This window comes from Salvia splendens, chromosome 9, assembly GCF_004379255.2.
Source record: "Salvia splendens isolate huo1 chromosome 9, SspV2, whole genome shotgun sequence".
Classification (NCBI taxonomy): domain Eukaryota; kingdom Viridiplantae; phylum Streptophyta; class Magnoliopsida; order Lamiales; family Lamiaceae; genus Salvia; species Salvia splendens.
Window position 1 is genome coordinate 35,623,170 of NC_056040.1, and position 68,862 is coordinate 35,692,031.

The window sequence follows — 68,862 nt, forward strand, 5'->3', positions numbered from 1 at the left end:
GAGGGACGAGGCCAACCTTTGGATTTCTGACCCGGAGAAGTAAATGGATGGCACTCCGTTTGCCGTGGAAGCAAAGCCGATATTTTGGATGTTCTCCGGGACAAAGACTTGCGGGCCTTCAACCGCCGAAGGCCCCCGCACCATGTCGGCCATGGATTTTGGCTTGGTGGGGTTCCCCACGCCCGGCTCGGTATTGCCTCCTAAAGAGTTGTGTGTCGGCTTATCTTTTGATTTAGCTACACCGTTTGGGTCGGTTCGCGGATCATCACACGAGTCCCTCTCGACCCTGGGTGCGTAAGGAGGCCGCGGCATTTCTATGTCCATCTCGGTCGGCGTCGGTTCCATCGCATGCGTGTCCGAGGCCGAAGGCGCGGGCGTGTCTCGAGGGGGGTTGCGGATTGCATTGGTCCTCGGCCATCCCGTACTCACTAACGCCGGGCCGGCTTCGAATGATGCTCGGATTTTCCGGGTCCTTCCCTTTTCGAGAGGTGGGAAATCCTCAAGGGAAGGGCCATGCTCAATGAGAGGCGCGCATTGTTCAATATCTTTGTCTCTCCGGTCTGGGAGAAGGGTGACCTTCGCCGTGTAGTCCGTGGCCGGTGAGGGTTCGGCGAGGAGGGGCTGCGCCGCCGCCGCATCAAGCATCTCCGCCGCGGCCAGGTGAATGATTTGGAGGATATCACTCTTTTTTGGATTCATTTGCTGCATTGGTAGGGGTGAGCATGGCTCCACATGTGACTTCCGGTTTTGGTAAGGGGCAAAAGCACTTTCCGAAAGGTGATTTGTTCCCATGCCCAATTCGGGCAAGTTGACTATCTCACTCCCCAATGTACTTTTTGGCACACATGCTACGGTCAAATCCTCTTGGGATACGCTTAGGGGTCCGACATCATCCCCTCCAACGGTCATCTCGCTCATGACGGGTCCATGGTCGAAGGGTGGCGCCACCTCCGCCGCCGGTGCATCTCCGTGAACCACCACTTCCATTTGGACCCCCTCCTCGGATGTGGGGGCTTTAGGAAGGGCTCCTAGGCCAAGTGCTTCCTTGCTATCAATGGAGCAAGCCGGAAAAAGATTTACCTTGGATTTAAGGCTATCAAGGTCGGGGCTCGGGACGGATGACTCGGGCTCGGAGGTCTCCTCTTCTCCAAAGTCGAGCTTCTTCCTAAGTTGTTTGTCCTCCGGGAGTGGAGAAGGTACGAACCTTTTCCGGCCATGACCTTTTGTGAGAGGTGCCGGCGTGCTCTTCCTAGCCATCATCCTATTCTTCTTGCTTTGCATTTTCAAATCTTTGGCCGAGACCTTTGGTGTTGGGTCATCGCATGAGTGGAAAATCATAAATTGGTCCGGGATGGACCTAGCCTCCTCGGGGTCTGGTGGGGCCGGGGTTGGGTTCGTGGGGGGGTCCGGCATGGCCAGCCGAGGGTGTGACCGCAGCGCCGAACCAAGGTGGGGAGACGGTGGAGTTGAGGAGGGATGGTGACACGACCGGCGTGGAAAAGGTCTCGGCGGGTTGTGGGGGGGTGAGGTGTGGTGGTCGGCGTGAGGGAGTCGCGGCGGGTCGTGGGTGTGAGTGGGTGGACGGCGAAAAGGATCAAGGTGGGGGAATTGCTAGAGAGAAGGGGGAGCGTCTCTCTCTAGAAAGCATTTTCTCGGCCATGCAATCGTTGGTAAGCTCTCCCATTCTATTCCGGCTTCGCACCAAATTCAAAAAGCTCTTGATAACATCAAATTTAGCCGAGGCTTTACATGGAAATATATTAACGCTAAAGATATTCTTATTCAATTCGAGGATATTGCGGATTATGCCCGATTGCTAAGCGGCCCCAAGGGTACCCCGGTATGGTTTGTTGACCGACACCTTATGCAAGTCTTCAAATGGTCCCCGGACTTTGATGCATATTGTGAATCCCTGATTGCGGCAATTTGGTGCAATCTAATCGGCCTCCCCATCCACCTATTTAACCAATTGGCTCTCTTCGCCATTGGGAAACTCCTAGGTCCTCCTATCCAAATGGACCGCGCCACAGCCAACAAGACTAGATTATCCTTTGCTCGTCTTTGCATCGAGATCGATATAACGAAGCCACCACCCGAGGAGATCATCCTTGACATTTGTGGGCGAGAAACCGTGCAACAAGTGAGGTGGGATAAGATCCCGACGTATTGCAATGAGTGTTGGCACGTGGGGCATAAGAGCGAAGTTTGTTATGCGGCGGGTAAAGCGGTTCGACCCCCAAAGAGGAACTATAATTTTGCCATGCCGAGACAGCCACACCAAGGGGCCCAAGGTTCGAAGGGAGGATATGATCAACCGAAGGAAAAACTGAACAACAAGGAGGTGAAACAACAATGGAGACCCAAAGAAACGGAAGCGCAACTAATTACAACACCAAGCACTAGAGATACGAAAGATTGAGATTGGCAAGGACCGGATGTCATGGGCGATTTGCATGAGGATGGCCCCATGGATTTGACCATTCATGCCGACGAGGGTGACAAGAGTTGGAGTGCAACCCATTTGCATGGTAGGGGTTCGGCCTTCACACCCTTTCAGCATGGGAACGGCGGAGGGAGCATGGCGAAGGGAGAAATAAGTAACCACCGGGCTACACCCTCGTCCAAGGCTGGGGGACGGCGCGAAGCAGCCTCGGCCTCGGGTGATCTAGTGAGACCGAAAGGCTCGTTCAAGCCTTTTGACTTAAAAAGGTCCGAAGCACAAGAGTCGAATAACCACATGAGCACCAATCGCTATTTCTCCCTAATGGCTCGGAAGAACTTCGTGGATAATGATTTGGAAGATACGGATGATGGGGAAGAGAACATACCTCTCAAGGATGATGATGGTGGAGCCATTCCCATACTTATGGAGGCCGAGACATGCTAAGAGAGGAATGACCTCCAAATCATTGAATTTCAAGGGGGGCTTTCACACCCGCCGGGTACGAACTCCTTTTATTAATCATGTCAATACAATTTCTATTTTGGAACGTTAGGGGGATCACGAACGCGTCAACCCAAAACGTCCTAAAAAGACTAATCAAATCTCATAATATTTGCTTTCTTGCAATAATGGAGCCGCTTACAATCCCTAACCCGGAAAAATTCTCAAAGACATTGGGGCTGACCTACAAGGGGTCGAACATCAACGGGAAGATTTGGATTTTTGTGGAGGAAGTGGCTAATTTCGAAGTTGAGGATGGCTCGAAACAGTTGCTCCATGGGCGGTTCACTTGCCCTCGATTACCAACTCCTATTGAGATATCGATTGTGTATGCCAAGTGCACGAGAGGGGAACGACTTGCATTGTGGGATAAGATGAGAAGAGACATCACTCAAATGTCGGACGGGAGGCCTTGGTTTTTTTTTCAAAATTAACTCCTATATAAGGGAGGAAATTACAAATAAACTCCTATACTATAGATAGGAGGAAAATACAACTGATGTCAAGAGGGCTCGAACTCGACACCTCATGCAATAATGTTAAGCTCTTTGCCGCTAGGACAATGGCTCTGGACAGGACGAAAGGCCTTGGTTCATTGGAGGGAACTTCAACACCATCCTCTCCACTCGCGACAGGATGGGAAGCGATACCAATCGACAGGTGGAGATGGTTGACTTCGTCGAGGCCATCGAGGATTGTCGATTGCTGGACCCGGGCTTTGATGGCTCGGATTATACCTGGGCTAAAAATGGCCTCATGGCTTAGAATGGATAGGGTGCTGGTCAGCGAAATGTCAACCCAACTTTTAGACGCAATAAGAGTTACTAATCTCCCCCGGGTAGCCTCAGATCATGGGCCAATACTCGTCCGATGCAGAATGCTGAACAACGATGGGAGTGGTAGAGCGTTCCGGTTCCAAAACATGTGTGTGCGGCACGAGGGATTTGCTGATTTGGTGCGACGAGATTGGATGGCTACCACGGAGGCTGCAGGCCTACTCAACTTGAAGATCAAGTTAGCAAGTATTAAACAGACATTCAAACGGTGGAACAAAGAGGTCTTCGGGAATATCCACGCCAACCTCAAAGCTTGTGAAGAGAATATTTTCGTGGCTCAATCTGAGTTCGAGGAAGACCCCTCGGCCCGGAACAGAATGGAGATCAACAAACAAATGGCTGAGTACAACCTCCTTCTCAAGATGGAAGAAGACTTCTGGCTCTCCGTTGGCTGGAAGAGGGTGATAAAAACACTAGGTTCTACCAAAGCTGGGTTAAGAAAAAGAGAATTCGGTTGTGAATCCACAAGATAAATGCTAATGGGAGGGAACTCACAGATGACCTTGAAATCAAAGACTCGACGGTCAAGTTCTTCCAAAACCTCCTTGCGCCAACCTGCCCGGAGTTGGCTGCCCCGGACCTAGACCTCTTGCAACAACTACCCTTCTCGGAGCAATTGGATGACCTCCCCAAGCCGCCGGACGCGGATGAAGTAAAAAGGGCGGTCTTTGACATCTCAAGCAATAGTGCCCCTGGGCCGGATGGGTTCTCGGCCTTGTTCTACCAAGCTTGTTGGGGAATCGCAGGGCAGATGTAGTGGATGCGGTTAGGCAATTTTTATGCGGGGCTTTCCTCCCCCCGAAGTTTTACTGCCATGAGTATTGTACTTATCCCTAAGGAAGCCGTCTCCCGAAACTTGGGGAGACTATCGGCCCATCAGCTTGTGCAACGTAATTAATAAGGTGATTAAATAAGTCCTCATGAAGAAACTCGCACCTTTCCTACCCCATGTCGTCTCACCGAATCAAAGCGGGTTTGTAAAGGGGAGGCTGCCAAATGACAATGTGCTCCTCGCACAGGAAATGTTCCATGAGCTTGCTCGATGCACCCCGGCCCTGAACGTTGCAATCAAGATTGACATGGCTAAGGCCTATCTATGATCAGGTGCAATGGCCCTTCCTACTCAAGGTTCATATGCAAATGGGATTCCCAGGACCTTGGATTGCGCTTATTGAAAGATGCATTGGAACTTGCTGGTTCTCGATGCTCATTAATGGCGCCCCGGCAGGTTTCTTCAAATCCACCCGCGGGCTCAGGCAAGGCGACCCCATCTCCCCTGCCCTGTTCGTTTTAGCTGCAGATTATCTCTCACATACCCTTGACAAACTTATTCTTGGGCACAATGAGATGACTTTTAAAGCCACCCGTGGAAGCTTGGAGATCAGCCACCTCGCTTATGCTGACGACATCATTATATTCACACAAGCGGCCACGACGTCCCTCAGGAGACTCAGAGCGTGCCTCGACCACTATGCAGAGGTGTCGGGCCAACAAATCAATCTAGCCAATAGCAACTTCTACATTGCCGATGCGCACGAAGGATGGTCGAACTCAATCCAAACGGAAGGGGGTTTCTCTAGAGGTACTTTCCCTTTCCTTTATCTGGGGGTCCCTATTTACCGAGGTGTTAAGCGCTCAGATATGTTCATGTTCCTTCGGGAAAAGATAGCGGCGAGGATCTCAGGTTGGGCCCATCGACACCTGTCCTTCGGGCGGAGACTCACCTTGAGATCAAGAGCACGCTTGAGGCGGTCCCACTGCATATTTTCCAAGCAATTGAGTCTACGGGTGGAGCCCTCAAGCAGTGGACCAACAAATGGCTTGCTTCTTCTGGGGCTCGACTAGTGGGAAGAAAAAGACACACTGGATTGGCTGGGATCAGATTTGCCTTCCCACGGTCGAAGGGGGCCTCGATATCCGCAAGCTTAAAGAGGTACTCCGAGCTTTTAATATTAAACTTTGGTGGAGGCTCCGAGAACAGAACTCCTTATGGGCAAAATACATGATGGCCAAATATTGTCAGAAAGCATCCCCTCTCAAAATACATGATGAACATAACTCCTTAGAGCGTCGGGAAGACATAGTCCGACGTGGAAACGGTTACTAAAAGTGCGGCACCAAGACCACCCTCACGTTAGATGGGTGGTGGGACAGGGAAAGATTTATTTCTGGGACGACATTTGGATTGAGGATGTCGCGCTAAGGGGGTTATGCATTGATGACCAGGTTTCCCCCTTGACCATGGTTTCGGACTTTATTCAGGAAGGGTCATGGGACGAGGCCAAACTACAAATGCTCCAGGATCAAGCCGGACTTCCCCAACAAGCTATTGCACAAATCCTCGACACACCAATTGTCGCGGGGGAGCCGGAAATCCCGCGATGGAACCTCTCTCGAATGGGTGAATTCTCGTTGGCCACGACATGGGAAACCATTCGGTCTCAAAGGCCGGTCATCCCGGGGCTTAATGATATTTGGAAGGCCGGACTCACCAGATCAATTGCCAATGCTACCCTAATGGACCGAACGCCGAATCCCTGCAACACCTCTTTAGTCAATGCCGTGGGGCAACTAGTATTTGGAGGGAATTCGACGGGTGGTTCGTGGGGTCCTCTCCACCGATCAGAATCAACGATACAATCCCAGAGAGAGTCGACGTGTGGTCTCGAAGGACTCAACAACAAGATAAGAAACACTTGTGCCATGCCATGCCATACCTCATCATGTGGTTCATTTGGGCGGAACGAAATAGGAGCCGACATGATCATGTTCCCTTCAAACCTTACAATGTGATATGGCAAGTGCAAACCTTCATCCGTGACAGTATGGCTATCGGCACCATCAAGCCGAAGCATTGGAGAGGCATGCAACTCAAGATGAGTGTCCCAAGCCCAGCCGAGTTGCGAAGGCCAAGACCGCATGAGAGTCAAGTGGCACCCCCGAACCAGCCTTGGATAAAGATTAACACGGATGGTGCAGTCTCGTTAGCGATGGGCAAGGCAGGAGGGGGAGTGGTAATCCGAGAGCATACCGGGAAAGTCCTTGCCGCCTTTGCGCACTTGATGCTCAATCAGCCCTTGAGGCCGAGCTCATGACCATCCACCACGGCCTCGTCATGGCTAAGGAGTTCAATCGGTCAATGTGGATTGAATCAGACTCCGAGCAAGCAATCAAGCTCTTCAATGGCACAACATGGGGGCAGGCGCATGTCCGCCGAATCATGGCGCGCCTAGCCATCCTCAAACAACAACACCACATCCGAGCCTCATTCATCCACCGGGAGGGAAACAAAGCGGCTGATTGGCTAGCTAAGTTGGGGCTCGACCAACCAAGCTTCCGTAGCATGGCCGAACAAGCGCTCCCTAGAATGCTCAAGGCCATCGCCCGTATGGAAGAGATGGGAATCCCCAACATTCGAGTCTGGAATGAAGACAACGAGTAGTCAAAGTGCCGAGGAGGTTATCACGTCTTCGATTGCTATCTTCATATGGGGACTCCTTTCCAACCGAATCCCGGCGGATACGAAGCTACAGTGGAGAAAAATGGAAATGGTGTTTAAATGCCAATTTTGCCCACAGAGACCGGGCATCGAATCACTTCAACACCTCTTCATTCAAGGGGCTGGTGCTCGCGGTGTGTGGAGGGCGTTCAACTCCTGGTTCGAGGGATCTTCACCACCCCTCCGGATCAATGACACTATCCCAGAAAGGCTCGAAGTTTGGGCACGAAGAGCCCAGCAACCCGGCAAGAAACACCTCAGCCGGGCTATGCCGTACCTTATCCTTTGGTTCATTTGAGCGGAACGAAATAGGAGTCGGCATCAATCGATGCAATTTAAGCCTTTTAATGTGGTTTGGCGAGTGCAAATGTTCATCAAAAATAGCATGGCCAACGGATCCTACAAACCGAAGCACTGGAAAGGAGTCCGCCTCAAAATCAACGTCCCGAGCCAAGTCAAGCCACGGAGGACTAGGCCCCTTGCGATGGTGATCAAATGAAACCCAGCGGATGATCCTTGGATCAAACTTAACACTGACGGAGCATACATCGAGGCAACGGATAAGTCCGAGGGAGGAGGAATTGTTCGAGATCATGAGGGCAACATGCTTGCAGCCTTTGCCTCCCCACTCGAGGCTCACTCAGCTCTAGAAGCGGAGCTACTTGCCATCCAATTCGGGTTGACTCTTGCCTCAGAATTCAGACGGCCTATTTGGGTTGAATCGGATGCACAACAAGAGGTCAAGCTCCTTAATGGCACATGCTGGGGCCCGGCCCACATTAGCCGGGTGATGGCGCGTCTCGCAATCCTCAAACGCCAACAGGACACTCGTATCACCTTCATCCATCGGGAAGGGAATAAAGCAGGAGATCTCCTTGCCAAAATGGGATTGGATAGAACCGACTACTGCCGTATGAATGCCCTCACGGTGCCAAGACACCTCACAACAATCATTAGGATGGATGCAATGGGAGTCCCGAACCTTCGGGTCCAAAATGAAGATGAAGAATAGGGGTCGGGCGTTGGATGAAAGGAGTGTATAGTCTTTTGTTTATGCTCAATAGTATTTTGATTTTTGGGAGGGAGTATGATGAGGTCCGGATGTGTGGAACCGGACCGCATACTACTCTTGATCTTTGTTTAGGCACACCACTTTCAGGTGTGGCCACGTTCTGTATACATCTCCTTTTGAAATATAGGGATGAGGGACCCGCGAACCCTCCACCGTGAAGTTGTTTAATAAAAAAAATACAAATAGTTATGCTCTAAACGAAATTCAATGAGACAACCATGACTATTCTGCTATATTGACCAAAATGATCTTGTCTTTGATGTCATTACGTTACACACGTCGCAAAATGTGTAATTGTGGGTAATTTTGATTCAAAATGATTGCTTGTTGGCCAAGTAAACCCATATATAAGAGTTATGCTTCAAATAAGCTGTTAAGATATGCCAATTGCTAATATCGATGAATATGATCCTATCTTGATGCAATTACCTAACAGAGATCGTACATTGAAAGTTTGTAGGTCATTTGGATGTAAATGGTTTGGTTGTTGGCCAAGTAAAGCCAAATACAAAGAGTTATGCTCTAAATAAAATTCAACGAGACAACCATGACTATTGTGCTCTATTGACCAAAATGATCTTGTCTTTGATGTCATTACGTTACACACATCACAAAATGTATAAGTGTGGGCAGTTGTGATACAATTGACCTATAAACTATTATTGTAAGATCTCTGTTACATAATAGCATAACGATAGGACCAGATCATTTCGGTCAATAGAGCATAATAATCGTTGTTGTCTCGTGGAAGTTCATTTAAAGCTTAACTCTTTATATTTGGGATGCTTGGCTAACAAGCAAACCATTTCAATCCAGTTGACATGTAAACATTCAGTGTACGATCTCTTTAAGGTAATAGCATACAGATTAGTTTTTTTTTTTAATCAATAGCACCATGAGGGTGGAGGGTTAAGGCGGACCCACACCTGTGCATTACTAAGGACAATTGCAACGAACAACCAGGAACACCGAGCCGCCCAAAAGTGACGGCTCGCCAAAACCAATTAGAGTACAACGAGGGCCTCCCTACCAACTAGAGTGGTCATCAATGTACTCTTCACTATTCTATTACAATTAACATGGTGCAACCTTCACATCATAAAATCCAAGGTCCGTCACTTTTTTTTTTTTTTAATCAAACACCTTCACGCTGGAGGGTTCGTGGGTCCCTCATCCCTATATATCAACAAAAGGCCATTACTTGATTACAAGAGGACCAATCTTTCTAAAGCTAGAGTGACAAAAACAATTTATACCACACCCTATTACAAAAACACCACAAGAGTAAATAGGGGTCAATCCGGGGATGGACCGACACCCACATACTCTACGGCGTCCGGTACAAAGCAAGATCGGTGACCACTTTCCGTGCCTCGTGCTACTCTCGTTCATCATCTCTCACCCGAAGATTGGGGACTCCCATTTCGTCCATCCGGATGATGGCTCTAATCCTTCTGGGAACATTTTGTGGGGACATTTGTTGGAAATTATCTTGTTCCACTCCCATTTTGGCGAGCATATTAGCCGCTTTGTTGCCCTCCCTATGAATGAAGGTGGCCCGGAATATATGTCTACGTTTGAAGCCATGCAAAAGGGCCATGACGCGGTGAACTTGTGCCGGGCCCCAAGTCGTGCCATTGAGCAACTTAATAGCTTGTTCCGCATCTGATTCAATCCATATGGGTAGGTTGAACGCCTTCGCTACCTCCAACCCATAGTGTATGGCCATGAGCTCGGCCTCAAGAGCCGATTGAACGACGAGGGGGGTTGCAAATGCTGCAAGTAATTTCCCATTGTGGTCCCGAACAAGACCCCCTCCGCCACCCTTGTTTGTTGCCTCAAAGAACGCCCCATCCGTGTTAAGCTTGATCCATGTGCGTTCCGGGGGGTGCCACTTAACCGGCATAACTAACGGTCTCGGCCCCCTTATCTCGGGGTGATTCGGAGGGCTCATTCCGAGTTTCACTCCCTTCCAATGCTTCGGCTTGATGTGACCATTGGTCATGTTGTTGTGGATGAACATGTGAACCTGCCAAACAACGTTGCACGGTTTGAACTGAATTTGCTCATGTCGACTCCTATTCCTCTCCGCCCAAAGGAACCACAGAATGAGGTATGGAATGACTAGACTAAGGTGTCTCCTATCATGCTGTTGGATCCTAGCGGACCACACTTCCAACCTGTCCGGGATGGTGTCGTTCACCCTAAGAGATGGGGCCGAGCCTTCGAACCAACCGTCGAACTCCCTCCAGACACATGCTGCTCCCCACCCTCGGATGAAGAGATGTTGAAGGGACTCGGTGTTAGGCCTCCGTGGGCAGCATTGGCATTTCGACGCAAGCTCAATCTTCCTCCATTGGAGCTTGGAGTCAACCGGTATCCTGTTTGACAATAATCGCCAATTGAAGATTGCAATAGATTTTGTAAGGCCAGCCCTCCAAATGCCGTCGAGACCTTGGATTCTCGGCCTTTGCGTACGTATAGTCTCCCAGGTCGTAGTGAGCGAGAACTCCCCGAGCCGAGAAAGCTTCCATCGAGAGACGTCCGGTTCTCCCGCGACGATTGGGGTATGAAGGATTTGTGTGATAACCTCTTGTGGCATTCCAGCCTGGTTGTGAAGTTGACGTAACTTAGCCTCATCCCAAGTTCCACCCCCAATGTAGTCCGAGACCTTGGCCGATGAGGCGCCCCTATCGTCAAGGCAGATCTCGCGAAGGGGAGATTCACCAAGCCAAATGTCATCCCAAAAGTAGGCATCGCCCTGATCGATCACCCATCTAATGTGCGGATTTGCTTGATTTCTCACTTTCATTAGCCGCTTCCATGTCGGGCTACTTCTCCCCGAAGGGGAGGCCGCAAGGGGGGAGTTTTTATGACAATACTTGGTCTTCATGTATCTAGCCCAAAGGGAATTTTGCTCCCGGAACCTCCACCAAAGTTTGATACTGAAGGCCTGGAGGACTTCTTTGGTCTTACGAATGCCGAGACCCCCTTCAGGGGTGGGGAGGCAGATCTGATCCCACCCAATCCAATGTGTCTTTTTTCTCTCTGTTGACGATCCCCAGAAAAATCGGGCCATCTGCTGATCCAATTGCTTAAGGGCCCCGGATGTTGGTTCAATGGCCTGGAAAATGTGCAGCGGCACCGCTTCAAGTGTGCTTTGGAGTAGTTGTAGCCTACCTCCTGATGGAGGTACACCCAAGCTGATCAACAAGGACAAGAAGATGGATCCATTAATCATTCAAAGTGGACCAATTACAAGAGCTAGAGCTAAGAAGATAAAGGAGTCCATGATGCTTTTAGTTGATGAAATAAAAGCCCAATTCCAAGACCATTCAACATTGGGCCAAATGGTGAATATTATTCAAGTTAGTGGGCAGCCCAATGCATGAAGTTTTGAGTCAATATATATCACATTTTGGAGGCCCAAATTGAAGATAAATGATGCATTTTCGTCCAAGTTGGAGCAGCAAAAATGAAGAGTCAATTTTAAGTTACTTTTTGAGTTAAATAAGTGACTTTAGATGTCCTAAAGTCACACCAATAGTTAGGAGTTACTTTGCACTTATTATGAGTCATTCTAAAGGTCTTAAGTTGTACTAATGATATGAGACTTTCAAGAGTCCATTCTAGCCTATAAATAGGCTTGTAAGCATGTCATTTGAGGACATCATTGATCAAATACGAAAATAGAGTTTGTCTTGTGAGTTGAATTCTCTTTGTAGAGTTTTTCACTTGTTTGGAACTTATCAAGATACTTTGAGCAAGTTCTTGTGGCGTTCAACCATACCGAGGTTCTTGGCTGATTACATAGCCAACGGGTCGAGGTTTTCCAAGCTCTGGAAGTGGATCAAACCAGATTATCAATCAAGGAAATCCGCTGCCAATCATTATACGTGGGGTTCTTGGATCAATATATCCAACGGGTCCTTCGTCGTATCCCAATCCATATCATTTGTACGCCCTCTTCTACCGTTTCCACGTCTCTCATTTCGATGCCTATATGAAGCATCATCTTCTCCTCCACTCTCTTCCTCCTCGTTATTATTTTCATTTGTTGCCTGAACTTCTAGCCTCTCCAACCGCCCTGAAACACTTTCCAGAATCCGTGCAAACCTTGCAAATTGTTGTTGCATGGCTTTCAACGTAGGATCAACTGGAATATGATCGTCAGTAGAATCCATCCTCACAGTTCACTCGTGTATCACACAAAATTAAACCTCACAAAACACTCGTGTATATCACTCGTTGGCTTTTACCTCCCCTCAAATAACCTCACCACTCAAGCCTTTTACCACTCTTTCTCTTTTGCAAAGATAACACAAGTAAAAAAACAAATCAAAAACAAAACAAGAACTAATAACGACCAACCAAACTTCAGCCCTTGAATGAAGGATGAAAGGAAATGGTCAAGAAAATATGAGGTGAAATATGAATTGGGGTTTTTTTTTTCGGATTTTTTTTTTTTGGATTTTATTTTTTTTCGAATTTTTTTTCTGATTTTTTTTTCGGATTTTTTTTTTTGATTTTTTTTTTTTTTTGGATTTTTTTTTCAAGGATATGAAAGATAAACAATGTAAGATAAAGCTATGGATAGATCAATACCAGTTGGCTCTGATACCAAATGATATGGATTGGGATACGACGAAGGACCCGTTGGATATATTGATCCAAGAACCCCACGTATAATGATTGGCAGCGGATTTCCTTGATTGATAATCTGGTTTGATCCACTTCCAGAGCTTGGAAAACCTCGACCCGTTGGCTATGTAATCAGCCAAGAACCTCGGTATGGTTGAACGCCACAAGAACTTGCTCAAAGTATCTTGATAAGTTCCAAACAAGTGAAAAACTCTACAAAGAGAATTCAACTCACAAGACAAACTCTATTTTCGTATTTGATCAATGATGTCCTCAAATGACATGCTTACAAGCCTATTTATAGGCTAGAATGGACTCTTGAAAGTCTCATATCATTAGTACAACTTAAGACCTTTAGAATGACTCATAATAAGTGAAAAGTAACTCCTAACTATTGGTGTGACTTTAGGACATCTAAAGTCACTTATTTAACTCAAAAAGTAACTTAAAAATGACTCTTCATTTTTGCTGCTCCAACTTGGACGAAAATGCATCATTTATCTTCAATTTGGGCCTCCAAAATGTGATATATATTGACTCAAAACTTCATGCATTGGGCTGCCCACTAACTTGAATAATATTCACCACTTGGCCCAATGTTGAATGGTCTTGGAATTGGGCTTTTATTTCATCAACTAAAAGCATCATGGACTCCTTTATCTTCTTAGCTCTAGCTCTTGTAATTGGTCCACTTTGAATGATTAATGGATCCATCTTCTTGTCCTTGTTGATCAGCTTGGGTGTACCTCCATCACCTCCAAAGGAGAGGTGTCGATGAGCCCACCCCGAGATTCGTGCAGCAATCTTTTCCCGAATGAACATAAACATATCTGTACGTTTGACACCACGATAAATAGGAACTCCAAGGTACAAAAATGGGAAAGTACCTCGTGCGAAGCCTCCTTCATTTTGTATAATGTTGGCGCACCCTTCATGTTGTTCGGCAATGTAGAAGTTGCTTTTTGCCAATTTAATCTGCTGCCCGGAAACCCCGGCATAAGTCTCCAAGCAAGTCCGCAAGCCGCCTAAGAGGTCCCTCCGCTGCTTGTGTGAATATCACAATGTCATCGGCGTAGGCGAGGTGGCTTATTTCCATGCAGTGGCGAGTAGCTCTAAAAGTCATCTCTTTCTTTCCCAAAATGAGCTTGTCTAATTTTCTTGAGAGGTACTCAGCTGCAATTACGAAAAGTGTCGGAGATATTGGATCTCCCTGTCTGAGGCCGCGGGTGGACTTAAAGAACCCGGAGGGGGCGCCATTGACCAGCACCGAGAACCAACACGAGCCCACACATCTCTCAATCAAAGAGACCCACGGGGCCGGGAAACCCATCCGGTGTAGCACTTTCAAAAGGAAGGGCCATTGTACTCGGTCGTAGGCCTTAGCCATATCGATTTTTACCGCGACATTAGGGGCCGGCGCACATCTCGAGAGCTCATGGAACATCTCCTGTGCCAAAAGGACATTATCATTGAGGAGCCGTCCCTTCACAAATCCACTCTGGTTTGGTGAGATAACCATAGGGACGAGCGAAGTCATTCTCTTCGACATTATCTTTGTGATAATCTTGTTAACGACGTTGCACAGGCTAATGGAGCGGTAGTCACTCCACGACTCCGGCACAAGCTTTTTTGGGATGAGGACAATGCTTGTGGCCGTGACGCTACGTGGGAGGTAGGCAACCCCGAAGAATTGGCCTATAGCCGCCACCACGTCCGGCCCAATCGTCGCACAACAGGCCTGGTAGAACAAGGCCGTGAAACCATCCGGCCCTGGGGCACTGTCCCCGAAGATGTCAAAAACAGCCTTTTTAACTTCCTCTGCGGATGGAGGGTCGGGGAGAGCAGCCACTTCATCCAAGGGTGGGAGTTGATGGATCAAATCAAGGTCTGGCTCGAACAAAGTGAGGGGCCCCGGGGCCAGGAGGTCTTGGAAGAACTCCACCGCCGAACTTCTTATCTCCATTTCGTCCGAGATCTCCCGGCCGCCCACATTGATCTTGTGGATGCGCATGCGGATCCTTTTTTGTTTTACCCAACTTTGGTAGAATTTAGTATTCTTGTCGTCCTCCCCTAGCCATCTTAGGGTAGCCTTTTGTCGGCAGAAGTCCTCCTCCATTTTAAGGAGTCGAATGTACTCGGCAATGCATCTATTGATCTCTGTCCTGTTCTCCGGGGTTGGCCTTTCTTCGAAATCGCTTTGGGCCAGTGCGATTTTCACCTCCATATCCCTGAGGTTGTTACGGATGTTCCCAAAGGTCTCATTGTTCCACACCTTTAGGATTCTCTTTAGTCGAGCAAGTTTGATTTGGAAATTGAGGAGGCCTTAGGACTCCGTCGGTTGGCTCAAATCTCCCCGAACAAGGTCCTCAAATCCCTCGTGCCTAACCCACATGTTTTGGAACCTGAATGGCCTACCCCCGCTGTTGTTGCTTGTCACTTTGCATCTTACCAACACAGGCCCGTGGTCCGAGGCAATCCGGGGCAGGTTCGTCACCCGAATAGTTTCCAAGGTTTGTGCCCATCGTTCGTTCACAAGGATTCTATCCAATCTTTCAAAAAGGCCATTCTTGGCCTACGTGAACTCCGACCCATCAAATCCCGGGTCTAGTATCCTGCAGTCCTCAATGGCCTCCGCAAAGTCCACCATTTCGGCTTGGCGGTTTGTGTCACTCCCTACTCTGTCTCGCGGATGGAGAATGGTATTGAAGTCCCCTCCAATCATCCAGGGTGTACCCTCCAACAGTATAGAGCACTCCCTCAATTCATCCCATAAATGAAGTCTTTCGGTCCTCGTGCATTTTGCGTAAATCGCCAAGACACACAAGTGGCTAGCAAGGCGAGGAGATCCAAAGCGGCCGGATAGGGCCTGATCCGTATCTCTCTCGGCCACGAAGCTGGCCCCTTCCTCAACAAACACCCAGATCTTCCCATTTCTATTCGAGCCATGGAAAGCCAGCCCCAAAGCCTTTGAGAACTTCTCCGGGTTAGGGCTTGTGAGCGGCTCCATTATTGCAAGAAAGTGAATATTATGAGTCTTAATTAATCTTTTAAGAACATTTTGGATAGGCGCGTTAGCAACTCCCCTAACGTTCCAAAACATAAAGTTGACAGGCATGATTAATGGGGAAGTATCTTACCCGGTGACCGTGAGAGGTCCCCCTGAAATTCCACCATTCGTAGTCGTTCCTCTCCTAGGCATTCCTCCTCATGCATGAGCATGGGATCTTCCCCATCGGCAAAAGGGATGGTTCGGGGAATCCCCTCTTTATCTCCATCCCCCTCCAGCTCATCATCATCTTCTAAGAAATCTTCATTCTCCATGAGAGAATAGTATTGGTTGGAGCTTAGGACATTTCGGGCTGCTTGGGACCCTCGGCCCCTTGCCGCTCCCCGTGCACCCCCTCTCCAACAAGTGAACGCTCCTCGTCGTGAGGGCGTGTACCCGTTCGTGGCTCCATGGAATTCACCACCACGATGGGTAGAGCTAGCAAGCACTCCGACGGTTTTATCGAAGGTTTCTCGGCCATAGGAACTCTCACCACCTTCATGGATGCTTGCAACCGGAGCCAGGTCAAAGTTAACATGCACTTCGCCCATGATGTCCGGACCCGACCACTCCCTCGGCTCGGAGCCATTAGCCGAGGATCCGGCCTTTGGCTGCCCCTTCGACCCTTTGTTTTTCTTTTGATGTTTCCACTCGTTAGTGCTAGCCATTTCCTTTGGTTGTTCCGTTTTGTCCCTTCCCCCTTGACTCTCATGGTGTGGCTGTCTCGGTGTTACATTATTGTAGTTCCTCTTCGGGGGACGCTTAACATTGCCCGCCGCGTAACACACCACACTTTTGTGTCCTACATGCCTACATTCCATGCAATATGCCAGGATCTTGTCCCATTTCACTTTTAGCACCGTCTCACGTCCACAAATATCTAGAATGAAGTCCTCGGAAGGTGGCTTCGTGATGTCAATCTCAATGAAAATGCGAGCAAACGAAAGTCTCGACTTGTTGGCCATAGCACGATCCACTTGTATCAGGGTTCCAAGCAATATACCGATTGCAAAGAGGGCGGCGTGATCAAAAAGGTGGATTGGGAGGCCAATGATGTTGCACCAAACTGCCGCGATCGGGGACTCACAATACGCATCAAAGTCCGGGGACCACTAGAAAACCCTCATGGGATGCCGATCAATAAACCACACCGGCGTCCCTTTCGGTCCACTAAGCAATCGGGCATAATCCGCCATATCCTCGAATTGAACAAATATATGCTTAGCATTAATATATTTCCATGTAAAACCTCTATTGAATTTGATATTATCTAATGCCTTTTGTATTTGGTATGAAGTGGGTATAGAGTGGGAGAACTTACCCACAATGGCGTGCCCAATGCTTGAGGCTAGCTTTTGGACTTCCGCTCCGGAGAAGTAGATTGCCGGAATGCCATTGGAAGTAGTCGCAAAGCCAATATTTGGGATGTTATCCGGCTCAAACACTTTATGCCCTTCGATGTTCGGCGACATCCGAACCATATCCGCCATGCTCTTGGGTGCGCTTGTATTCCGCGCACCATCTTCATTTCCTTCGGGTCGGGAGTTTCTCAATGAGGCCTTGTGCCGCGTCGCCCAAGCGTTGCCTAGTGGTTCGGCTCCAACCAAGGCTTGCGGTCCACGGTGCTCGCACATATCGGCCATCGGCGTGTCATCCTTGGCCGGCCTCCCGTCCGCAACCGAGGCCACGTTCTCGGTCGTCTCGGCAGCCTTGTCGGGGGCCAAGGGCCCTGACGTAGCTCGATGTGGTGTGCCGTCCGGCTGTAGGGGTTGGCTCGGGAGTGGCCGACCACTTTCGAAGGCGTCTCGGATTTTACGGGTCCGACCTCGTTCAAGGGGAGGAAAATCTTCGACTGATGGGCCATTTGCTACCGAGGGTGGTTCGGGGGTTGGTCCGGAGGTCCATGGTAGGGCGAGGTTCGGTCCGGCATTTTCGGCTAGGTCCGCCGACCATTTGTCTCTGAGAAGGGGCTGCGCCACCATGGAGTCTAACATCTCTGGCGTGTCAAGGGTGACAAGATGCAAGAGGAGGTTGATAGGATTTGGTTGCACATGGCTCCCAAGTCTAGTGCATCACGTGAGTCACCATTGTGGTAAGAGACCAAACCACTTTCCAAAAGTTCTTTTGTTCCCATATCCATTTCAAGAAGTTTGACTCTCTCTTCCTCCAACACTTCTTTTGCTTTTGCAGCAACAAGTACAAGTGTATTGTCGTGACTTGGCTGGGTGACCGTTACCTCGTCGGTGACCGGCCCCTCTCCGGCTGTCCGGTCGGAATCTTGATCGGAAAAGTGCGAATTATTAGGAGAGGCTTCACATACCTTGATTGGCTTGTCCAAATCAAGCTCGTCAAAGAGGTCACGTTGCTCGCACGTCTTTGGCTGAATGGTACCCTCGATTTCTCAGTTTGAAGTCGCCGGAAAAATTGCCACTTTGCATTTGGGACTCTCAAGTGGGGCACCTTCCTCCTCTCCAAAATCTATCTTCTTCCGGAGTTGCTTGTCTTCGGGAAGTGGAGACGGGATGAATCTCTTCTGGCCGTTCTCTTTGGTTGGTGGTGCCGGGGTGCTCCTCCGTGACTTAAGTTTAGCTTTGGCCAACTTCATTGCCGCCTTCTTAGATACGTGCTTCGGGTAAGAAGGCTCCACCGAGCAAAATGTCATGGCTTGGTCCGAGAGGGTTCGCATTTCATCCGGCGGTGGAGGGTCGCTCGGCGTGCCGTCCGACATGGCCGAACCAATGAGGTTACCGTGGGAGGTGGAGCAAGGGTGGCGTTCGAAGGAGGATTGGGGTCGAGAACGAAGTGATGATGGGGTGTGGTGGTGATCGTCGGCGTGGGAGCGTCTTGGGCGGAGGAATAAGGCGTTGTAACCGTTGGGGAGGTGGGATTGCTAGAGAGAAGAAGGAGCGTCTCTCTCTAGAGAGAAGGATGAAGTCGAATTATGCTATCCAAGGTCCGTCACTTAATTGAGGCCTGCAATAGGGATACCCCCGCGATGAACGATCCCTCCCGAATCAAGTTCCTCGATGAAGCCTTCCTTCTCCCAGTTGCGGAGCCCATATGAGACATTCATTGAGCAAGTGCTCGGCTCGTTAGCACTAGTCATCCCGATCGAATGACACCGTGGCGACATTGTCTTTCAAACGCAAATTGTCGATGTGTTGAGCATTGGAGTGTATGTCTCCCTTAGGGGCGCTCGAGGAGCCAACGGATCGACGTTTATTGTACCCTCCTTGTTCTTCTCTAGGTTGCCACTATCTTTTACCTTGTTCGTGTGATCAATGTTCGGTGAGGTGCCAACCCTAATCGCCGCCTTTGGACGCCATTCTCGACGGATGATCTTGTGATCGTGGCTAGGGTAGAACGCCTTGGTTGGTGTTCGGTAATCCTTGCCTCCAACATGACCCTTCCTTCCCAACGCATGACACTCATCAATGACATGCCCTACATGCTTACAATTCTCGCAAAACAATGGGATATTATGGTCCCATGCTACTTTGTGTCTTGATTTTTTGCCTAGGATGTTTAGCATGATCTCCTCCGTCAGGGGGTTGGAGATATCAATCTCAACACATATCCTAGCAAAAGAGAGCCGGGTTTGATTGATTGTGGCATGGTCCGCTTGTAACGGCTTGCCTAGTAGCTTCCCGATCGCCATAAGGGCCGATTCCTCAAAAAGATGGGCCGGTAGTCCCATGATATTGCACCACACGGCAATGATCGGTGACTCAAAGAACGTATCAAAGTCCGGTGCCCATTTGAACACCCTCATTGGGTGAATGTCAACAAACCAAACCGGACTCCCATTAGGGCTACTTAAGACCTTAGCATAATCAGCCATATCTTGGAATTGAAGTAGGATGTGCTTGGCATTCAAGTATTTCCAAGTGAAAGAACCAACTAGCCCCATACCCCCTATGCTTTTTTGAATTTGGAAAGAAGAAGGGAGTGAGTGGGAAAACTTCCCAACAATGGCTAGTCCTAGTTTCTCCGAGAGATATTTCGTTTCAACATCGGTAAAGGAGAGATAAGGTGTACCTTCAAAGTCTCCGGCTGTCCCCAAAGGTGTGACCTTGCCGGCGTTGAGTGGGATTGGCTCGTTCTTATGGGTTTTGTGCAGTGTTGAGGCTCCCACCATGCACTCCGTCCCCCCATGTGCGAACAAGTTTTTAGCCTCCTTCCATGCATTCGCCGGCGGGACCAGGTTTTCTGGCGGGTACTCCGGCGGACGGCCGTCGGTGCCATGGTCCCTCTTGTCTCCATCAATGCCGATTTGAGTGTGGATAGCACATGGTGCTGATTATGAATTCAAAATGCCATTTACCTCAAATGGACCATCATTCTCTTACCCGCAAAGTAACCTTTGTCTTTTCCTTCTTTTGTGAGTCACATGCCAACCCATCCTCTAGCCTAGGCGTCACATGGAGGGGTGTACTTACATTGGTCTCCTTGTTGACCATCTCATACTCCAAGCATGAGATATCAAGGTCCCGGCCAGCCGGCGCCAACGCCGGCAAAATTCCGGCCATCCCCTTACCATTTTTTTTTTCAAACACCTTTACGGTGGAGGGTTCGTGGGTCCCTCATCCCTATATTTCATAAGAGGTTGAGTACAGATCCTGGCCACACCCAAAAGTGGTGTGCCAATACAAAGATTAGGAGTAGAAAGCGGTCCGGATCCAACAACCCGGACCTCATCATACTCCCTTCCAAAAGACAAAATACAATTGAACAAAAACAAAAGATAAAACACTCCTTCCTTCCTCGGCAATAGTGCTACCCGTGTGTTCTTCAAACCGAACTCGAATGTTGGGTATTCCCATTTCTTCCATTCTAATGATGTCCTTTAGGGGTCTTGGAGCTGATTGGGCAGAGTAACAAAGGTAGCTTTGCTGGTCCAAGCCCATCTTAGCGAGCATATCCGCCGCTTGGTTCCCCTCCCGGGGGATGGATGAGACGCGGATGATGTGCTGTTGCTTGAAGAGGAAGAGCCGCGCCATGACCCGACGGACGTGTGCCGGCCCCCACGTTTTACCATTGAGGAGTTTGGCGACTTGCTCAGCGTCCGTCTCCATCCATATGAGCTGCGCTAGCTCGTTGGCAAGCTCGAGTCCACAATGAGCCACCATGAGTTCAGCCTCCAAAGCTGAGTGGGCATCGAGAGGGGTCGAGAAAGCCGCAAGCAACTTTCCGGTCCAATCACGGACCACTCCTCCCCCCTCCTGCTTTATCCAAAGCTTCCATGTATGCCCCATCCGTGTTAACCTTGATCCACGAGCCCTGGGGGGTTCCACTTGACCGGCATCACCAATGGTCTCGGCCCCCTTGAGACTGTCTGGCTCGGAATGCTCATTCCCAAATGCACCCCCTTCCAGTGTTTCGGCTTGATGGTCCCATTGGCCATGTTGTTGTGGATAAACATCTGAACTTGCCACACCACGTTGTACGATTTGAATTGGGTTTGCTCATGCCGGCTTCTGTTACGCTCCGCCTAAATGTACCAAAGGATGAGGTACGGAATGACTCGGCAGAGATGTTTTCTATCATCCTGTTGCATCCGGTGCGACCAGACCTCTAATCTATCCGGAATGGTGTCATTTATCCACAGAGAGGGTGCAGACCCTCCAAACCACCCGTCGAACTCTCGCCATACACAAAATGCACCTCGGCCTTGGATGAAGAGGTGCTGAAGGGATTCAGTGTTAGGGCTCCTGGGGCAGCATTGGCATTTTGAGGCCAGTTCGATCTTCCTCCACTGGAGTTTGGAGTCGACCGGGATGCGGTTCGACAGGAGGCGCCAGTTAAAGATTGCAATAGAGTTAGTCAGGCCGGCCCTCCAAATGTCATCGAGCCCCTGAATCCTTGGTCTATGTGTGCGAATGGTGTCCCATGTTGTTGCTAATGAGAATTCTCCAAGTCTAGAAAGGGACCACCTTGGGATATCCGGTTCCCCAGCAATGACCGGAGTATCTAGGATCTGAGATATTACCTGCTGTGGTAGGCCGGCCTGGTCGTGAAGTTGTTTGAGCTTGGCTTCATTCCACTCGCCATCCATGAGAAAGTCCTCAACCAAGGAGTTGTGGTCGCCCCTCTCATCAAAACTTAGGGACCGAATAGTGGCGTCGCCCACCCAAATGTCATCCCAAAAGTAGATTTTTCCTTTGCCCACCACCCATCTAATGTGAGGGTTCGCCTGATGTCTCGCTCGCATGAGTCTTTTCCAAGTTGGGCTATTGTGCCCGGAGGGGTTGGCCGCAAGGGGGGAAGTCTTCGTGCAGTATTTCATCTTCATATATCTAGCCCAAAGCGAACTTTGCTCTCGAAAACGCCACCATAGCTTGATGTTGAAGGCACGGAGCACTTCTTTGGATTTTCGAACCCCGAGCCCCCCTTCAGAAGTCGGGAGGCATATCTGATCCCATCCAATCCAATGTGTTTTCTTTCTCTCATTTGTCGAACCCCAGAAGAACCGAGCTAATTTGTTGGTCCAATTGCTTGAGAGCCCCGGAGGTTGGCTCGATAGCTTGGAAGATGTGGAGTGGCACCGCTTCGAGTGTGCTCTTGATGAGAGTAAGCCTTCCTCCAAACGAAAGATGACGGTGCGCCCAGCCCGTAACTCTCGCAGCAATCTTTTCCCGGAGGAACAAAAACATGTCTGTACGCTTCACCCCTCGATAGATAGGGACCCCAAGATAAAGGAAAGGGAAAGTACCTCGAGAAAATCCACCTTCGGCTTGGATTAGGTCGGCGCATCTCTCGTGTTTCTCGGCAATGTAGAAATTACTTTTTGCGAGGTTGATCTGTTGTCCAGAGATTCCCGCGTATTCATCAAGACATGCTCTGAGCCGTCTTAGCGGGGCTTCCGCCGGTTGAGTGAAAATCACAATATCATCTGCATAGGCAAGGTGGCTAACCTCCATGGAGCCTCGTGAGGCCTTAAAAGTCATCTCCTTCTTCCCTAGGATTAATCTGTCCAAAGCCCTTGAGAGGTAATCCGCGGCAATCACAAACAGGGCGGGTGAAATAGGGTCACCTTGTCTAAGGCCACGGGATGACTTGAAGAAACCGGAAGGAATTCCATTAATTAGGACCGAGAACCAACATGAGCCCACGCACCTCTCAATCATGGATATCCACCGGGTCGGGAATCCCATCCGGTCCAAAACCTTGATCAGAAGAGGCCACTGAACTCTGTCATAGGCTTTAGCCATGTCGATCTTGATCGCAACATTGGGGGCTGGGGAGCTTCTCGATAACTCATGGAACATCTCTTGCGCTAGGAGGACGCTATCATTTAGCATCCGCCCTTTCACAAACCCGCTTTGATTTGGAGAGACAACCTGAGGGAGGAGGGGAGTAAGTCTTCTCGTGAGGATTTTGGTTATGATCTTATTAGTGACATTGCACAAGCTAATGGGGCGGTAGTCGCTCCACGAGTCCGGGGCGAGCTTCTTCGGGATAAGCACGATGCTCGTGGCCGTGACGCTTCGGGGGAGGAAGGCCCGCCTAAAAAATTGCAGGATTGCGGCAACAACATCCATCCCAATAGAATCCCAACATGATTGATAAAAGGTGGCAGTGAAGCCATCCGGTCCTGGGGCACTGTCTCCGGAAATGTCAAAAACGGCTCTTTCCACTTCCTCGGCATTTGCTGGATCCGGTAGGGCATCCACCTCGGGTGATGGAGGGAGGCATTGTATCAAGCTCAGATCCGTCTCCAAGAGTGTGAGAGGCCCTGGGGCAAGGAGGTTTTGGAAGAATTCCACCACCGAGTTTCTAATCTCCAAGTCATCCAAGAGTTCTCTCCCCCCTACATTAATCTTGTGAATGCGCATCCGTAATCTCTTTTGTTTAACCCAGCTTTGATAGAATTTGGTATTCTTATCGCCTTCCGCTAGCCATCTAAGCGTCGCCTTTTGTCGCCAAAAGTCCTCCTCCATCTTGAGGAGCTGGATATACATGGCAATACATTTGTTGACTTCGGTCCTATTCTCTGGGGAGGGCCTCTCCTCAAAGCCCGCTTGGGCAGCCACAATTTTTTCCTCCAAGGCCCGAAGGTTGTCATGAATGTTCCCGAAAACTGCCTTGTTCCACTCCTTAAAGGTTTTCTTTATTCGTGCAAGTTTGATTTGTAGATTAAGAAGTCCCTCAGCCCCCGTCGGTTGGCTCTAGTCTTCCCGTACCAGGTTCGCGAAACCCTCATGCCTAGTCCACATGTTTTGGAACCGGAACGGTCTGCCCCCAGAATAGGTGCATGGGGTTTTACACCGGGCCAGAACGGGGCCATGATCCGAAGATACACATGGCAAGTTAGTCACCCTAGTCGCTTCGAAGAGATGTGCCCATGGTTCGTTCACCAAAATTCGATCAAGCCTTTCAAACAGGCCATTCTTGGCCCATGTGAAGGATGAGCCATCAAAGCCCGGATCCAGAACTCTGCAGTCTTCAATAGCTTCCGCAAAATCCACCATGTCGGCTTGTCGGTTAGTGTCACTTCCCACCCTATCACACGTCGAAAGAATGGTGTTGAAGACTCCCCCAACCATCCAAGGAGTATCTTCGGAAGCCACAGAAATTTCCCTCATTTTGTCCCACAAAAGTACCCTCTCACCCCTTGTGCACTTCGCATATACTGCCGAAATACTAATGTGACCCGTGAGGCGGGGGGACTCAACTCGGCCATGAAGGACCTGCTCCGTGTCACACTCAACACTAAAGCTTGCACCCTCTTCAACAAAAACCCAAATCTTCCCATTTATATTTGAGCCTTGGAAAACCAGCCCCAAGGCCTTGGAGAACTTGTCCGGGTTTGGTGCCGTGAATGGCTCCATTATTGCAAGAAAATTAACATTATGAGACTTAATTAATCTTTTTAAAACGTTTTGGGTGGGCGCGTTCGCGATCCCCCTAACGTTCCAAAACATGAGATTAAATGACATAATTAACAATGGAGTTCGTACCCGGCAGGAGTAACGCCCCCCCTTGAATTTTGGTGCATTGTTGTTCTTGCTGAGCGTGACTTGACTCGTCCTCCGTGATTAGCATGGAGGGGCCTTCGGCGTAGGTGTTTGGCTGCCGCTCTACCTCAATGCTCTCTATATCATCGAACTCGTCTCCATCATAGGCTTCATTATCCATGAGTGAATAATATTGGTTCGTGCTCATGTGACCTCCCCTTCCACAATCCTCACGATTTTCCATTGAGGATGGTCGGGCCGGGCCCCTCGCACCATGCTTTAACGGGCCAGCTGACCCACTACGCGCATGCACACCCATGCCCTCGGCACTAGGAGAGACGTCCCTTCGGGTATAGTGGAAAGGGAGGAATCCTGTCCGATGCTTGGAAGGAGTCCAGCCTTGTTTTCCTCCTTTCTCTTGTTGCTCACCCTCCTCCGGGTCGATAGGTTCGAGGAGTTTGCCTAGAATGTCCGGCCCCATCCGGTCGACTTCCACGGCATCGCTTACCCTCGAGTCATTGTTGTGTTGATCCCCGGAATTTTTTCCTCTTCTTTGAGATCTCCATTCCTTACCATTCAAAAAGGTTTTTGGGGTATCTTGTGTCCCTTGCTTTCCATTCTCGTATTGCGGTTGTTTGGGAGGGATGGGTGTTGTAGTTTTTCTTGACCGGCCTTTCCGTCTTGCCTACCGCATAACACACGTCACTTTTGTGTCCAACGTGTTTGCACTCCCGACAATAAAATGGGATCTTGTCCCATTTAACTTGTTGCACCATCTCACGCCAGCAAATGTCTAACATGATCTCCTCGATGGGTGGCTTTGAAATGTCAATCTCGACGCAAATGCGGGCGAAGGACAGCCTAGATTTGTTTGCCGTGGCCCGATCGATTTGGATCGGTGTGCCCAATAGTTTGCCAATGGCGTAGAGCGCCGCTTGATCAAAAAGGTGCATAGGAAGCCCACTTAAGTTGCACCAAATTGCCGCGATCAGAGACTCACAATAGGCGTCGAAGTCCGGAGACCACTTGAAAACCCTCATGTGGTGACGATCAATAAACCAAATAGGCGTTCCTTTCGGACCTCCAAGGATCTTTGCATAATCGACAATGTCCTCACATTGAATAAGAATATGTTTAGCATTAAGATACTTCCAAGAAAAGTCTCGGCTCAATTTAATATTTTCAAGCGCCTTTTGAATTTGATGTGAGGCCGGGATAGAGTGAGAGAACTTACCGACGATGGCGTGTCCAAGGCTTGTAGCCAATTTTTGAATCTCCACGCCCGAGAAGTAGATCACCGGAACACCATTGGATGTTGTTGCAAATCCGATGTTTTGGATGGACTCCGGGTCAAAAGCTTGCGGACCATCTGTTCGTGTCGTTCCTCGGACCATGTCCGCCATAGAGATTGGCTTCGTGGCTTGTCGCACGGCGGGGTCAATGCCGGCTCGATGGCTGCTCCATGCACCTCCTTCTTTGGGCGGGGTCTCGCTCTCGGCCCCATCTTGTTGGCCTCGTAGCATGTTCCCGTTGACACTCGGGGTATTGGCTCCAATCGTCGATCCCACCAAAGTGTCGGTTCTAGTTACCCCAAGGTCGGCGCTATTTGCCCGAGCCTTTGTCCGAACCTCCCCGGTACTTGACTGGCCGGCTTCGAAGTTGTTTCGGAGCTTCCGGGTTCTCCCACGCTCAAGAGGAGGGAAATCATCGATGGGTGGATTGTAGGTAATCATCAAGACGTCCGAGACTTGTTCATTTGGCGAAATGAGGAGGGGTTGAGGGGCCCCCGCCGAGTAGGCCACCTCCGGCTGTTTTCCGGCGAGGAGAGGTTGTGCCGCCATGAGATCCATCGACTCCGCCGCATCCAAGGAAGCAATGAGCATGAGGTTGTCTGTCGTGTGTTGGCTGCAAGGGATGTGCAACGGTCAAGTCCTCACGTGAGTGGGTGGGTTGGAAAGGGACCAAGTCTCTTTCTAAAAGTGGTTTTGTTCTTGTATCCATTTGAGGTAATTTGACTTTCTCTCCATCCAAGGACATGTTGGGCATCACATGGGAGTGTCTTGTCCGTTTGTGTTGGTCGTGGGGGCTGAGCATCACCTTGGCCGACGGGTGTGGAGACTCCGTCGGGGGTCTGGTCGGAATCCGGCGATGGCGTATCCTCTCCTTGTCCGGCAAGGTCGTCAGCCATACGAACGTTGAGATCCCCTTTATCATCAAGGTTCGGCATGACCGGAGAGGGATCCACCTTACCGTTTGGGTTCTTGGGGTCGGAGCTAGCCTCTTCTCCAAAGGAAAGCTTCTTTCGGAGCTGCTTATCTTCCGGGAGGGGTGATAGAATGAACCTTTTACGTCCATCTCATTTAGCGGGTGGAGCCGGTGTGCACATCCGGCCTTTACCCCGGGGTTTAGAGGCTTTGAGTTTCATCTCCAAGCTCGGCGATTTAGGGAGGGAGTCCTCCCCCGATAGGAAGATCATTTGCTGGTCCGTGATGAGCTGGGGTGCCTCCGAGTCCGGCTCGGGGTCCTGAGGATGGTCCGGCATGGAGATGACACCAAAAGCTCGACTCGCGTCGATGATGAGTGGGAGGGAGGCAGCAAAGTCGTCGTGGGGGGGAGCGAAGGGATGTAGGAGGGATGTAGGTGGTCGACGGTGTTGAAGAGTGAGGGTGGCGGGGTTGAAATTCCGGCAAGACAATCCGGGACAGCGGCGGGAGTTAGGGTGAGGGGATTGTTAGAGAGAAGAAAGAGCGTCTCTCTCTAAAGGCATACAAGTACGAATTCCCAGCACGAGCTTATACACCTCTCCATAAGCGAGATCCATGCGTCCCGGCCATCCCCTTACCATCAAGACCTTCCAAATCTTTTGTCGAAGCTTTCTCATCCTTTGCCATTTGAGATAAGGACCTAAACATCTCCCCAATAAGAGCTTGCTTAACATCCGGCGACCCCCTCCCTTCACCATGGAGTTTGCCGACGAGTCCATCAGCCATTTCGAACACCATCTTCTTCTTAGCCCGACTCACCTCCGAACCAGATTCAAGACCGGCTCGTTTGACGGCTTGTCGAGCTTTCTCCGGGTGGGGAGTGCCAACCCTTTTGGTTTTGGGCCATGCAATCGAACGAAACTTCCATTCCGGCGAGGAAAGGGGCTGCATCGTGTGTATCAAGGCCGCGGCTTCCCCCTCTGGCAGCTCACCACCGGACTTCACCATGTGTCGGATGCAACAATCACATTTCACCTCCCTCAAAGGGAAGGAGGGAGAGAGGGCGAATTTTAGAGAGAAGGGAGAGCTTCTCTCACTAACGAGGGTGACCAAGTTGTGCCTTCTGTTTCGACACTAATAGCATACAAATTAGTTGATTTTGGTGGACATAACTCATAGTAATAGTCATATCTTTAAAGCTTATTTTATAAGTTAACTCGTATAATCATTGTACTTTACACACATCAGGGTTATTGTCATATTGCATTGAGGAAATAGTGGTTAAAATCAGCATTGCACAAAAAAGGATTAATGCAATATCGAAATTAGGTTTCCCATTATGGTTGAAATCTGTAATAGCTAATATTACATTGTTTAAAATGATTATTATGCTCTGTAACATATTACAGAGCATAATATTAGCTAGTATCAGAATTGTCATAAAAAATGATCTTGTTTTTTGTACAATACAATAGTCATGGTTGCCAAGTATCTTGCCAAAGTAAACCAATAGTCATTGTACAGACATTTTGTGATGTCTGTAACGTATTGTCAAAAAAAACAAGATCATTTGGGTCCATAAAGTATAATACTCATTGTTGTCCCGTGAGAGTGAATTTATAGCATAACTCATTATATTTGGGTTTACTTTATCGCCAACACACATGCATTTTGTGATGTATGTAATGCATTGTCATAAAAAACAAGATCACTTTGGTCAATAGAGCATAATAATCATTATTGGGATAGTAATCATTATTGTTTAATGATTATTATGCTCTGTAACGTATAACCCTGATGTGTGTAAAACGGCTTTCACCGTTCCATTATACGTTACAGACAACCATTGTTTCTTCAATGTAATATGACAATAACTTCTCAAATCATTACCTATTTTGTAGGCAACCATGACTATGATTATTATTCCCAATGCATTGTCATAAAAAACAAGATCATTTTTTAAATTGTTTTTTAAAATTCAATGAGACAACCATGACTATTCTGCTCTATTGACCAAAATGATCTTCTCTTTGATGTCATTACGTTACACACATCACAAAATGTCTAAGTGTGGGCAGTTTTGATACAAAAGGTTTGCTTATTGTCCAAGTAAACCAACGTATAAGAGTTATGCTTCAAATAAGCTGTTAAGACATAAAAATTCCTAAGATGTTATATCAATGAAAATGATCCTATCTTGATGCAATTACCTAACAAAGATCGTACAATGAAAGTTTGTAGGTCATTTGGATATAAATGGTTTCCTTGTTGCAACCCGAGAGCTCAGACTATCCTACTCTTGGTGAGAGAAGCTCTCCCTTCTCTCTAGAATTTTCCCTCTCTTCCTCCCTCCCCTTTGAGGGTGGTGTAATGTGATTGTTGCAACCGATACATGGCGAAGTCCGGTGGTGAGTTTCCGGAGGGGGATGCCGCGGCCTTGAAACACACGATGCAGCCCCTCTCTTCACCGGGGTGGAAGTTTCATTCGATTGCACGGTCTAAAACCAAGTGGGTTGGCATGCCTCACCCGGAGAAAGCTCGACAAGCCCTCAAACGAGCCGGCCTTGAATCTGGTTCGGAGGTTAGTCGGGCTAAGAAGAAGATGGTTTTTGAAATGGTTGATAGTTTCATTGCGGAACTCCATGGTGAAAGGAAAACAAGCTCGCACCTTTTGGGGATATGTTGGGCTCTCTAGCCCAAATGGCCAAGGAAGGGAGCGTCCCGATGAGTGGAATGGAAGGTCTCGAGGGTGAGGAGATGGCCGGAATGTCGCCGGCTGGCCGGAATCTTGGAGGATCAAGCATGGAGAAAGTGATGGTCAACCGACTGACCATTGCAAGTACCATGGCCCACGTGAAGGATGGGGTGGCATGTGAGTTGGTGGGTCCATGTGACTCACAAAAGGAGGATAAGACAAAGGCCACTTTCCTTGGACAGGATAATGTTGGTGCATTTGTGGAAAATGCCATTTTCAATTCAAAATCACCACCATGTACTATGCATCCTCTTCTCGGCAAAGATGGAGGTAAGGATGACCACGGCTCCGACGCACCACCGCCGGAAAACCTGGTCCTGCCAGCGGCTGCTTGGAAGAAGGCAAGCCAATTATTCTCCCATGGAGGGATGAGGAATGTAGAGGGAGCTTCAGCCTTGTACACTAGCCAAAAGGCCAAGCCAATCACGCTTGATGCCGACAAGGCCAAGCCTACGGGGACGGCCGGCTGCCACGAAGGTACCCCATCTCTTTCATTTACAGATTTAGAAATGAAATATCTATCGGAGAAACTAGGATTAGCCTTAGTCGGGAAGTTCTCCCACTCGCTCCCATCTACGTTTCAAATCCAAAAAAGCTTTGGGGGTATGGGGCTGGTTGGTGCTTTCACATGGAAACACTTGAATGCTAGGCACATTTTAATCCAATTCCAAGAAGTGGCTGATTATACTAAGGTGCTTAATGGTCCTAATGGGAATCCGAATTGGCTTATTGATATACACCCGATGAGGATGTTCAAGTGGGCACCGGACTTTGATACTTTTTTTGAGTCACCGATTGTTGCCGTTTGGTGTAACATCATTGGAATTCCGGCGCATCTTTTTGAGGAATCGGCCCTCATGGCGATCGGCAAGCTACTAGGCAAGCCATTACAAGCCGATCATGCCACAATTAACCAATCCCGACTCTCCTTTGCTAGGATATGCGTTGAGATTGACATATCTACGCCCCCTACGGAAGAGATTATTCTCAATATCTTAGGTAAAGAATCAAGGTACAAAGTGACATGGGATCGTATACCTATGTTTTGTACCAATTGTAAGCATGTTGGGCACACCATTGATAAGTGTCATGCTTTGGGAAGGAAGGACCGTGATGGAAGTAAGAACCACCGAACGCCAACAATGACGCACTATTCGAGTAATGTCTCCAAGATCATCCGCCGAGAATGACTTCCAAAGGTGGATACTTGGGCTAGCACTTCAACGAGTTATGAGCATAGAAACAATGAGGAAGGAGGTCTCGGGATTCGGAAAACTTTGGAGGTTTTACGTGCTTTAAACATAAAATTATGGTGGCGCTTCCGGGAACAAAACTCCCTTTGGGCAAAATACATGATGGCAAAATATTGCTCCATCTCCACACCACTTACCTTGAGAACGCCGAGCAGGAGTAGCCCTACATGGAGGAGGCTCTCTAGAGCTTGGACTCTCGCGCAACCGTACATGAGGTGGCTTGTGGGGCAAGGGAATATCTACTTCTGGGATGACATCTGGCTTGGCAACAGCCCACTCAGGGACCTCAGCCTTGATGATAGGGGAAGGCCAACCACCCGGGTCTCGGAGTTCATTACAAATGGCACTTGGGATGAACCCAAGCTCCGACTCCTGCACGATCAAGCCGGCATCCCACACCATATTATTGATCGCATCCTCAGCACCCCGATACTCCAAGACGAACAGGATATCCCGCGGTGGACCCTCTCTGAGCACGGGGAATTCACAGTAGCATCGACGTGGGACACACTCCGAGGGCGGAACCCGATCGTTCAAGGCCTGGGTGATGTTTGGCAGGCGGGCCTCACTAAGTCAATAGCCATCTTCATCTGGAGGCTTCTTTCCAATCGGGTGCCAGTCGACACAAAACTTCAGTGGCGGGAGATTGAACTTGCCTCCAAGTGCCAATGTTGCCCTCTTCGACCGAATATTGAGTCCTTCCAACACCTCTTCATTCAGGGTTACGGAGCTCGCAGAGTATGGAATGAGTTTGATTCGTGGTTTGATGGGGCGACCCCCCGCCTCTCAATCAATGACACAATCCCAACGAGAATTGAAACTTGGATGCGAAGATGTCACCAACCGAACAAGAAGCACCTTAGCCGAGCCATCCCCTACCTCATCTTGTGGTTCATCTGGGCGGAAAGAAACAGGAGCCGGCACCAAGACACGAGGTTCAATCCGCACAATGTGGTATGGCAGATCCACATGTTCATCCGGAACTCCATGGCCAACGGGAACTTGAAGCCGAAGCATTGGCGAGGGGTCAAACTTAGAATTAACATCCCGCAACAAGTGGAACCAGCTAGGGCGCAGCCGCTAGCCATGGCAATCAAATGGGACCCCCCGGACCACCCTTGGATTAAACTAAACACGGATGGCTCCTTCAATGAAGTGACCAACAAAGCTGGGGGGGAGGAATCATTCGGGACAGCTCGGGCAACATGCTGGTGGCGTTTAGCACGCCCCTTGAAGCACACTCGGCTCTGGAGGCTGAGCTGACGGCCATGATCCATGGGCTGCGCTTAGCCAAGGATTTTGACTTACCAATCTGGATCGAATCAGATGCCGAGCAAGCCATTAATCTGGTCAATGGAGCGGGTGGGGGCCGGCTCTAGCTCGGCAAGCAGTGGCGCAATTGATCCTGCTCAAGCGCCAACTTAAATTCCGAGCCACCTTCATACACCGGGAGGGGAACAAGGCAGCGGATTTCCTTGCGAGAATGGGCCTAAGGCTTGATAGCGGTCGACAGTTGGATCATAATTCTGCACCAAGAGACCTCATGGACTTCGTCCGATTGGACCGAATGGGTGTTCCAAACATTCGAACCCTAGATGGGGACGGATACTAGAGTCGGTTACTAGGAGATGGAAGATCATAGAGCCTCTATTTTGTTTAATTGCACTTTTGAAGGGAGTAGGATGGGGTCCGAGCCGTGTGGAGTCGTACCGCTTTCTACTCTTGCCTTTGCTATGGCACACCACTTTCGGGTGTGGCCACGTTCTGTAATCCCCCTTTTTGATATATAGGGATGAGGGACCCACGAACCCTCCACCGTAATGGTGTTTAATTAAAAAAAAAAAGTGAACATGAAGATGATGATGATGAGGAGGAGGATAAACAATTGGAGGAGATTGGACCAGAACATGTAGAACTTTTGGTGGTTCGAAGGGCTCTAAACATGCAACACAGAAACGATGATCAACAAAGGGAGAACATCTTCCACACAAGGTGTTTGGTCCAAGGTAAACTTTGCATAATGATTATTGATGGTGGTAGTTGTGCAAATGTTGCAAGTTCTGAAATGGTGGAAAAGTTGAGCTTAACAACGGAAAAACATCCTAATCCATACAAGCTACAATAGCTTAATGAATGTGGAGAAATTCGAGTGACTAAGCGAGTTCTAGTTTCGTTTTCAATTGGCAATTATAAAGATGATGTTCTTTGTGATGTTGTGCCAATGCATGCAAGTCACATTCTTTTGGGGAGGCCATGGCAGTTTGATCGTAGGGTGATTTATGATGGATTTCACAACCACTACACCTTCAAGCACAACAAGTCTATTATGTGGGAGAGCTCGTGAGGTTGAGAGAAAAAAAATGAGGGCATTGAAAAAGAGTTGAGTGAAAAAAAGTCGAGAGAAAAGTAAGAATGAGAGAAAAAAAGGTGAGGGCATGAAAAAGAGTCAAGTGAAAAAAGTCCGAATGAAAAAAAGAATTTTTATGTGGGAGCAAAAGAAATAAAGAGTGCAATAGTTGAAAAAGAGAGTGTTTTCATCTTAGTGTACAAACAGTCTTTGTTTACCACTAACGAATTAACCACTTCTTTGCCAAGTACTTTTGTGTCTCTTTTACAGGAATTCGAAGATATTTTTCCAGTGGAAGAATCAAGTGGATTACCTCCATTAAGAGGTATTGAACACCAAATTGACCTTGTTCCCGGGGCAGTTCTACCAAAACCGACCAGCCTATAGAGCCAATCCTGAAGAGACTAAGGAAATTCAAAGGCAAGTGCAAGAGTTGTTGGACAAAGGAAAAATCCGTCAGAGCATGAGTCCATGTGCTGTTCCGGTAATTGTTGTTTCTAAGAAAGATGGATCATGGAGGATGTGCATCGACTGCCGAGCAATCAACAAAATCACGGTAAATATCGCTATCCTATTCCTAGGCTAGATAATATGCTTGATGAATTGCATGGATCTGTTTGTGTTTAGTAAGATAGATTTGAAAAGTGGTTATCATCAAATTCGAATTAGAGAAGGAGACGAATGGAAAATAGCCTTAAAACAAAATTTCGGTCTATATGAGTGGTTAGTAATACCTTTTGGTTTAACTAATGCACCAAGTACTTTCATGAGATTGATGCACCATGTTTTGAGAAAACTCATTGCAAAATTTGTGTTGTTTATTGTGATGATATTCTTGTCCTATAACAAAAATGTGGATGAACAATCTTAACCATATGCATGCAGTTTTGGATACCTTATGAAAAGAATCATTTGTATGCAAATCTCAAAAAGTGTTCTTTTTACATGGATAAAAGTTGTTTTTCTGGGTTTTGTTATAAGTGCTAATGGGGATTGAAATGGAAAAGGAGAAGGTGAAAAGCTATTTTAGTACAATTGCAGCACCTTTGAAGGAAATTGTGAAAAAGGATGTTTGTTTTATTGGGGAGAAAAACAAGAGCATGCTTTTAATCTCCTTAAAGAAAAGTTACAACTGCACCAATTCTTTCTTTGCCTAACTTTGATAACAAGTTTGAGCTTGAATGTGATGCATCTGGAGGAGTAGGCATAGGAGCTGTTTTGTTGCAGGATGGAAAGCCAATCGCTTCCTTTAGTGAAAAGTTTGAAAGGAGCTCAATTGAACTAATCCAACGTGTGACAAGGAGTTATATGCTTTGGTTAGAGCTTCTTTGCAAACATTGCAGCATTACTTGTGGCCTAGAGAGTTTGTAATTCATACGGATCATGAATCTCTCAAGTACTTGAAAGGTCAAGGTAAGCTTAGCAAGAGACATATTAAGTGGGGTGGAATTCATTGAATCATTTCCCTATGTAATCAAATACAAAAAGGGAAAAGAAAACATTGTGGCTGATGCATTGTCTCGGTGGTACATTTTGATCACTACTTTGAGTTCTAAGTTGCTTAGTTTTGAGTTGGGTTTTAAAAAATTGGCACATTTTATTCCATGTCACAAAATTGAAGATGCATCTCATATGCTGATTTGTTCTTTAAAGAAATTGTCCATTTGCATGGGTGTTCCTAGATCAATTGTGGAGTGATCGAGATTGGCTAAATTTGGTGAGTCGGCTGATGGACAAACTGAAGTAGTTAATAGGACTTTGTTGGAATAAGTTGGGACCTAAACTCTTATTTTCTACTACTTGTCATCCACAAACTAATGGACAAACTGAAGTAGTTAATAGGACTTTGTCTCAATTACTACGAAACTTTAGCTAAAAAAGAACTTGAAAAGCTGGGAGGAATGCTTACCTTTTTGCTTGAATTTGCTTATAATCGAAGTGTTCATTCTGCTACTAACTTTTCTCCATTTGAAGTTGTGTATGGTTTTTAATCCATTGAATCCACTAGATTTGATTCCAAACCTATTGAAAGAACGTGGCAAGTCTTGATGGAAAAGCTAAGGCTGAAATGGTGAAAAGATTGCATGATGAAAGGGTAAGACTCAACATTGAAAAGAGGACAGAACAATATGCAAAGCAAGCCAACAAGGGTCGGAAAACAAGTCATCTTTGAGCCGGGAGATTGGGTTTGGTTGCATATGAGAAAGGAGAGTTTTCCTTCGAAAAGAAAGTCCAATTGCAGCCAAGAGGAGATTGACCTATCCAAGTGATTGCAAAAATCAATGATAATGCTTACAAACTAGACTTATCTGGTGAGTTTAATGTAAGTGCTACTTTCAATGTTTCTGATATATCTCCTTATGTTGGTGAATTAGATTCGAGGATGAATCCTCTTGAAGAAGAAGGGAATGATGGAGACATAACCAAGCTGATCTACAAGGACAAGAAGATGGATCCATTGATCATTTCAAGTGGGCCAATTACAAGAGATAGAGCTAAGAAGATAAAGGAGTCCATGTTGCTTTTAGTTGTTGAAATAAAAGCCCAATTACAAGACTATTCTACATTGGGCAAAGTGGTAAATATTATTCAAGTTTGTGGGCAGCCCAAGACTTGAAGTTTGGAGTCACTACATATCACATTTTGGAGGCCCAAATTGATGATACATGATGAATTTTCGTCCAAGTTGGAGCAGCCAAAATGAAGGGTCTGTTTTAGTTACATTTTATGTTAAACAAGTGACTTTAGATATCCTAGAGTTACACCAAAGGTTTAGGAGTTACTTTTCTTTTATTATGAGTCATTTTAAGTGTCTTAAGTTGTACTAATGATGTGAGACTTTCAAGAGTCCATTCTAGCCTATAAATAGGCTTGTAAGCATGTCATTTGAAGACCGTTGGTGCACAACCCAAGGACACCCCGTTACAAATTGATGCCGGCACGCACACGAGGGAGGATGACCATCAGATCGTCATATTCCAAGGAGGGCCTTCAAACCTTCCGGGTACGAGCCTTCCTTGTTAATCGTGTCTTACAACCTCATGTTTTGGAACGCTAGGGGAGTCGCTAATGCGCCGACCCAAAACGTCCTAAAAAGACTAATTAAGTGTTATAATGTCATGTTTCTTGCAATAATGGAGCCACTTACTAATCCCGACCCGGATCGGTACTCTAAGGCGCTGGGATTAAAATTCAAAGGATCAAATATGTCCGGCAAGATATGGGTATTTGCCGAGGAGGGAGCCAACTTCATTATTGAGGAGGATTTGGACCAAGTCCTACATGGAAGGCTAACTTCGCACCGCATGGCGAACTATATTTCCATCTCAGTGGTATATGCTAAATGCAATATATTGGAGCGACATCCCCTGTGGGATAAAATGAGGGAGATATCAACCCGGATGGAAGGAACACCGTGGCTGATTGGAGGGGACTTTAATACGATCCTTGCACACGAAGACAAGGTTGGTAGTGAAACCAATCGGCAAGCAAAGATGATTGATTTTGCCGAAGCCATTGAAGACTGTAGGCTTCTGGACCCGGGGTTTGATGGTGCGGAATTCACTTGGGCTAAAAATGGCCTGTTTGAAAGGTTGGATTGGTTGCTTGTCATTGAGGCATGGACAAATGTGTTTGAGGCAACGAGGGTGACTAATCTCCCGAGGGTATCCTCGGATCATGGTCCGATACTTGCGAGGTGTTCGATGCCGAGGCCGCCCTCGAGGGGTAGTGTCTTCCGATTCCAATATATGTGGGTCCGGCACGACGGCTTTTTGCAGCTAGTTCAAGATATTTGGGCTCAACCGACAGGGGCGAGTGGGCTCTTAAATCTCCAAACTAAGCTTGCTAGGAGCAAAAAGGCCCTTAAGGCTGGGAACAAGGAGGTTTTTGGCAACATTCACGCCAATCTCCAAGCAATGGAGGAAGGGATCGCGCAAGCTCAAGCCTATTTTGAGGGTGACCCAACGCCGTGGAACAGGACCGAGATCAATAAAAACATTGCCGAGTACATTCTCCGAACCAGACTAACCTCCGAACCAGATTCAAGGCCGGTTCGTTTGAGGGCTTGTCGAGCTTTCTCCGGGTGAGGCGTGCCAACCCTTTTGGTTTTAGACTGTGCAATAGAATGAAACTTCCACTCCGGTGAGGAGAGGGGCTGCATCGTGTGTTCCAAGGCATCGCCATCCCCCTCCGGCAACTCACCGCCGGACTTCACCATGTGTTGGATGCAACAATCACATTACATCTCCCTCAAAGGGGAGGGAGAGGGAGAGGGGAGAGTAAGGAGTGGACCGAATTCTAGAGAGAAGGAGAGCTTCTTATATCATGTGATAGTTTGTAAGCATTATCATTTGACTTTTGCAATCAACTTGGAATGTTCATATACTCTTGGCTGCAACTTGGACTTCTTTTCGAAGGAAGGAAGGAAATCTCTCCTTTCTCATATGCAACCAAACAAATCTCCACGGGCCTCAAAAGATGAATTATTTCCGACCACTTTTGGCTGTGCTTTGCATATTGTTCTGTTCCTCTTTCAATGTTGAGCTTTTTTTTTAACACCTTACACGGGGGAGTGTTCGTGCGGTCCCTCATCCCTAATTTCCTATCAAAAGAGGTACAATCATGGATTACAAAATTTTTCTGGGATCGTCAACAGAGAGAAAAAACACATTGGATTGGGTGGGATCAGATATCTGCCTCCCCACCCCGAAGGGGTCTCGGCATTCGTAAGACCAAAGAAGTCCTCCGGCCTTCAGTATCAAACTTTGGTGGAGGTTCCGGGGGAGCAAATTCCCTTTGGGCTAGATACATGAAGACCAAGTATTGTCATAAAAACTCCCCCCTTGCGGCCTCCCCTTCGGGGAGAAGTAGCCCGACATGGAAGCGGCTAATGAAAGTGAGAAATCAAGCAATCCGCACATTAGATGGGTGATCGATCAGGGCGATGCCTACTTTTGGGATGACATTTGGCTTGGTGAATCTCCCCTTCGCGAGATCTGCCTTGACGATAGGGGCGCCTCATCGGCCAAGGTCTCGGACTACATTGGGGGTGGAACTTGGGATGAGGCTAAGTTACGTCAACTTCACAACCAGGCTGGAATGCCACAAGAGGTTATCACACAAATCCTTCATACCCCAATCGTCGCGGGAGAACCGGACGTCTCTCGATGGAAGCTTTCTCCTCGGCTCGGGGAGTTCTCGCTCACTACGACCTGGGAGACTATACGTACGCAAAGGGCCGAGAATCCAAGGTCTCGACGGCATTTGGAGGGCTGGCCTTACAAAATCTATTGCAATCTTCAATTGGCGATTATTGTCAAACAGGATACCGGTTGACTCCAAGCTCCAATGGAGGAAGATTGAGCTTGCGTCGAAATGCCAATGCTGCCCACGGAGGCCTAACAAACACCGAGTCCCTTCAACATCTCTTCATCCGTTGGGAGCAGCATGTGTCTGGAGGGAGTTCGACGGTTGGTTCGAAGGCTCGGCCCCATCTCTTAGGGTGAACGACACCATCCCGGACAGGTTGGAAGTGTGGTCCGCTAGGATCCAACAGCATGATAGGAGACACCTTAGTCTAGTCATTCCATACCTCATTCTGTGGTTCCTTTGGGCGGAGAGGAATAGGAGTCGACATGAGCAAATTCAGTTCAAACCGTGCAACGTTGTTTGCAGGTTCACATGTTCATCCACAACAACATGACCAATGGTCACATCAAGCCGAAGCATTGGAAGGGAGTGAAACTCGGAATGAGCCCTCCGAATCACCCCGAGATAAGGGGCCGAGACCGTTAGTTATGCCGGTTAAGTGGCACCCCCCGGAACGCACATGGATCAAGCTTAACACGGATGGGGCGTTCTTTGAGGCAACAAACAAGGGTGGCGGAGGGGGTCTTGTTCGGGACCACAATGGGAAATTACTTGCAGCATTTGCAACCCCCCTCGTCGTTCAATCGGCTCTTGAGGCCGAGCTCATGGCCATACACTATGGGTTGGAGGTAGCGAAGGCGTTCAACCTACCTACCATATGGATTGAATCAGATGCGGAACAAGCTATTAAGTTGCTCAATGGCACGACTTGGGGCCCGCACAAGTTCACCGCGTCATGGCCCTTTTGCATGGCTTCAAACGTAGACATATATTCCGGGCCACCTTCATTCATAGGGAGGGCAACAAAGCGGCTAATATGCTCGCCAAAATGGGAGTGGAACAAGATAATTTCCAACAAATTCCCCACAAAATGTTCCCAGAAGGATTAGAGCCATCATCCGGATGGACGAAATGGGAGTCCCCCAATCTTCGGGTGAGAGATGATGAACGAGAGTAGCACGAGGCACGGAAAGTGGTCACCGATCTTGCTTTGTACCGGACGCCGTAGAGTATGTGGGTGTCGGTCCATCCCCGGATTGACCCCTATTACTCTTGTGGTGTTTTTGTAATAGGGTGTGGTATAAATTGTTTTTGTCACTCTAGCTTTAGAAAGATTGGTCCTCTTGTAATCAAGTAATGGCCTTTTGTTGATATATAGGGATGAGGGACCCCACGAACCCTCCAGCGTGAAGGTGTTTGATTAAAAAAAAAAAAAAGTGACGGACCTTGGATTTTATGATGTGAAGGTTGCACCATGTTAATTGTAATAGAATAGTGAAGAGTACATTGATGACCACTCTAGTTGGTAGGGAGGCCCTCGTTGTACTCTAATTGGCTTTGGCGAGACGTCACTTTTGGGCGGCTCGGTGTTCCTGGTTGTTCGTTGCAACTGTCCTTAGTAATGCACAGGTGTGGGGTCCGCCTTAACCCTCCACCCTCATGGTGCTATTGATTAAAAAAAAAACTAATCTGTATGCTATTACCTTAAAGAGATCGTACACTGAATGTTTACATGTCAACTGGATTGAAATGGTTTGCTTGTTAGCCAAGCATCCCAAATATAAAGAGTTAAGCTTTAAATGAACTTCCACGAGACAACAACGATTATTATGCTCTATTGACCGAAATGATCTGGTCCTATCGTTATGCTATTATGTAACAGAGATCTTACAATAATAGTTTATAGGTCAATTGTATCACAACTGCCCACACTTATACATTTTGTGATGTGTGTAACGTAATGACATCAAAGACAAGATCATTTGGTCAATAGAGCACAATAGTCATGGTTGTCTCGTTGAATTTTATTTAGAGCATAACTCTTTGTATTTGGCTTTACTTGGCCAACAACCAAACCATTTACATCCAAATGACCTACAAACTTTCAATGTACGATCTCTGTTAGGTAATTGCATCAAGATAGGATCATATTCATCGATATTAGCAATTGGCATATCTTAACAGCTTATTTGAAGCATAACTCTTATATATGGGTTTACTTGGCCAACAAGCAATCATTTTGAATCAAAATTACCCACAATTACACATTTTGCGACGTGTGTAACGTAATGACATCAAAGACAAGATCATTTTGGTCAATATAGCAGAATAGTCATGGTTGTCTCATTGAATTTCGTTTAGAGCATAACTATTTGTATTTTTTTTATTAAACAACTTCACGGTGGAGGGTTCGCGGGTCCCTCATCCCTATATTTCAAAAGGAGATGTATACAGAACGTGGCCACACCTGAAAGTGGTGTGCCTACACAAAGATCAAGAGTAGTATGCGGTTCGGTTCCACACATCCGGACCTCATCATACTCCCTCCCAAAAATCAAAATACTATTGAGCATAAACAAAGACTATACACTCCTTTCATCCAACGCCCGACCCCTATTCTTCATCTTCATTTTGGACCCGAAGGTTCGGGACTCCCATTGCATCCATCCTAATGATTGTTGTGAGGTGTCTTGGCACCCGTGAGGGCATTCATACGGCAGTAGGTCGGTTCTATCCAATCCCATTTTGGCAAGGAGATCTCCTGCTTTATATTCCCTTCCCGATGGATGAAGGTGATACGAGTGTCCTGTTGGCGTTTGAGGATTGCGAGACGCGCCATCACCCGGCTAATGTGGGCCGGGCCCCAGCATGTGCCATTAAGGAGCTTGACCTCTTGTTGTGCATCCGATTCAACCCAAATAGGCCGTCTGAATTCTGAGGCAAGAGTCAACCCGAATTGGATGGCAAGTAGCTCCGCTTCTAGAGCTGAGTGAGCCTCGAGTGGGGAGGCAAAGGCTGCAAGCATGTTGCCCTCATGATCTCGAACAATTCCTCCTCCCTCGGACTTATCCGTTGCCTCGATGTATGCTCCGTCAGTGTTAAGTTTGATCCAAGGATCATCCGCTGGGTTTCATTTGATCACCATCGCAAGGGGCCTAGTCCTCCGTGGCTTGACTTGGCTCGGGACGTTGATTTTGAGGCGGACTCCTTTCCAGTGCTTCGGTTTGTAGGATCCGTTGGCCATGCTATTTTTGATGAACATTTGCACTCGCCAAACCACATTAAAAGGCTTAAATTGCACCGATTGATGGCGACTCCTATTTCGTTCCGCCCAAATGAACCATAAAATAAGATATGGCATAGACCGGCTGAGATGTTTCTTGCCGGGTTGCCGGACTCTTCGTGCCCAAACTTCGAGCCTTTCTGGGATAGTGTCATTGATCCGGAGGGGTGGTGAAGATCCCTCGAACCAGGAGTTGAACGCCCTCCACACACCGCGAGCACCAGCCCCTTGAATGAAGAGGTGTTGAAGTGATTCGATGCCCGGTCTCTGTGGGCAAAATTGGCATTTAAACACCATTTCCATTTTTTCTCCACTGTAGCTTCGTATCCGCCGGGATTCGGTTGGAAAGGAGTCCCCATATGAAGATAGCAATCGAAGACGTGATAACCTCCTCGGCACTTTGACTACTCGTTGTCTTCATTCCAGACTCGAATGTTGGGGATTCCCATCTCTTCCATACGGGCGATGGCCTTGAGCATTCTAGGGAGCGCTTGTTCGGCCATGCTACGGAAGCTTGGTTGGTCGAGCCCCAACTTAGCTAGCCAATCAGCCGCTTTGTTTCCCTCCCGGTGGATGAATGAGGCTCGGATGTGGTGTTGTTGTTTGAGGATGGCTAGGCGCGCCATGATTCGGCGGACATGCGCCTGCCCCCATGTTGTGCCATTGAAGAGCTTGATTGCTTGCTCGGAGTCTGATTCAATCCACATTGACCGATTGAACTCCTTAGCCATGACGAGGCCGTGGTGGATGGTCATGAGCTCGGCCTCAAGGGCTGATTGAGCATCAAGTGCGCAAAGGCGGCAAGGACTTTCCCGGTATGCTCTCGGATTACCACTCCCCCTCCTGCCTTGCCCATCGCTAACGAGACTGCACCATCCGTGTTAATCTTTATCCAAGGCTGGTTCGGGGGTGCCACTTGACTCTCATGCGGTCTTGGCCTTCGCAACTCGGCTGGGCTTGGGACACTCATCTTGAGTTGCATGCCTCTCCAATGCTTCGGCTTGATGGTGCCGATAGCCATACTGTCACGGATGAAGGTTTGCACTTGCCATATCACATTGTAAGGTTTGAAGGGAACATGATCATGTCGGCTCCTATTTCGTTCCGCCCAAATGAACCACATGATGAGGTATGGCATGGCATGGCACAAGTGTTTCTTATCTTGTTGTTGAGTCCTTCGAGACCACACGTCGACTCTCTCTGGGATTGTATCGTTGATTCTGATCGGTGGAGAGGACCCCACGAACCACCCGTCGAATTCCCTCCAAATACTAGTTGCCCCACGGCATTGACTAAAGAGGTGTTGCAGGGATTCGGCGTTCGGTCCATTAGGGTAGCATTGGCAATTGATCTGGTGAGTCCGGCCTTCCAAATATCATTAAGCCCCGGGATGACCGGCCTTTGAGACCGAATGGTTTCCCATGTCGTGGCCAACGAGAATTCACCCATTCGAGAGAGGTTCCATCGCGGGATTTCCGGCTCCCCCCGCGACAATTGGTGTGTCGAGGATTTGTGCAATAGCTTGTTGGGGAAGTCCGGCTTGATCCTGGAGCATTTGTAGTTTGGCCTCGTCCCATGACCCTTCCTGAATAAAGTCCGAAACCATGGTCAAGGGGGAAACCTGGTCATCAATGCATAACCCCCTTAGCGCGACATCCTCAATCCAAATGTCGTCCCAGAAATAAATCTTTCCCTGTCCCACCACCCATCTAACGTGAGGGTGGTCTTGGTGCCGCACTTTTAGTAACCGTTTCCACGTCGGACTATGTCTTCCCGACGCTCTAAGGAGTTATGTTCATCATGTATTTTGAGAGGGGATGCTTTCTGACAATATTTGGCCATCATGTATTTTGCCCATAAGGAGTTCTGTTCTCGGAGCCTCCACCAAAGTTTAATATTAAAAGCTCGGAGTTCTGTTCTCGGAGCCTCCACCAAAGTTTAATATTTGGCCATCATGTATTTTGCCCATAAGGAGTTCTGTTCTTCGAGTCGCCGGTTGTTGCCGTTTGGTGCAACATCATGGGAATCCCGGCGCATCTTTATGAGGAATCGGCTCTCATGGCGATTGGTAAACTACTAGGCAAGCCACTACAAGCCGATCATGCTACAATCCATCAAAACCGACTCTCCTTCGCGAGGATTTGCATAGAGATTGACATCTCTATTCCTCCGACGAAAGAGATCATCCTTAATATCCGAGGCAAAGATTCACGGTACAAAGTGGCATGGGACCGTATTCCACTTTTCTGTGCTAATTGTAAACATGTTGGGCATGAGAAAGAGGATTGCCATGCAACAGGAAGAAAGGCTCGGGGTAGAGACAAGGAGCGCCGAGCACCATCCAAGGAGAACCATTCGAGCCATCCCGCCAAGATCATCCGCTGTGAGTGGCGTCCAAAGGCGGATGCTTGGTCCGGCACCCCACCGTCCTTTGGACAATTGGATAAAGCCAAAGATTGTAACAACCATGCGGAGAACATTGAGGGTACATCGGGTGCGGGATCGGCAAAGCCAAGGGTGGCTAGTAGGAGTCACCCAAGTGTGGACAAGGATGGCTTCCAATTGGTGTTGAGGAAGAGGAAGGGAAAGATACATGAGGGCGGTATGCACACCAAGGCTCCAAACGGTGATGATTGGCATTTGAAGGAGAATGTTGCTACGGTGACATTTGGGAGTGTCCCATCGGGTGCGAATGACTCGAGCATTTGCTCCATGAGTGTCGCATGTGGGCCCCCCAACCGGGAGATAGAGGGCACCATCGAGGTCCTTGACCCAGGAGGGCATGTCCCTTGCGGAGGTATCCCTATTGTGGGCCTTAACTAGGTGATGGACAAAGGTCGTTGGGGATGCAAAGGTTGCATCAAATTGTAATAGGAATTTTGAGAGTAGATAGATGACCATCCTAGTCGCTAGGGAGGCCCTCTTTGTACTCTAATTTGTCATGTCTTGGCGAGTCGTCACTTTTGGGCGACTCGGTGTATGGTGGGCTGTTTCGATTGGTTTTTGGTAATGCACAGGTGTGGGTCCGCCTCAACCCTCCGCCCCTCGGGGTGTTTTATAAAAAAAAAAAAAAAAAAAAAAAAAAGAGGTGGCTGATCTCCAAGCTTCCACGGGTGGCTTTAAAAGTCATCTCATTGTGCCCAAGAATAAGTTTGTCAAGGGTATGTGAGAGATAATCTGCAGCTAAAACGAACAGGGCAGGGGAGATGGGGTCGCCTTGCCTGAGCCCGCGGGTGGATTTGAAGAAACCTGCCGGGGCGCCATTAATGAGCATCGAGAACCAGCAAGTTCCAATGCATCTTTCAATAAGCGCAATCCAAGGTCCTGGGAATCCCATTTGCATATGAACCTTGAGTAGGAAGGGCCATTGCACCTGATCATAGATAGGCCTTAGCCATGTCAATCTTGATTGCAACGTTCAGGGCCGGGGTGCATCGAGCAAGCTCATGGAACATTTCCTGTGCGAGGAGCACATTGTCATTTGGCAGCCTCCCCTTTACGAACCCGCTTTGATTCGGTGAGACGACATGGGGTAGGAAAGGTGCGAGTTTCTTCATGAGGACTTATTTAATCACCTTATTAATTACGTTGCACAAGCTGATGGGCCGATAGTCTCCCCAAGTTTCGGGAGACGGCTTCCTTAGGGATAAGTACAATACTCATGGCAGTAAAACTTCGGGGGGAGGAAAGCCCCGCATAAAAATTGCCTAACCGCATCCACTACATCTGCCCTGCGATTCCCCAACAAGCTTGGTAGAACAAGGCCGAGAACCCATCCGGCCCAGGGGCACTATTGCTTGAGATGTCAAAGACCGCCCTTTTTACTTCATCCGCGTCCGGCGGCTTGGGGAGGTCATCCAATTGCTCCGAGAAGGGTAGTTGTTGCAAGAGGTCTAGGTCCGGGGCAGCCAACTCCGGGCAGGTTGGCGCAAGGAGGTTTTGGAAGAACTTGACCGTCGAGTCTTTGATTTCAAGGTCATCTGTGAGTTCCCTCCCATTAGCATTTATCTTGTGGATTCACAACCGAATTCTCTTTTGCTTAACCCAGCTTTGGTAGAACCTAGTGTTTTTATCACCCTCTTCCAGCCAACGGAGAGCCAGAAGTCTTCTTCCATCTTGAGAAGGAGGTTGTACTCAGCCATTTGTTTGTTGATCTCCATTCTGTTCCGGGCCGAGGGGTCTTCCTCGAACTCAGATTGAGCCACGAAAATATTCTCTTCACAAGCTTTGAGGTTGGCGTGGATATTCCCGAAGACCTCTTTGTTCCACCGTTTGAATGTCTGTTTAATACTTGCTAACTTGATCTTCAAGTTGAGTAGGCCTGCAGCCTCCGTGGTAGCCATCCAATCTCGTCGCACCAAATCAGCAAATCCCTCGTGCCGCACACACATGTTTTGGAACCGGAACGCTCTACCACTCCCATCGTTGTTCAGCATTCTGCATCGGACGAGTATTGGCCCATGATCTGAGGCTACCCGGGGGAGATTAGTAACTCTTATTGCGTCTAAAAGTTGGGTTGACATTTCGCTGACCAGCACCCTATCCATTCTAAGCCATGAGGCCATTTTTAGCCCAGGTATAATCCGAGCCATCAAAGCCCGGGTCCAGCAATCGACAATCCTCGATGGCCTCGACGAAGTCAACCATCTCCACCTGTCGATTGGTATCGCTTCCCATCCTGTCGCGAGTGGAGAGGATGGTGTTGAAGTTCCCTCCAATGAACCAAGGCCTTTCGTCCTGTCCAGAGCCATTGTCCTAGCGGCAAAGAGCTTAACATTATTGCATGAGGTGTCGAGTTCGAGCCCTCTTGACATCAGTTGTATTTTCCTCCTATCTATAGTATAGGAGTTTATTTGTAATTTCCTCCCTTATATAGGAGTTAATTTTGAAAAAAAAACCAAGGCCTCCCGTCCGACATTTGAGTGATGTCTCTTCTCATCTTATCCCACAATGCAAGTCGTTCCCCTCTCGTGCACTTGGCATACACAATCGATATCTCAATAGGAGTTGGTAATCGAGGGCAAGTGAACCGCCCATGGAGCAACTGTTTCGAGCCATCCTCAACTTCGAAATTAGCCACTTCCTCCACAAAAATCCAAATCTTCCCGTTGATGTTCGACCCCTTGTAGGTCAGCCCCAATGTCTTTGAGAATTTTTCCGGGTTAGGGATTGTAAGCGGCTCCATTATTGCAAGAAAGCAAATATTATGAGATTTGATTAGTCTTTTTAGGACGTTTTGGGTTGACGCGTTCGTGATCCCCCTAACGTTCCAAAATAGAAATTGTATTGACATGATTAATAAAAGGAGTTCGTACCCGGCGGGTGTGAAAGCCCCCCTTGAAATTCAATGATTTGGAGGTCATTCCTCTCTTAGCATGTCTCGGCCTCCATAAGTATGGGAATGGCTCCACCATCATCATCCTTGAGAGGTATGTTCTCTTCCCCATCATCCGTATCTTCCAAATCATTATCCACGAAGTTCTTCCGAGCCATTAGGGAGAAATAGCGATTGGTGCTCATGTGGTTATTCGACTCTTGTGCTTCGGACCTTTTTAAGTCAAAAGGCTTGAACGAGCCTTTCGGTCTCACTAGATCACCCGAGGCCGAGGCTGCTTCGCGCCGTCCCCCAGCCTTGGACGAGGGTGTAGCCCGGTGGTTACTTATTTCTCCCTTCGCCATGCTCCCTCCGCCGTTCCCATGCTGAAAGGGTGTGAAGGCCGAACCCCCTACCATGCAAATGGGTTGCACTCCAACTCTTGTCACCCTCGTCGGCATGAATGGTCAAATCCATGGGGCCATCCTCATGCAAATCGCCCATGACATCCGGTCCTTGCCAATCTCAATCTTTCGTATCTCTAGTGCTTGGTGTTGTAATTAGTTGCGCTTCCGTTTCTTTGGGTCTCCATTGTTGTTTCACCTCCTTGTTGTTCAGTTTTTCCTTCGGTTGATCATATCCTCCCTTCGAACCTTGGGCCCCTTGGTGTGGCTGTCTCGGCATGGCAAAATTATAGTTCCTCTTTGGGGGTCGAACCGCTTTACCCGCCGCATAACAAACTTCGCTCTTATGCCCCACGTGCCAACACTCATTGCAATACGTCGGGATCTTATCCCACCTCACTTGTTGCACGGTTTCTCGCCCACAAATGTCAAGGATGATCTCCTCGGGTGGTGGCTTCGTTATATCGATCTCGATGCAAAGACGAGCAAAGGATAATCTAGTCTTGTTGGCTGTGGCGCGGTCCATTTGGATAGGAGGACCTAGGAGTTTCCCAATGGCGAAGAGAGCCAATTGGTTAAATAGGTGGATGGGGAGGCCGATTAGATTGCACCAAATTGCCGCAATCAGGGATTCACAATATGCATCAAAGTCCGGGGACCATTTGAAGACTTGCATAAGGTGTCGGTCAACAAACCATACCGGGGTACCCTTGGGGCCGCTTAGCAATCGGGCATAATCCGCAATATCCTCGAATTGAATAAGAATATCTTTAGCGTTAATATATTTCCATGTAAAGCCTCGGCTAAATTTGATGTTATCAAGAGCTTTTTGAATTTGGTGCGAAGCCGGAATAGAATGGGAGAGCTTACCAACGATTGCATGGCCGAGAAAATGCTTTCTAGAGAGAGACGCTCCCCCTTCTCTCTAGCAATTCCCCCACCTTGATCCTTTTCGCCGTCCACCCACTCACACCCACGACCCGCCGCGACTCCCTCACGCCGACCACCACACCTCACCCCCCCACAACCCGCCGAGACCTTTTCCACGCCGGTCGTGTCACCATCCCTCCTCAACTCCACCGTCTCCCCACCTTGGTTCGGCGCTGCGGTCACACCCTCGGCTGGCCATGCCGGACCCCCCCACGAACCCAACCCCGGCCCCACCAGACCCCGAGGAGGCTAGGTCCATCCCGGACCAATTTATGATTTTCCACTCATGCGATGACCCAACACCAAAGGTCTCGGCCAAAGATTTGAAAATGCAAAGCAAGAAGAATAGGATGATGGCTAGGAAGAGCACGCCGGCACCTCTCACAAAAGGTCATGGCCGGAAAAGGTTCGTACCTTCTCCACTCCCGGAGGACAAACAACTTAGGAAGAAGCTCGACTTTGGAGAAGAGGAGACCTCCGAGCCCGAGTCATCCGTCCCGAGCCCCGACCTTGATAGCCTTAAATCCAAGGTAAATCTTTTTCCGGCTTGCTCCATTGATAGCAAGGAAGCACTTGGCCTAGGAGCCCTTCCTAAAGCCCCCACATCCGAGGAGGGGGTCCAAATGGAAGTGGTGGTTCACGGAGATGCACCGGCGGCGGAGGTGGCGCCACCCTTCGACCATGGACCCGTCATGAGCGAGATGACCGTTGGAGGGGATGATGTCGGACCCCTAAGCGTATCCCAAGAGGATTTGACCGTAGCATGTGTGCCAAAAAGTACATTGGGGAGTGAGATAGTCAACTTGCCCGAATTGGGCATGGGAACAAATCACCTTTCGGAAAGTGCTTTTGCCCCTTACCAAAACCGGAAGTCACATGTGGAGCCATGCTCACCCCTACCAATGCAGCAAATGAATCCAAAAAAGAGTGATATCCTCCAAATCATTCACCTGGCCGCGGCGGAGATGCTTGATGCGGCGGCGGCGCAGCCCCTCCTCGCCGAACCCTCACCGGCCACGGACTACACGGCGAAGGTCACCCTTCTCCCAGACCGGAGAGACAAAGATATTGAACAATGCGCGCCTCTCATTGAGCATGGCCCTTCCCTTGAGGATTTCCCACCTCTCGAAAAGGGAAGGACCCGGAAAATCCGAGCATCATTCGAAGCCGGCCCGGCGTTAGTGAGTACGGGATGGCCGAGGACCAATGCAATCCGCAACCCCCCTCGAGACACGCCCGCGCCTTCGGCCTCGGACACGCATGCGATGGAACCGACGCCGACCGAGATGGACATAGAAATGCCGCGGCCTCCTTACGCACCCAGGGTCGAGAGGGACTCGTGTGATGATCCGCGAACCGACCCAAACGGTGTAGCTAAATCAAAAGATAAGCCGACACACAACTCTTTAGGAGGCAATACCGAGCCGGGCGTGGGGAACCCCACCAAGCCAAAATCCATGGCCGACATGGTGCGGGGGCCTTCGGCGGTTGAAGGCCCGCAAGTCTTTGTCCCGGAGAACATCCAAAATATCGGCTTTGCTTCCACGGCAAACGGAGTGCCATCCATTTACTTCTCCGGGTCAGAAATCCAAAGGTTGGCCTCGTCCCTCGGCCATGCTATTGTAGGTAAGTTCTCGCACTCAATCCCGGCTTCCTATCAAATCCAAAAGGCTCTAGACAACATTAAGTTTTGCCGTGGCTATACTTGGAAATATATTAACGCCAAACATATTCTTGTTCAATTTGAGGACATGACGGATTATGCTCGGCTCCTAAGTGGACCCAAAGGGACACCGGTGTGGTTCATTGATCGGCATCCGATGAGAGTTTTCAAATGGTCTCCGGAATTTGACGCCTATTGTGAATCTCCAATTGCGGCTATATGGTGCAACCTAATTGGACTCCCGATCCACCTATTTGATCAATCGGCCCTCTATGCCATTGGGAAACTCCTTGGTAACCCGATCCAAGTAGATAGAGCGACGGCCAACAAATCAAGACTCTCCTTTGCGCGGCTATGCATTGAGATCGACATTACAAAGCCGCCACCCGACGAGATCATCCTTGACATTTGTGGGCGTCCTTTGGTGCAGCAAGTAAAGTGGGATAAGATCCCGTCCTACTGTGGAGAATGCAAACATGTCGGTCACAAGAGTGAAGTTTGTTACGCTTCCGGGAAGGCGGATCGACCTCCAAAACGAAACTACAACTTAGCAACACCAAAACAACCACAACACGGAGGAATAGGAGCTAAGAAGAACAATACTGATCCGAGGCACACCGATAATAACATGGAATGGAAACAACAAGGGAAACACAAGGGAAAGGAAGGCAACATCCGGATGAACCCGAGAGCCAATATGTACTCGGGGGCGGAGTGGTCGGGGCCGGACTTTTTGGGTGATATGCAAGGTGCCGGGAGTAAGGACATGATCATCATCCATGATGAGCATACCACCTCTTCACCTAAAGGGGTGCTCGCTAAATTCCCCTCTTTTGGAAATGGGCGCGGGGGTACGCCAAGAGGAGCGGATATGGCGCGGCGAGAAGTGTACCCGACTTCGGGGGCCCATGTGCACCCGAAAGGCTTCTTTAAACCCTTCGACCTAGAGAAAACCGAGGCACAAGGGCCATCAAGTCACTTGAGTACTAACCGATATTTCACCCTCATGGCTCAAGAGAACTTCGTGGAAAATGATATGGAAGACGAGGAAAATTGGGATGATACCATCTCCCATAATGAAATCGATGAGGGCGCCAATCCCGCCTTTTTGGAGGCCGCGGCATCTCATGGGGAGAAGGACCTTCAAATCATTGAATTCCAAGGAGGGGGGTCAATCCCGCTGGGTACGAACTCCTCTTGTTAATCATGTCGTTAAATTTTCTATTTTGGAACGTTAGGGGAATCGCGAATGCGTCAACCCAAAACGTCCTAAAAAGACTAATTAAATCTCATAATATTTGTTTTCTTGCAATATTGGAGCCGCTTACCTCCCCTAATCCGGACAAATTCTCGAAAGTGTTGGGGCTGTCCTACAAGGGGACGAACACCAATGGGAAAATTTGGATTTTTGTGGAGGAAGGGATGGATTTTGTTGTGATGGATGACACGGACCAGCTGCTACATGGTAGGCTCACTTGTCCCCGGATCTCAACCCCTATTATGATCTCGGCCGTGTATGCTAAATGCACGAGAGGAGAGCGGCATGCCCTTTGGGAAAAGATGAGAGATATTGCCCAAGTTTCGGAGGGAATACCGTGGTTCATTGGAGGGGACTTCAACACAATCCTCTCCACTCGAGATAGGACGGGAAGCGACACAAATCGTCAGGCCGAAATGGTGGATTTCGCAGAGGCCATTGAGGATTGCAGACTAATGGACCCAGGCTATGATGGGGCTGAATTCACCTGGGCAAAGAACGGCCTCATGGAAAGGCTGGATAGGGTGTTGATTAGTGAGATGACGCCCCAATTGTTTGATGCAATAAGAGTCACTAACCTACCCCGTATTGCTTCGGACCACGGGCCTCTCCTCGTCAGATGCAGGCTACCTAATGCCCACGGGGGTGGTAGAGCCTTCCGGTTCCAAAACATGTGGGTCCGGCATGAGGGTTTTGGTGAGTTGGTGCAAGAAGATTGGATGGCTCCCACGGAGGCTGTGGGCCTCCTCAATTTGAAGATCAAGCTGGCTAGGATCAAACAAACGCTTAAAAGATGGAACAAGGAGGTTTTTGGGAATATACACGCCAGCCTCAAAACTTGTGAAGAGAACATTGCGCTGGCTCAATCGGAGTTTGAAGGTGACCCCTCGGCCCGGAATAGAACAGGGGTCAACAAACAAATTGCTGAGTACATCCTTCTCCTTAAGATGGAGGAAGATTTTTGGCGTCAGAAGGCGGCCCTCCGTTGGTTGGAAGAAGGGGATAAAAACACTAGGTTTTACCAAAGTTGGGTGAAGCAGAAGAGGATTCGGCTACGTATCCACAAGATTAACGCTAATGGGCGTGAACTTACGGATGACACGGCCATCAAAGAATCGGCGGTTGAGTTCTTTCAAAACCTCCTAGCCCCAAGCTACCCGGAGCTTGTGGATCCGGACCTCAGCCTCTTACATCCACTCCCTCCCTCGGAGCAGTTGGCGGGCCTCCCCAAACCCCCGGATGCAGATGAGGTGAAACGAGCTGTCTTCGATATCTCGGCCAATAGCGCGCCCGGCCCGGATGGCTTCTCGGCATTGTTCTTCCAAGCTTGTTGGGGCATTGTGGGGCCAGACGTGGTGGAAGCGGTTAGGCAATTTTTTGGTGGGGCTTTCCTCCCCCGCAGCTTCACGGCCACGAGTATCGTACTCATCCCCAAGAAGCCTTTACCCGAGACTTGGGGAGACTATAGGCCCATTAGCTTGTGTAACGTGATCAACAAGGTGATTACTAAAGTCCTCACGAGGCGCCTTGCCCCATTCCTTCCAAGTGTTGTTGCACCGAATCAAAGCGGGTTTGTCAAAGGGAGGCTCCTCAATGACAATGTACTCCTTGCACAGGAGATGTTCCATGAGCTCCATAGAAGTACACCAGCCCCTAATGTTGCTATCAAGATTGACATGGCCAAGGCCTATGATAGGGTTCAATGGCCGTTCCTCCTAAAAGTCCTCAAGCAAATGGGCTTCCCCGAACCTTGGGTGGCGCTCATAGAAAGGTGCATCGGGACATGCTGGTTCTCGATCCTTATCAACGGGGCCCCGACGGGCTTTTTCAAATCCACTCGTGGCCTTAGACAAGGGGACCCCATTTCCCCCGCCCTCTTCGTCCTTGCTGCGGACTATCTCTCGAGATCACTCGATAAACTTATCCTCGGAGACAAAGAGATGACATACAAAGCAACCCGAGGCAGCATGGAGATCAGCCACCTCGCCTATGCGGACGACATCATCATCTTCACGCAAGCGGCCGTAAACCCCCTCCGGAGGCTACGTGCATGTCTTGAGCATTATGCCGAGGTGTCCGGACAACAAATCAACCTCGGCAAGAGCAATTTCTACATCTCCGAGGCGCATGAAGGCTGATCAAACATAATTCAAAGTGAAGGAGGTTTCTCACGTGGTACGTTCCCCTTCCTTTACCTTGGTGTCCCTATTTACCGGGGGGTGAAGCGCACGGATATGTTCATGTTTCTTCGAGAGAAAATCTCGGCTAGGATATCTGGATGGGCTCACCGACACCTTTCCTTTGGGGGGAGACTAACCTTGATAAAAAGCACACTTGAGGCGATTCCCTTACATATTTTTCAAGCGATCGAGCCAACCGGCGGAGCCCTCAAGCAATTAGATCAACAAGTGGCTCGCTTCTTTTGGGGGTCGAGTAATGAGAAGAAAAGGACGCACTGGATAGGATGGGATCAGGTTTGCCTACCCACGGCCGAAGGGGGCTTGGGCATTCGGAAGATCAAGGAGGTCTTACGTGCCTTTAATATTAAATTATGGTGGAGATTCCGGGAACAAAACTCCCTTTGGGCTACGTACATGATGACTAAATATTGCCTTAAGGCGTCCCCACTTGCAGCTAGAGCCTCGGGGAGGTGTAGCCCTACTTGGAAGAGGCTTTTGAAGGCTCGGGCACAGGCGCAACCGTACATTCGTTGGGTGGTGCGAGAAGGTAAGATATCATTTTGGGATGACCTATGGCTAGGAGAGGTTCCTTTGAGGGAACTTTGTCTTGATGATAGGGGAGGCCCTCTTGTCCATGTTGCTGATTACATTATCAATGGATCTTGGAATGAAGCCAAGTTGCGGATTCTACAAGCGCAAGCCGGCCTTACACAACACATCGTCCGGAAGATCCTTGACACGCCAATCATCCCGGAGGGGCCGGATGTGCCGAGATGGAGGCTTTCACACAATGGGGAGTTCTCACTAGCATCAACTTGGGAGACCATCCGAACTCAAAGACCTATCATCCAAGGCCTTGATGACTTATGGAAAGCAGGCCTCACGTCTTCTATTGCTATCTTCATTTGGAGACTCCTATCCAACCGAATACCGGTGGATACGAAGCTACAGTGGAGAAGAATGGAAATGGCATCTAAGTGCCAATGCTGCCCTCATAGACCGGGCATCGAATCACTGCAGCATCTCTTCATCCAAGGGGCTGGCGCCCGAGGTGTGTGGAGGGAGTTTGACTCCTGGTTCGAGGGATCTTCACCACCTCTCCGGATCAATGACACCATCCCAGAGAGGCTCGAAGTTTGGGCACGGAGAGTCCAACAACCCGGTAAGAAACACCTCAGCCGGGCGATGCCGTACCTTATTCTTTGGTTCATTTGGGCTGAGCGAAACAGGAGTCGTCATCAATCGGTGCAATTTAAGCCTTTCAATGTGGTATGGCAAGTGCAAATGTTCCTTAGAAATAGCATGGCCAATGGATCCTACAAACCGAAGCATTGGAAAGGAGTCCGCCTCAAGATCAACGTCCCGAGTCAGGCCGAGCCACGAAGGACCAGGCCCCTCGCGATGGTGGTCAAATGGAACCCGCCGGATGAACCGTGGATCAAACTCAACACTGACGGAGCATACATGGAGGCAACGGATAAAGCCGGGGGGGAGGTCTTGTTCGTGACCACGAGGGCAACATGCTTGCAGCCTTTACCTCCCCACTCGAGGCTCACTCAGCCCTCGAAGCGGAGCTTCTGGCCATCCAATTCGGGTTGACGCTCGCCGCAGAATTCAGAAGGCCTATTTGGGTTGAGTCGGATGCACAACAAGCGGTTAAGCTCCTAAATGGCACGCACTGGGGACCGGCCCATATTAGTCGGGTGATGGCACGACTAGCAATCCTCAAGCGCCAACAAGACACCCGTATCACCTTCATCCACCGGGAAGGGAATAGAGCAGGAGATCTCCTCGCCAAAATGGGATTAGAAAGAAATGACTACTGGCGTATGAATGCCCTCACGGCACCAAGGCACCTCACAGCGATGATTAGGATGGATGCAATGGGTATCCCGAACATTCGGGTCCATAATGAAGAGGAAGAATAGGCTCAAGTTTTGGTGGAAAGGGTTATAGTCTTTCCTTTTGTTGAATTGTATTTTACCTTTTGAAAGGGAGTATGATGTGGTCCGGGCTTGTGGAACCGGACCGCATACTACTCCTAATTTTCGTGTAGGCACACCACTTTCGGGTGTGGCCACGTTTTGTATTCAACCACTTTTGAAATATAGGGATGAGGGACCCACGAACCCTCCACCGTGAAGGTGTTTGATAAAAAAAAAAAAAAAAAAAAAAAAAAACGATTGCATGGCCGAGACTCGTTGCCAACTTTTGTATCTCTGATGATGAGAAGTAGATTGCCGGGAGCCCATTTGAGGTGGTAGCAAATCTAATATTTTGAATGTTTTCCGGGACAAATGCTTGATGGCCGGCAATGTTCGGACCTTCCTGAACCATGGGTGGGAGCTTTCGAACCCGGAGTTACCTCTTCATCTTGGGTGGAGCTTGCCAGAAATATAGCCGTTTTGCATTTTGGACTTCCGGCCTTGGGGCTATCTTCCTCTCCAAACGATAGTTTCTTTCGAAGTTGTTTGTCTTCCGAGAGGGGCGAGGGGACGAACCTTTTCCGGCCGTTGCCCTTCGAGGGTGGAGCCGCGGTGCTCTTCCGGACTTTGAGCCTTGCTTTTGCGGTCTTGAGTTTCATAGCTTTGGTCGGTTGTTTGGGGGAGGTGGCCTCGGCTGATCGGAAAACCATTTGTTGGTCCGAGAGGACCCGTGCTTCCTCAACCCCCGGAGCAAGGTCCGGTGGGTTGACCATATTTTGATCCGAGATGGATATCGCCTCCTCGGAGTCCGGCGGGTGGCCCATTGTTTCGGCCAGCCGAGGGGAAGACTTCTGCGAGGTGTGGCCGAGATGTGGATTGGAGCTCGGCGGGGCACGTGAGCCAAGTCCGACGAGGGGGGAGCTTGCGTGGTGGTGGTTGAGGTGGCAGAGAGGGTAAGCCGGAGAAGGGATGTATGGGTGGCTGGGGTTGGTTGGAGAGGGTGACCGGCGGTGGGGTGCTAACGTGAGTTAATGAGGGTGGTGGGTGGTTCGGAGTGGGGACATGGTGGTCGGAAAGGATGATTCGGCGTGGGACTATGAGGGAGGGGTTTTTAGTGAGAAGGAGGATGAAGATATGACAATTACTAACTCACCACCGGGCATGACTATTTATATTTGGCTTTCCTTGGCCAACAAGGAAACCACTTCTATCCAAATGACCTACAAAATTTTATTGTACGATCTTTGTTAGGTAATTGGATCAAGATAGGATTATTTTCATCGATATAACATCATAGGAATTGTCATCTCTTAACAACCTATTTGAAGCATAACTCTTATACGTTGGTTTACTTGGCCAACAAGCAATCCTTTTGAATCAAAATTGCCCACAATTATACATTTTGTGACGTTTGTGACGTAATATTTTTTTTTAAAGATAAACAACCCTAGGGGTGAAAGGTTGAGGCGCACCCACACCCGTGCATTACCAAAAACCATTTGCAACAACCAAACAAACATCGAGTCGCCCAAAAGTGACGACTCGCCATGACAAATTAGAGTACAACGAGAATTTAACATTGACAACAATCAATTAAAAACACGAGAGAGAAGCTCTCCCTTCTCTCTAGAATTCGTCCACTCCCTCTCCCTCCCCTTTGAGGGAGTTGTAGTGTGATTGTTGCATCCAACACATGGTGAAGTCCAGCGGTGAGTTGCCGGAGGGGGATGCCAATGCCTTGGAACACATGATGCAGCCCCTCTCCTCGCCGGAGTGGAAGTTTCATTCGATTGCACAATCTAAAACCAAAAGGGTTGGCACGCCTCACCCGGAGAAAGCTCGACAAGCCCTCAAACGAGCCGGCCTTGAATCTGGTTCGGAGGTTAGGCGGGCTAAGAAGAAGATGGTCTTTGATATGGTGGATAGTCTCGTTGCGGAACGCCATGGTGAAAGGAAAGGGACGTCGGAAAACAAGCTCGCCCCTTTTGGGGATATGTTGAGCTCTCTAGCCCAAATGGCCAAGGAAGGGAGCGTCCCGACGAGTGGAATGGAAGGGCTCGATGGTGATGAGATGGCCGGAATGTCGCTGGCACCGGCAGGCCGGAATCTTGGAGGATCAAGCATGGAGAAAGAGATGGTCAACCGGCTGACCATTGCAAGTACCATGCCCCACGTGAAGGATGGGGTGGCATGTGAGTTGGTGGGTGCATGTGACTCACAAAAGGAGGAAAAGAAAAAGGCCACTTTTCATGGGCAAGATAATATTGGCGCATTTGTGGAAAATGCCATTTTGAATTCAAAATCACCACCATGTACTATGCATCCTTTTAATAGAACATATCCTTGGGTTACAAGCACTGCTAATACAGACACAGCCGCTGGATACTGTCATCAAACATTAAATTTCCATCACTATACAAACATTAAGGAATGATCGAATTACACTTGTCGGAGTCCTAAAGCATTTAGACATAATCACAGTCCGGTGCAGAGGTTTTACACAGGCTCCTATATGTCAATGGCAATAGTAAGCACAAATCAGGTCCTAAGAGCAACAAGAGTCAGCTTGACCACAGACCAAAGATCTCCCCTTCCTCTGATTACAGAAATAACAATTGAGTTTGATCAGAGAGGACTTCATCTTCGAGTAACCTACTCCAACAAAATTACGAGACATCAAGATACAGTTCTCCCATAGCACACCGATGCTATGTAAAGATTTTTTACCCATTTCTCCTTAACATGTGTGCTTGGGAAAGCAGAAGTCGGAAGTGTTTCTTGTGTTTCATCTGAAGGTTTCCGTCGTGGATTGCTAAGAACAAGGGCAGTTTGATCCCATGTTGCTGCAGTTGATGTGATGCGATAGCCAGAATCCCACCTCCTATGAATACCTTCACTTGGATACAGAAAGTCCAACTCGACAACCTGATCAGAAAAACCTGCCCCACGGGACATAACAATTGCAAATCTAGTTCCAGCTGTAGCCATGGCAGTAACGTAAAAACCTTCTCTCCATTTCTTGTTGATCCACTTGAATGGAAATGACTCACTAACTTTATATGACTGCTGCAGATACGGGGTACCCTTAGACATGACTATTAATGAGCTCCCATTGTACACACTAATCCACTGTATAGCAGGCATTCCCATGCGGACTTTCTTCTTTGGCTGCTCATCATCATCGTCGTCCATCATAAGCCTTCCTCTCTTCTGTCCGACTTGATATACAAGCTTTCGAGCACCTTCAGTGTTGATTGGCCTGATGTCCGGATTCGGACCAATAATCCCATCAAAAAGGGATATGTATTTTGCATAATTAGGCTCTTCATCAAACTTCAAGTTAACAACAAACTCAACAAACTGTTTAAAAGGTGCAGGACAGAAACAACAAAGGGCTTCTGGAGAAGTTCCCATCTTCTTTTTGCAGACCAGAAAGCCTTTATTCTCGCCCTGGTAACCTTGCCAAGGAAGGCGACCTCGAAGAAGAAAAATGAGGGTATAAGCAAGGGATTCCAGGTCATCCCAGATGAGCATGCACACTAGCATACCGCACAGTTCCTCTGAATACGTCAGGTCGTTGATCATAATCAACATGAAGACCAGTTGAATTATCACGCCACCGAACAGCCAATCCAAGATCAACCAAAAAAAGTTTTTTCTCATCAGCAGTTCCAGGTGTACCAAGCAAAAAGTTTTCTGGCTTTACATCCACATGCACATATCCTCTAGAATGTAACTTTTCCAAAATGGATATGACTTCAATGGCAATACATTCCACCATTTCAATTGACATTGTATTCGAATTGTTGTTCCAGAGATCCCATAAACTAGGACCTAGCATATCCATTACCATAATATAGTAATCACTCTGACGTCCTTTGTAATGCACACGTGGTATGTCGTGACTACCACCAAGAGCACTGTAAACTTGCCATTCATAAGGTGGTCCATAATTACAACCTTTGCTACTACGGTGCTCAAATTTCAAAGCAACTTCTACCGCTCCTGGTCCATTTCTTTCAAAAGGCGACCCTTCGATGGCTTGCGGAGGGCGACAAGAACACCAAATTGTATCAAAGCTGGGTCAAACAAAAGAGATTAAGGATGCGCATCCACAAGATCAATGTGGGGGGGAGAGAACTCACGGAGGAATTGGAGATCAGGAACTCTGCCGCGAATTTCTTCCAAAACCTCCTTGCCCCGGGACCCCTCTCTCTCCTGGAGCCGGATTTGGGCTTGATTCAGCGCCTCTCACCTTCTCCTGAAGTGGAAGCCCTACCGAATCCCCCAAGCGTAGAGGAAGTGAAAAAAGCCGTATTTGACATCTCCGGAGATAGCGCCCCTGGACCGGATGGTTTCACAGCCACCTTCTATCAATCTTGCTGGGATACGGTCGGTTTGATGTTGTGGCCGCTATCCAACAATTTTTCGAGGGAGCCTACCTACCCCGAAGCATCACGGCCACGAGCATCGTACTCATTCCGAAGAAGCTTGGCCCAGACTCGTGGAGTGATTATCGCCCCATTAGCTTGTGCATTGTTTCAAACAAGATCATCACCAAAATCCTCACAAGGAGATTATCTCCCCTCCTCCCTCAGGTTATTGCGCCAAATCAGAGTGGGTTTGTGAAAGGCCGGCTGCTTAATGATAACGTCCTCTTGGCGCAAGAGATGTTCCATGAACTTCCGAGGAGCGCGCCGGGTTGCGGTCAAGATTGATATGGCTAAAGCTTACGACAGAGTCCAGTGGCCCCTATTGATCAAGGTCATGGACCGAATGGGCTTCCCCGCCAGATGGATATCCATGATTGAGAGGTGTGTGGGCTCATGCTGGTTTTCGGTCTTAATTAATGGAGTTCCATCCGGGTTCTTCAAGTCATCTCGCGGCCTTAGACAAGGTGACCCAATATCACCCTTCTTATTTGTGATTGCTGCGGATTACCTCTCAAGGTCTCTGGATAAACTCATTATGGGAAAGAAGGAGATGATCTTTAAAGCCTCTCGGGGATGCATGGAGATTAGTCACCGCCTATTCCGACGATATTGTAATCTTCACCCAAGCCGCAGAAGTCCCTCTGAGGCAGCTCAGAGCTTGTCTTGATCAATAGGCGGGAATCTCCGGACAGCAGATCAATCTTGCAAAGAGTAACTTCTACATTGCCGAAAAACATGAGAGGTGTGCCTGCCTAATCCAAGCCGAAGGGGGATTCACTCTTTTTTTTTTAAATCAAAAGCACCACGAGGGTGGAGGGTTCAGGTAGACCCACACCTGTGCATTACTAAGGACAATTGCAACGAAAAACTAGGAACACCGAGCCGCCCAAAAGTGATAGCTCGCCAAAACCAATTAGAGTACAAGGAGGGCCTCCCTACCAAGTAGAGTGGTCATCACTATTCTATTACAATTAACATGGTGCAACCTTCACATCACAAAATCCAAGATCCGTCACTTAATTGAGGCCCACAATAGGGATACCCCTGCGATGAACGATCCCTCCCGGATCAAGTTCCTCGATGAAGCCTACCTTCTCCCGGTTGGGGAGCCCACATGAGATATTCATTGAGCAAGTGCTCGGCTCGTTCGCACTAGAGTCATCCCGATCGAATGACACCGTGGCGACATTGTCTTTCAAACGCAAATTGTCGATGTGTTGAGCTTTGGAGTGCATGTCTCCCTTATGTGCCTTGCCTTTCCTTTTCCTCGACACCAATTGGAATCCATCCTTGTCCATGCTTGGTTGACTCCCAAGGGGCGCTCGAGGAGCCAACGGATCGACGTTCATTGTACCCTCCTTGTTCTTCTCTTGGTTGCCACTATCTTTTTCCTTGTTCGGTGAGGTGACAACCCTAATCGCCGCCTTTGGACGCCATTCTCGACGGATGATCTTGTGATCGTGGCTAGGGTAGAACGCCTTGGTTGGTGTTCGGTAATCCTTGCCTCGACCCTTCCTTCCCAACGCATGACACTCATCAATGACATGCCCAACATGCTTACAATTCTCGCAAAACAATGGGATACGGTCCCATGCTACTTTGTGTCTTGAATTTTTGCCTAGGATGTTTAGCATGATCTCCTCCGTTGGGGGGTTGGAGATATCAATCTCAACACATATCCTAGCAAAAGAGAGCCGGGTTTGATTGATTGTCGCATGGTCCGCTTGTAACGGCTTGCCTAATAGCTTGCCGATCGCCATGAGGGCCGATTCCTCAAAACGATGGGCCGGTAGTCCCATGATATTGCACCACACGGAAACGATGGGCGACTCAAAGAACGTATCAAAGTAGGATGTGTGTGCTTGGCATTCAAGTATTTCCAAGTGAAAGAACCAACTAGCCCCATACCCCTTAAGCTTTTTTGAATTTGGAAAGAAGAAGGGAGTGAGTGGGAAAACTTCCCAACAATGGCTAGTCCTAGTTTCTCCGAGAGATATTCCGTTTCAACATCGGTAAAGGAGAGATAAGGTGTACCTTCAAAGTCTCCGGCTGTTCCCAAAGGTGTGACCTTGCCGGCTCCCACCATGCACCCCATCCCCCAATGTGCGAACAAGTTTTTAGCCTCCTTCCATGCATTCGCCGGCGGGACCAGGTTTTCCGGCGGGTACTCTGGCGGCCGGCCGTCGGTGCCATGGTACCTTCCCTTTCCTTTATCTCGGTGTGCCTATTTATCGAGGTGTAAAGCGTACAGACATGTTTATGTTCCTTCGGGAAAAGCTTGCCGCGAGGGTCACAGGGTGGGCTCACCGCCACCTCTCGTTTGGAGGGAGACTCACCCTCATCAAGAGTCCGCTCGAAGCGGTGCCACTCCACATCTTCCAAGACATCGAGCCAACCTCCGGGGCGCTCAAACAATTGGATCAGCAGATGGCTCGGTTCTTCTGGGGATCGACAAGTGAGAGGAAAAAAACACACTGGATCGGTTGGGATCAGATCTGCCTCCCGATGTCCGAAGGAGGGCTCAGAGTTCGAAAAACCAAAGAAGTACTCCGAGCCTTTAGCATTAAGTTATGGTGGAGATTCCGAGAGCAAAGCTCACTCTGGGCTAGATATATGATGATAAAATATTGCAAGAAGGTCTCCCCCCTTGCGGCCAACCCCTCCGGGCATAACAGCCCAACTTGGAAAAGACTCATGCGCACAAGACATCAGGCGAATCCTCACATTCGATGGGTGGTGGGTAAAGGGGAAATCTACTTTTGGGATGACATTTGGGTGGGTGATTCCACTCTTCGGTCCCTTACTTTTGATGATAGAGGCAACCACACTTCCCGGGTCGAAGAATTCCTCAGGGATGGCGAGTGGAATGAAGCCAAGCTCCAACAACTCCATGACCAGGCCGGGCTACCACAACAGGTTATTTCTCAGATCCTCGACACCCCGGTCATTGCAGGGGAGCCAGACACGCCGAGGTGGTCCCTTTCTAGCCTCGGAGAATTTACGCTAGCAACAACATGGGACACTATCCACACACATAGACCGAGGATACAAGGGCTCGAAGACATTTGGAGGGCTGGCCTAACCAACTCTATTGCAATCTTCAACTGGCGCCTTCTGTCGAATCGAATCCCGGTTGATTCTAAACTCCAATGGAGGAAGATCGACTTGGCCTCAAAATGCCAATGCTGCCCAAGGAATCCGAGCACCGAATCCCTTCAGCACCTCTTCATCCAAGGTCGGGGAGAAACTAGTGTGTGGCGGGAATTCGACGGGTGGTTCGGGGGATCGGCACCTCCCCTACGGATTAACGACATCATTCCAGATCGGCTTGAGACCTGGTCGCATCGGATGCAACAACAAGACCCGAAACACCTTTGCCGAGTAACGCCATACCTCATCCTGTGGTTCCTTTGGGCGGAGCGAAACAGAAGCCGGCATGAGCAAGTCCAATTCAAACCGTACAATGTGGTGTGGCAAGTTCAGATGTACATTTACAATAACATGACTAACGGGATCATTAAGCCGAAGCACTGGAAGGGAGTGCAAATGGGCATGAGTATTCCGAGCCACCCTGCCTCAGGACGGACGAGACCAATGGTGACTTCTGTTAAGTGGCACCCCCCTGAAGGCCCGTGGATTAAAGTCAATACAAACGGGGCATACACTGGGGCACCGGACAGAGCGGGAGGGGGAGGAGTGGTACGCGACTGGTCCAGAAAGTTGCTCGCGGCCTTCTCAACCCCCCTTGACGCACACTCAGCCCTAGAGGCCGAATTGATGGCTGCTCATCATGGACTTGAGCTTGCGAGGGTACATGAGCAACCCATTTGGATCGAGACGGACTCAGAACAAGCCGCCAATCTCCTCTATGGCTTTACGTGGGGACCGGCACATATCCGCCGGGTCATGGCGCGAATTTTCCTCTTCAAGCGCCGGTACACCATGCGCGCCTCCTTTATCCCCCGGGAAGGGAATCAAGCGGCGGACCTGCTCGCTAAGATGGGCCTTGGCCAGCAATGCTTCCTCAGGTTCTCCGCCCAAACAGCCCCAAGACCCCTAAAGGACATCATTAGAATGGAAGAAATGGGAATACCCAACATTCAAGTTTGGTCGGAAGAACACGAGTAGCACAGTTGCTGAGGAAGGAAGGAGTGTTTTATCTTTTGATTTTGTTCATTTGTATCTTGTCTTTTGGAAGGGAGTATGATGAGGTCCGGGTTGTGGGATCCGGACCGCTCTCTACTCCTAATCTTTGTGTTGGCACACCACTTTTGGGTGTGGCCAGGATATGTATTCAACCTCTTATGATATATAGGGATGAGGGACCCACGAACCCTCCATCCGGAATAGTATGGAGAATGGGGGCATAAGAATGAAACATTGGATTGGGATAAGCCCTAGAATGGAAATACCGAGTCGTGCTGAGACAGGAAGGCCAACACCGGTTGCTATGCTGATCAAATGGCACCCACCGATCCCATCGTGGATTAAACTCAACACGGATGGAGCCTTCTCGACCACAACAAAACAAGGAGGAAGAGGGGGCATAGTTCGGGATCATCAAGGGAAGATGTTTGCAGCCTTCGCCACTCCCATCATCGCACAATCGGCCTTAGAGGCCGAACTTACAGCCATCTATCACGGTTTGGAAATAGCCAAGGAGTTTAAGAAACCAATTTGGATTGAATCGGATGCTAAACAAGCCATCGATCTATTCAAAGGGACAGCATGGGGCCCGGCACACACTTGCCAAGTAATGGCCCGACTACACATGCTCAAGAAGCAATACACCATCCGGTCCTCCTTTATCCACAGGGAGGGCAACAAAGCAGCCGATTTCCTAGCCAAGATGGGCCTTGAGCAAACCGCCTTGAGCCGAATGACCGCAGATAACACCCCAAGATTGCTCAAAGCCATTGTTCGATTGGACGTTATAGGATTCCCCAACCTCCGAATGAGTAGTGACGTCCGAGAGTAGTGCAAGTGTTGAAGGGGCCTTCCGCAAAAAAGGATACAACGGTCGGGAGCTGATTGTAGGCCGAAGAGTACGTAGGTGTCGAACCCGACCAGGCTCGTCCCCACCGTACTCTTTGATGATTTTGCCCTAGTGTGTTTGTTTTATTTTTGCACTCTTAGCTCTAGATTGTTTGGCCCGTGTAATCCTTGATTGTAACCTCTTTTGATGATGAAATATAGGGATGAGGGACCCACGAACCCTCCACCGTAAAGGTATTGTGACAAAAAAAAAATGGAAGCTTGAGTATGTGGCCGCTTCGGAGGCTGCAAAAGAGGCAGTATGGTTCAAGAACTTCCTTATGGATTTAGGTGTGGTTGCGAATCTGCCCAAGAGCATCACGGTTTATTGTGACAATTTTGGTGCTGTGGCAAATTCGAAGGAACCAAGAGCTCACAAAGCGAGCAAACACATAGAGCGGAAGTATCATATCATAAGGGATATAGTGCAGAGAGGAGACATACAAGTGCTCAAGATTGCGTCAGAGAACAACCTGGCAAATCCTTTTACAAAGGTAATGGCAGTAAAACCGTTCGAGGGCCACGTTAAAGGTATTACCTCCATTAAGAAGTATTGAACACCAAATTGACCTTGTTCCCTGGGCAGTACTACCAAACCGACCAGCCTATAGAGCCAATCCCGAAGAGACTAAGGAAATTCAAAGGCAAGTGCAAGAGTTGTTGGACAACGGAAAAATCCGTGAGAGCATGAGTCCATGTGCTGTTCCGGTAATCGTTGTTTCTATGAAAGATGGATCATGGAGGATGTGCATCGACTGCCGAGCAATCAACAAAATCAAGGTAAAGTATCACTATCCTATTCCTAGGCTAGATGATATGCTTGATGAATTGCGTGGATCTGTTGTGTTTAGTAAGATCGATTTGAAAAGTGGTTATCATCACATTCGAATTAGAGAAGGAGACGAATGGAAAACAGCCTTTAAAACAAAATTTGGTCTATATGAGTGGTTAGTAATGCCTTTTGGTTTAACTAATGCACCAAGTACTTTCATGAGATTGATGCACCATGTTTTTTTTTTTTGAACACCTTCACGGTGGAGGGTTCGTGGGTCCCTCATCCCTATATTTCATATCAACAGGACGATCAATCTATGCCTAGGTGAACAAAACCAAAATGCAAAGTACAAAATCACTAAGGCAGTTGCACCACAAGAGTAGGGAGAGGTCAAGCCATCAAGAGATTCGAGACCTACGTACTTTTCGGCATCCGCTAAGCTCCTGATCGGCGGGCCATACACTACTAACGGTCTTCATCTCTAAATCGAATGTTGGGGGTACCCTTCTCCTCCAGTTGGACGATGCACCATGTTTTGAGAAAATTCATTGAATCATTTCCCTATGTAATCAAATACGAAAAGGGAAAAGAAAACATTGTGGCTGATGCATTGTCTCGGAGGTACATTTTGATCACTACTTTGAGTTCTAAGTTGCTTGGTTTTGAGTTGATTAAGGAAATGTATGATAATGACCCGGACTTTTCTTCTATCTATTTAGCTTGTGAGCATGCTGCATTTGACAAGTTCTATAGGCATGATGGCTATTTGTTTAGAGAAAATAAACTGTGCATTCCTAAAGGTTCTATGCGTGAATTGCTTGTGCGTGAAGCTCATGGTGGTGGTTTAATGGGGCATTTTGGAGTCCATTAGACAATGGATGTTTTGCATGAACATTTCTTTTGGCCTAAAATGCGTGTGGATGTTGAAAGAATTTGTAAAAGATGCATAACTTGCATGCAAGCCAAGTCTAAATCACACCCACATGGTTTGTACAAACCGTTACCAATTCCTAGTGCACCTTGGGAGGATATTTCAATGGACTTTGTTATTGGTTTGCCAAGAACAAAAATAGGTAGATATTCAGTTTTTGTGGTTGTTGATAGGTTTTCAAAAATGGCACATTTTATTCCATGTCACAAAACTGATGATGCATCTCATATAGCTAATTTGTTCTTTAAAGAAATTGCACGTTTGCATGGTGTTCCTTGATAAATTGTGAGTGATCTAGAATCTAAATTTGTGAGTCATTTTTGGCGTGTGTTGTGGAATAAGTTGGGAACTAAACTCTTGTTTTCTACTACTTGTCATCCACAAAGTGATGGACAAGATGAAGTAGTTAATAGGACTTTGTCTCAACTACTACGAACTTTAGTTAAAAAGAACTTGAAAAGTTGGGAGGAATGCATACCTTTTGCTGAATTTGCTTAAAATCGAAGTGTTCATTCTGCTACTAACTTTTCTCCATTTGAAGTTGTATATGGTTTTAATCCATTGAGTCCACTAGATTTTATTCCAATACCTATTGAAGAACGTGCAAGTCTTGATGGAAAAGCTAAGGCAGAAATGGTGAAAAGATTGCATGAAAGGGTAAGACTCAACATTGAAAAGAGAGAAGAAGGCCCTGAAGATCTTAGAGTGAGAAGCTCCTCCTTCTCTCTAACAATCCCCCACCCTACCGCATTGTCCCGCCGGAATCTCACCCCCACCACTTAACCCCGCCTCCCTCACTCCACCATCCACAATCCCGTCGGACGCCCTTCATCCCAAGGCCCCACGGTGAACGCTAGCGTCAGCCAACCCTCCCTCTTTCCACCCCCTACCCCTGCTCCTTGGTCTAGATATGCCGGACCCTCCTCCACCGGACCCCGATATTGGGGACGAGGAAGCTCGAACCATTGCGGACCACCTAATGGTCTTCCGGTCGCCCGATGAACCACATCCCAAACCGACGACCAAAGCCACAAAGTTGAAGGCGGCGAAGAATAGATGCAAAACAAGGATGAACACGCCAGGCCCGCCATCAAAAGCGAATGGCCGGAAGCGCTTTGTCCCTTCCCCTCTCCCGGAAGACAAACAGCTCCGGAAAAAGCTCTCGTTCGGCAACGACTCCAGTCCCGGCTCTGAGTCACCACGGTGCAAAGCGGCCATATTCTCGGAGAGCCCGGCCATGACACGGAGAAGGATGGCCGTGACAATGATGAAAATATCCTCGACTGCAAAGGAGAACGTAAAACGGAAAATCTGGCCCTAGAGGACAACGCCGTAGTCGCCGGGGCTTCGCCGGCCGGCCCTCACACCGGTGGTGACTTGATGACCGTTGGAGAAGGTACGACCAAAGAATCCGTCGCAGTCCCCTCGGATCTTGATGAATCAAGTGAAGCCAAAAGTGCTTTGGAGTGTGCTAGAGTCAACTTACCCGAAATGGCTAAAGGACCAAACATGCTTTGTGAAAGTGCCTTTCTCCCCTACTCTTCCGGGTTGTTACATGATGCACTACACGCTTCCCTAATAATGCAGCCAAAAAAGAGTTCAATCTTGCAAGTGGCCTCCTTGGACTCGGCGGAACGGTTGGACACATGGACGGCACAGCCTCTCCTTGCCGGAAACCCACCGGAAGATGCCACCTCAATAATGAATCCATCCACAATTTTAGTAGCGGCACTCGAGTCCCCCTCGGCCCCCTAGCGGGCTCTCGTTGGAGGATTTCCCGCCCCTAGTTCCGGGACGTACTAGGAAGCTCCGAGCGAATTTCGAGGCCGGCGCGTCTCAGGCGAATTCGGCCCCGGCCTGGCCGAGAGCCCAGCCGAAGGGACATAGCATCCGAAACACGTCGGCCCCCGGGGGATCATCCGCGACATCTTCTATTAATCAACCCCCGAAGGATGCGTTGGAGGCGCCTTGTTACACCGACGAACCAATGGCTGAAGGTGACAAGAGTGGTGAAATGCATTGCGAGG

The 68,862-nt window shown here is 48.6% G+C and overlaps 4 protein-coding genes and 1 pseudogene across 4 annotated transcripts; 3 read left to right on the forward strand and 2 right to left on the reverse strand.

Annotated features, from left to right (window-relative positions):
• Window positions 1–3,072: 3,072 nt before the first annotated feature.
• Window positions 3,073–4,537, forward strand: LOC121749489. The gene is made up of 3 exons (XM_042144058.1): window positions 3,073–3,359; window positions 3,521–4,181; window positions 4,250–4,537. Exons 1-3 carry the CDS (start codon window positions 3,073–3,075, stop codon window positions 4,535–4,537), a joined length of 1,236 nt encoding a protein of 411 aa, XP_041999992.1.
• Window positions 4,538–4,920: 383 nt separating this feature from the next.
• LOC121749490 lies at window positions 4,921–5,625 on the forward strand. The gene has a single exon (XM_042144059.1). It carries the CDS (start codon window positions 4,921–4,923, stop codon window positions 5,623–5,625), a length of 705 nt encoding a protein of 234 aa, XP_041999993.1.
• A 31,063-nt stretch (window positions 5,626–36,688) lies between these two features.
• On the forward strand, window positions 36,689–37,642 carry LOC121749492. Its single transcript, XM_042144060.1, has one exon. The coding sequence runs from the start codon at window positions 36,689–36,691 to the stop codon at window positions 37,640–37,642; it is 954 nt and encodes a 317-aa protein (XP_041999994.1).
• An 8,066-nt stretch (window positions 37,643–45,708) lies between these two features.
• LOC121749493 lies at window positions 45,709–47,173 on the reverse strand. The gene is made up of 3 exons (XM_042144061.1): window positions 46,887–47,173; window positions 46,065–46,725; window positions 45,709–45,996 (listed from the first exon to the last, which is right to left on the reverse strand). The coding sequence occupies exons 1-3, from the start codon at window positions 47,171–47,173 to the stop codon at window positions 45,709–45,711; spliced, it is 1,236 nt and encodes a 411-aa protein (XP_041999995.1).
• A 10,982-nt stretch (window positions 47,174–58,155) lies between these two features.
• Window positions 58,156–60,629, reverse strand: LOC121749494 (annotated as a pseudogene).
• Between the last annotated feature and the right edge of the window lie 8,233 nt (window positions 60,630–68,862).

Excerpts from the sequence above, each read along its gene's own strand:
- LOC121749489 (XM_042144058.1), top strand. The coding sequence starts at position 3,073 with ATGGAGCCGCTTACAATCCCTAACCCGGAAAAATTCTCAAAGACATTG. Across the intron at positions 3,360-3,520 it reads ATGTCGGACGGGAGGCCTTG|GACGAAAGGCCTTGGTTCAT; the intron begins GTTTTTTTTTCA and ends GGCTCTGGACAG. Across the intron at positions 4,182-4,249 it reads TCTCCGTTGGCTGGAAGAGG|ATAAATGCTAATGGGAGGGA; the intron begins GTGATAAAAACA and ends TGAATCCACAAG.
- LOC121749490 (XM_042144059.1), top strand. The coding sequence starts at position 4,921 with ATGGGATTCCCAGGACCTTGGATTGCGCTTATTGAAAGATGCATTGGA.
- LOC121749492 (XM_042144060.1), top strand. The coding sequence starts at position 36,689 with ATGGAGCCACTTACTAATCCCGACCCGGATCGGTACTCTAAGGCGCTG.
- LOC121749493 (XM_042144061.1), bottom strand. The coding sequence starts at position 47,173 with ATGGAGCCGCTTACAATCCCTAACCCGGAAAAATTCTCAAAGACATTG. Across the intron at positions 46,726-46,886 it reads ATGTCGGACGGGAGGCCTTG|GACGAAAGGCCTTGGTTCAT; the intron begins GTTTTTTTTTCA and ends GGCTCTGGACAG. Across the intron at positions 45,997-46,064 it reads TCTCCGTTGGCTGGAAGAGG|ATAAATGCTAATGGGAGGGA; the intron begins GTGATAAAAACA and ends TGAATCCACAAG.